Source organism: Lepidochelys olivacea (assembly GCF_965140295.1).
Source record: "Lepidochelys olivacea isolate rLepOli2 genome assembly, chromosome: 26".
Lineage (NCBI taxonomy): Eukaryota > Metazoa > Chordata > Testudines > Cheloniidae > Lepidochelys > Lepidochelys olivacea.
The window spans coordinates 15,624,258-15,692,566 of NC_140436.1; the positions used below are offsets into that span (position 1 = coordinate 15,624,258).

At 54.8% G+C, this 68,309-nt stretch overlaps 4 protein-coding genes across 9 annotated transcripts in view; 2 read left to right on the forward strand and 2 right to left on the reverse strand.

Annotated features, from left to right (window-relative positions):
- Positions 1–240: 240 nt before the first annotated feature.
- On the reverse strand, positions 241–25,694 carry LOC311513318 (interleukin-36 receptor antagonist protein-like). Of its 3 annotated transcripts, none has more exons than XM_084615046.1 (6): positions 25,496–25,694; positions 11,072–11,185; positions 9,053–9,179; positions 3,099–3,302; positions 2,102–2,226; positions 241–1,391 (listed from the first exon to the last, which is right to left on the reverse strand). In XM_084615046.1, the coding sequence occupies exons 3-6, from the start codon at positions 9,120–9,122 to the stop codon at positions 1,182–1,184; spliced, it is 609 nt and encodes a 202-aa protein (XP_084471172.1). In that variant the 5' UTR covers positions 9,123–9,179; positions 11,072–11,185; positions 25,496–25,694; the 3' UTR covers positions 241–1,181. The 3 variants fall into 3 exon arrangements, with proteins under 3 accessions (XP_084471172.1, XP_084471170.1, XP_084471171.1); XM_084615044.1 differs by having other exon boundaries at positions 11,005–11,185; XM_084615045.1 differs by lacking the exon at positions 25,496–25,694 and adding an exon at positions 23,057–23,100 and having other exon boundaries at positions 11,005–11,185.
- A 1,766-nt stretch (positions 25,695–27,460) lies between these two features.
- Positions 27,461–31,637, reverse strand: LOC311513319 (interleukin-1 receptor antagonist protein-like). Of its 4 annotated transcripts, none has more exons than XM_084615049.1 (5): positions 31,557–31,637; positions 30,719–30,779; positions 29,620–29,708; positions 28,973–29,097; positions 27,461–28,674 (listed from the first exon to the last, which is right to left on the reverse strand). In XM_084615049.1, exons 2-5 carry the CDS (start codon positions 30,736–30,738, stop codon positions 28,465–28,467), a joined length of 444 nt encoding a protein of 147 aa, XP_084471175.1. In that variant the 5' UTR covers positions 30,739–30,779; positions 31,557–31,637; the 3' UTR covers positions 27,461–28,464. The 4 variants fall into 4 exon arrangements, with proteins under 4 accessions (XP_084471175.1, XP_084471174.1, XP_084471176.1 ...); XM_084615048.1 differs by having other exon boundaries at positions 31,519–31,603; XM_084615050.1 differs by lacking the exon at positions 31,557–31,637 and adding an exon at positions 31,008–31,473.
- Positions 31,638–56,892: 25,255 nt separating this feature from the next.
- TMED4 (transmembrane p24 trafficking protein 4) lies at positions 56,893–61,312 on the forward strand. The gene is made up of 5 exons (XM_084615041.1): positions 56,893–57,246; positions 58,115–58,215; positions 58,522–58,647; positions 59,100–59,246; positions 59,945–61,312. The coding sequence occupies exons 1-5, from the start codon at positions 56,928–56,930 to the stop codon at positions 60,092–60,094; spliced, it is 843 nt and encodes a 280-aa protein (XP_084471167.1). The 5' UTR covers positions 56,893–56,927; the 3' UTR covers positions 60,095–61,312.
- Positions 61,313–64,276: 2,964 nt separating this feature from the next.
- DDX56 (DEAD-box helicase 56) overlaps positions 64,277–68,309 on the forward strand; it is a gene marked incomplete at its 5' end in the record, with an annotated part of 9,100 nt that continues 5,067 nt past the window's right edge. Inside the window, 5 exon segments of the mRNA XM_084615030.1 lie at positions 64,277–64,313; positions 64,316–64,398; positions 65,762–65,923; positions 66,411–66,571; positions 67,813–67,983. Coding sequence (XP_084471156.1) covers positions 64,277–64,313; positions 64,316–64,398; positions 65,762–65,923; positions 66,411–66,571; positions 67,813–67,983 — 614 coding nt within the window.

Below are 68,309 nucleotides of genomic sequence, written 5' to 3' on the forward strand. Positions count from 1 at the left end.
CAACCGTTACCTCCTGCATCCCCGGCCCCCTTCGGTTCCTGGGGTCCCCCCATCCAGTTACCCCCCAGCCATCCCCTGCCTGACCAGCCACTGACCCTGGATTTCCCTCCTCCAGCCCACTGCCCATTGGTTCACCCCCATCCCCCATTTTCAAATGTCGACCACACACTCAGCCGAATTCCGCCCCCCCCCCCCGCCCCGCCTGGCACTCGTGTGTTTGGCAGCGATTCCCTGGGCATTTCGAGCCGTTTTATTTCTCAAAACAGCCTGTACAAAGAGAGGGGAAAGCCAGACCCACAGATGGGGGTTGGGGGCTGGTATGAAGCGAGAGACCGAAATGAACCCCATATGCTCCAACTCCTCCAGGCCCTGCCACTTAGCCTCTTGTGCCTCGAATACGGCCCCCAAGGACCCACACGCCAGCCTCTTCTGGCCCTAGCTTTTTTAGGGGGGGCCAGGGGGTTAGCAAGGGTAACCCCAGGGGCAGCTGCATCCAAAATCAGCCACACAAGAGTGACAGTTCCTAGCACCGCAGCTGGCCCAGTGCCGGAGCAGATCCCCAGTGGTTACAGGCTGTGGGACCCCCGGCACCAGAGGGTTAAGAGCAGGCTGGAGAAACCCGTCAGACTCGATCCTGCCTCAGGGCAGCAGCTGAAGCAGACGACCCCCAAAGGTCCTTCCAGCTACAAGTGACCCTGGTTCTCTGCTGGCTGGGTGCATAGACCCCCACTGGCCGGGCCAGGTACACAGGCCTCAGGCTAGAATCCAAGATCTCTTCCCATCAGCAGTACTCCGTCAGCCCCTCTAACGGGACCGGGAGCAAAGCTGGGCCAGGCCTCGTGCGCCCTGAGAAGTGGATCCGGTACAAATCAGTCGCTTGCTTCCCATGCCAGCTAAGACTTCAACCCCGGGAAGGCGCTGGGGCCGGGAGACAAACTGAGCCCCGTTGCATGTACTGGTCAGTGCTACGCCAGGGGCTCAGGCACCGGCCAGTCAAAGAGCTGACAGGCCCAGGGAAGACAGGGAAACTGAGGCTGCCATGCCCTCCTGGGGTTCCCATTGGGGGTGGGTAGCTCTAACCCCCCCCACGGCTAGCCACCGAGAGGGCAGGACTGAAGCAGCACCGTGCCCCAAGGATAGGGCTGGTTTCTGGCTCCTGCTGCCCGGCCCCCACCCGGGGCCTATTTGCGCTTGAAATAGAAGTCGGTGATAGCAGCTTCGCCCAGGCGGGCGGTGAGGCCGATGGGCTCGTTGGCCTGGGCTGAGGTGCAGAGGAACCAGCCTGGGTAGGCAGCCGCCTCGAAGCGGTGCGTGCTGCCGTTGTAGGTCTTGAAGAAGGTGAAGCGCTTGGCCTCCTCATGCTTGTCAAAGAGCTCGGTGAGGTGCACGTCCTGTGGGGGGAGGGCGCGGGGAAGAGGTTAGAACGAGCGATGCCGTGGGACAGCCGGACACAACGCCCTCGGCGCCGGGATGAGTGTGGGGCTGGGAGGCTGAGCTGGGCCCCAGGGGTGACTATTTGTATTGACTAGGGAGGGGGATTGGGGCCTACTGGCCAAAACCCAGCCAGGCCCATTGAGAGGCCAGGGCTGTTCCCTCCTCTCTGACCTGTGGGCTCAGGCTCTCTGCAAACTCAGGCATTGGCTCTGCTTCAGTTCCATTCTGCACAGCCAGGATGCCTGGAGATGAACCTTTTCTGTGATAAGAACAGGAGGACTTGTGGCACCTGAGAGACTAACAAATTTATTTGAGCATAAGCTTTCGTGAGCTACAGCTCACTTCATCGGATGCATTCATGAATGCATCCGATGAAGTGAGCTGTAGCTCACGAAAGCTTATGCTCAAATAAATTGGTTAGTCTCTAAGGTGCCACAAGTACTCCTTTTCTTTTTGTGAATACAGACTAACACAGCTGCTACTCTGAAACTTTTCTGTGATGAATGCTGAGAGTGTGGGGCACTCCCGTGACCCCAGGAGGTGGGCTCCAGATGCTGGCTGGTAGGGCCTACGCCCTGGTCCAGCCCTGGCTCTGAGCAGGGCTTTGAGAACCCCGCAGCAGAGACTCAGGGAGGGGCCGGCAGGGGGTCCCTGGCATGGCACTCACCTCCAGCTGCAGCCGGGGCTGCTTGGCTGTTCCACACGACAGGCCCTGCCTGCCGCCTTTGATGCCCAGGATCAGGGGACACCTCTTGCGCTCCAGCCCCCTGTTGGGGACCACGCTGACCTTCTCTGCAGAGGGAGATCGGGAGGGGGAAATGTGATCAAAGCACGGCCAGGGCCTCCTGCAGGCCAGGTCACTGACCTCCCAGCATGGGTTGCTCCTGGTCCCCCCTCACTGCCTTGTGGTCCCATTGTCCTCCAGGGGCTAGGCTCCCTGGCTGGACTACATCTCCCAGGATGCACCGTGGTAGAATCATGGGTCTTGCATGGCAGTGCATCTTGGGAGCTGTAGTCGAACTGGAGAGCTTGGCCCAGAGAGGAGAAGAGAAGAATGAGGCGAGTGAACTACAGCCCCCACGAGGCCCTACAGTAGCTAGGGCAGTCGCGGTTCAATCCCTCCGGGCAAAGTGACACCAAACTTCCCCCCGTTCCCAACCTGCCCCTCCCTGCTGGGCAAGATTTGGACTGTTCACCCCAACTCGGGATGGAAACGAAATTCGAAAGGTGGGAATTTCCCCAGGCTTGGACCTGATTTCCCACTGGCCCTAGGAACAGTGGAGGGTCTGGGTGGGGACTCAGGACCATGCTCCGCCCTTCCTGGGGTTGTAGGACCAATAACGCTTGTTGCAAAGGGTTCCCCTGAGCAGCTGTTCTATTAGTGTGCAACGTGCCAGCCACTGGAAAGAGACTGGGAGACCAGCAAAGCGAGTGGGGTAGGGGGCACCTGGCTCTGCTGCTATCTCAGCTCCTTGGGGTGGGCATCGCTGGCTGCAAACTACCAGGAGCCTTGTGTGGGGACAGAGCCCTGCCTGGCGTCTCCCAGCACCCGGGAGCCAAATGGACCAAGGAGGCTGGAGCCAGGTGCGGAGGGGACTTTGGGAAGGGGGTGGCGTGAAGTCACTAACTGTGAACCCCCAGCAGGTACCCTGGGGGCAACCAACCTTCCTGGCTGGCATTTTCACCCTGCAGGTTCGCGGCCACCAGCCTATTGTCCCGCAGGTAGAAGGCCTTCTGGCTGGTGTCGCGGATCCAGTAGTGGAGCGGCTGTTTGGACGGCCGGAAGCCAGGGGTGGGCCGGAAGCCAGGGGCGGGAAAATTCATAATCTCTGTGCTGGACGTCCCATCCCCGCCCTCGCCCTTGGCAGCTGGGAAACAAACCAACAAGTCCATTACCCAGGTGCTGCTGTGTGACCCCCCCCCCAGCCTCCCTAAACCTGCCACTGGGATCCCCCTGCCTGCGGATCCCCCTCCCTGCCTCGCACCTCCGTCGCTGGAGTCCCCCTCCCTGCCCCTGCACTCCCATGGTTGGGGTCCCCATCCCCCTGCCACCGGGGTCCCCAGCACGACAGGGCCCTGATCTTGGTCAGGTCTGGGCAGCGCCCAGCACGACAGGGCCCTGATCTCGGACGGGGTCTGGGCAGCGCCCTGATCTCAGCCAGCTTCTCTAGCTGTGGCTACACAGTTGCTAATACCAGACACCCCCCTGGACCTCCAACTGCTGGTCTCTCAGGTCATTTTCCCACCAGGGGCCTGTAGGGACCCCAGCCTCTGCCTCACCGGATGGGCCCTGGGCTGTGATGGACCCTGTGGGCATGGGGGGCATGGGGCACTGCAGACAAGTTGCTGTGACGAAGTGGGACTGTTCTTAATGTTTTCTCTGAATATTGTGGGGGTGCCTCAGTTTCCCCTAGGCAGTTCTTAAGTATCTAGGTGGTGGGATAAGGGTGTATGATCATTGCAGAGCCCTAGAGGACAGGTGTGTGCAGGGGTCTGGACACAGAGAATGGCCGACACCCTGTTTCCTGACAACTGATGGCCGGGGCCCTTCCCCCCTGCAAGGTGAGAGCTAAAGGGGTTGGAAAACAAAGGAATCAGGTGACCTCCTGGCCTGGGAAAGGGACAAAGCCCAGAGGGGCAGGGGCTGGAGGGAGTTTCAGTTTGGGGCTGGCTGGGGACGAGGAGTGAAGTGCAGACGGGGTTGTCTGGCTCACTGCCCCCAAAATGGACCCAGCTGAGGAGTCCTGTTCTCTGCACCTACAAGCTCTGGTTTAGACCATGTTCCTGTCATCTAATAAACCTCTGTTTTACTGGCTGGCTGAGAGTCACATCTGACTGTGAAGTTGGGGGGCAGGACCCTCTGGCTTCCCCAGGAGCCCGCCTGGGCGGACTCACTGTGGAAAGCACAGGGAGGGGCAGAGGATGCTGAATGCTCCAAGGTCAGACCCAGGAAGGTGGAAGCTGTGTGAGCTTCTTGCCCTGGAGATGGGCTGCTATCAGAGAGGAGACTTCACCAGAGTCCTGCCTGACTTCGTAGGGAGCAGTTCCCGAGCATCGCCTGAGGACTCCGTGACAACTGGTGGCAGCGGTGGGATGTACTGCACCCCGTGGATGGCGCTTCCTGCAGTAACTGACTGGGGAGCAGTAAAACGAAGGGAGATTGACAAGGACCAGGCGTGCTGAAGGCTCAGAGAGGGGCGGTTTCGGGGGGCAGTTAACCCCTGGGAGTTTGTGACCAGCGAGAAGGACTGTGCAGTAATGGGGTCCCCCTGGGAACTGCGGTGAGCATTCTCGGGGGCGGAGGAGCCTGCAGCTTGGCTCTGGGAGAGAGAAGGACTTTTGCAGTAACAGGGTTCCCCTGGAGATTGCAGCGAGCAGTCCAAGGGGCGGAGGAGTCTGCAGCTCGACCCTGGCAAAAAGGAGGTGACCTCGAGAAGGGCTGGCACACAGGGGCCTGGAAACCGTGGGGAGCTGAGAGCACACAGGCCTGTGAGTCCACAACAACTTGGGAACAGTGGAGTGATCCTGTCACCGTATCCTTAAGAAGGACATTGTAACCCGGTGCAGAAAGAGAGGGTTGAGCATTGGAAAGTTCACCAAAGCACAGTTCATCGTGCAGCTGGAGGAGGATGACCAGGAGATTCTTACCCAAATGGGGCTATAGCAGGATCTGGGAGCAGCTGGAGTGGGAGACAGGCATCCCCAAGACTCCTGTCCCCAACCAGACGGGGGTCTTCACGATCGGGTTCCCCATCGGGGGATCGGAGACAGACGCGATTGGAGCTGAGTCCTAGAGAGCAAGAGGACCGTGGGAGACAGCGAGAGCCCGAGAAAGAGCTGCAGAAGCAGCAGCAGCATGAACTGGCGGTGGGGAGCAGAGAGGCCTAGGGAACCCCCCAGGGGTGAGTGGGGATAGACCCCAGGGTGCCAGCTCTGCGGGGAACCTAGAGACTAAATTGCTGCCCCTGGTTAAGGAGGGGGGGATGTGGATGCCCACCTCACTGCCTTTGAGCAGGCTGGTGATTTGAACCAGGGGGACCCTGCGGAAAAGCCCCGGTGTCTAGCTTCCTTGCTGGGTCCCAAGGCCGTAGACTATATGTCTGTGTGGAGTCTCCTGGGCTCAGGCCCATCAGACCTCCAGTGGGAGCGGAAGGTGATGGTCAATGGGGAGACATTTCTGGGGTGGCGAGACCCTGGGACAGAGAGAACTGTTGTCAGGCCCCTGGTGGTGCAGCCTTAAATGCTGGGGGGCTGTGTGACCTGGGTGAAGGTCCCAGGGATGAAGCCCCTCGCCCTGCCTATGGCCCAGATCCCTGTGCAGACACAGGAGGGGTGGGGCTGGCTGGTAGTTGGGGTTCTCCAGGATATCAGCTGTGAGGTCCTGTTGTGGGATGACTTTGTCTCTTTGGGACCAGATCCAGTCCCTGCTCCTGTAACGGCCGAGGATTTGAATTTGAATCTAGGGAACCAATTGACTAAGATGGAAATTGTCAGTGAAAATGCAAATGACCTGGCTGGCAGGGGGGAGGAGAGGCTAAGCTCAGGATACCTGCCTGCCTGTAACCAGACCCCTGGGGCTGGGTGGGACAGAGAGATGCTCCCCACCCCCTTGCACACCGGAGAGGGGGCTCACGCTGGCTCTGATGCAGTGAGGAAAGTAGCGAGCTCGCTGCCTGCCCACACTGGGAAGCAAGGGCAGCGCTGAGCACAGTGGGAGCTGAGACCCCAGCTGAGTGGGGGGATCCACAAGCAGGGCAAGTCGGCTGCCAACCAGGTTTGCCTGGTCCAGAGGCGCTGCTGGGAAGTGAGTCCATGACAATGATGGAGCTACCGGGGACAGGGCTCAGTGGGGCTGTGACCCCAGGCCCAGCCAGTGAAAGGGAAGACTGGAGAGCTGAGTCTGCAGAGCAGAACAGCTGGGTAGTTAATCTCTCGAGAATGCAGGGGATGGCAGGTCTAGTCTCATCTCTAGACACTTAGGATAGGACTTGTCGTCTCTCAGTGATTTGAACATCTAGTGCCTTGTGGAAGCAGAGGTTGGTAAGGGAAGGAAAACAGAGCTTTGAGAGCACAGCTTGTCAAGGGGAACCTGAGAAGGGTAACTGCGATTTGCTGGAAGTAGCTCAGGGTAGTGAGAAGAGCAGCAGGGGATCTGTTGGGAGTGGCAAGGTGCCTGGTAAGGAAAGTCTGGATGAGCCTAGGCAGCCTTGTGAGCTGATGGCTGTGTCTAGTCAGCAGGGTGGGAAGGCGAGGAGAGTGGAAGATGAGTGTCCCTGGACCTTGCCTGTTACCTGGGTGGAGAATTGTGACAGTGAAGGAAATGTGTCTGTGTCTGTCAGGGGTATTGACTTGCCTATGGAGGGAGCCACCCCAGTCTCCAAGCAGTTGTCTGTGACCAGCCTTGTGTGCTGGGACCAGGGGAATGAGATCCCAAGCTGGGTGTCTGGGGAAGGAGAAAGTGTGTCCGGCTCCTCTTTGTCTGTGGAGCAGACAGAAGGGGCCTTTCAGCCTGTGCCGGTTGAGGGGAGTGCAGTTGTCTCAGAGTTGGTTCTGGATTCAGCTAAAGTCCAGGAAGGGAAGGGTCCTAAGTTTGTGTCTGCTCGGGAGAATGGCCCTGTAACTAGGTCGCATCCAGTTAGTGTCTATGCAAAATCCCAAAGACCAGACAATTCTGGTGCTTGTATTTTGCCTGTTGCTAGTGTGTTGTTGGAAAGGGTGGAGCAACTCTGTCTAATCAGGGTGAGATCCTAGCCAGGGCACAAGGAGAGCATGAAGGTGATGTGATTGTGTTACCTACTGAGTGTGTGGAAACCTGTAGCAAGAAGGAAAAGATTCCTGAACTTGTGTGTGGCAAAGGGAAGGAGAATGCTTCTAACCTTTTATCTAGGAAGTCTGTAAGTTTGCCTGAGAGGGGATTGTGTAGGAATCCGCCTGATGGGCCAGAGGTAATTCTGGATGTAAGGGAGACCCAGAAAGAGTCTGTTGTTGCTCAGGAAAGTGCAACTGAAGGGTGTGAAAGTGATTTAATCAAGAAAGTTTCAGTTCCTAACAGCCAGAAATTTTCTGTTGTAAATGGATCCACTGACTGTCCTGTTGAAAGATCCAGTGTGGATAGCTTTGAGAAGGTCTCAGATGGAGTGAAAGCTGTTAAGAAAGTTAAACAGTCCTATAACCAAGTGGCTGTGTTTGGCCAGCTTGTTGGGGAGACAAGGCTGTTGAGAAAGGAATGTCTCCATGCTGATTCTGTACGTGAACAGTCTGTGTCCCAGATGAAGAGGGTGCTGGGCTGCCCCAAGGAGGCAGGACTGATGGTAAAAGCTGAAAAGTGTAAGGTGGGGATGTCAGAGGTGTCACACCTGGGCCAAAAGGTGGAGAGTGGATGCCCAAGCCCAGAGCCGGCCAAGGTGGGAGACAATCAGAGAGTGGCCTGTTCCCCAGACCAAGAAACAGGTCCAGGCCATTATCGGGACGGTGGGATACTACTGGAGGTTTGTACCCCTCTTGAGCTCCCCAGCTGCCCCATCACTGAGCTGTGTAAGAGGGGGAAGCCAGACGAGGTGGTCGGGACCGAGCAGTGCCAGAGGGCTCTCTGTGCGCTGAAGGAGGCTCTAATCCAGGGCCCAGTAAATCTGGTAAACCCAGACTTTGCCAAGGCCTTTACAGTGATCACCGACGCCTCAGACACAGGGCTGGGCGTGGTGCTGATGCAAGCCGATGCTAAGGAATGGGAGAAAAGCTGGGACATCCATGGAAACGTTGGTGGGGTCGAACTTCCCCAGGTCACTGGCTAAAGTGACCCCGCTCAGTTCGGTCTCGAAGGGGGGAGAGATGTGACAAAGTGGGACTGTTCTTAATGTTTCCTCTGAATAGTGTGGGGGTGCCTCAGTTTCCCTTAGGCAGTTCTTAAGTATCTAGGTGGTGGGATAAGGGTGTATGATCATTGCAGAGCCCTAGAGGGCAGGGGTGTCAGGGGTCTGGACACAGAATGGCCGACACCCTGTTTCCTGGCCACTGATGGCCTGGGCCCTTCCCCCCTGCAAGGTGAGAGCTAAAGGGTTGGAGAACAAAGGAATCAGGTGCCCTCCTGGCCCAGGAAAGGGACAAAGCCCAGAGGAAGGGGGGCTGGAGAGAGTTTCAGTTTGGGGCTGGCTGGGGACGAGGAGTGAAGTGCAGCCATGGTTGTCTGGCTCACTGTCCCCCAAAATGGACCCAGCTGAGGGGTCCTTTTCTCTGCACCTACAAGCTCTGGTTTAGACCATGTCCCTGTTGTCTAATAAACCTTCTGTTTTACTGGCTGGCTAAGAGTCACATCTGACTGTGAAGTTGGGGGGCAGGACCCTCTGGCTGCCCCAGGACCCCGCCTGGGTGGACTCGCTGTGGGAAGCGCACAGAGGGGCAGAGGATGCTGAATGCTCCGAGGTCAGACCCAGGAAGGGGGAAGCCGGGTGAGCTGTGTGTCCTGCAGACAGGCTGCTCCCAGGGAGGAGACTTCCCCAGAGTCCTGCCTGGCTTCGAAGGGAGCAGTTCCTGAGCATCGCCCGGGGACTCCGTGACAGTTGCTAAGCAGCATCCACGTCTCCCCCTCTGGCACAGCTGCCCTTAGCCCCTGGGTCGCTACCTTCATCCAAGAAAAGTCTGAACAGCTCCTCCATGTCGGGGTCCACGACCGACTCCGAAACCGGCTCCATCCTCAGCCCTTCCCCTGAGCCCAGCCTGGACAGCGGTGTTCCTGCAGCGCTCTCCAGCTGGAGAGGAGAGACTGAGGTCAGTGATCTCAGTTGCCCCACACCGTAGCCACCCCCGTGCACAGATCAGCGGTCTCAGAGCTAGATCCTGCTGCAGGGGACCCTGCCCCAGGGAGTCACCTACCCACATTTGACTCACAAGCTTGGCAGGGGGGCATTCTCACCCCCTTCTCTGCACCCCCGCTCCCAATCACAGCCTCCTGGGAAAAGCATCAACCCCAATGTGCCCCTGGAAGGGCTGGCCATGGGGGACAGATACACTCTGTAGCACACAGGGGGCACCTGGCTGATTCAGGGGGCAGCAGCTTGTGCAGCTGGGGGTCTTAGCTGACATCCAGTAGCAGGGAGTTCCACAAACTATTTGGCTGTCAACACCATTGCACTCTCAGCCCCAGCTGAAGGGGAGGCAGAGCTCCTTGGGGGCGATGGCGGCTGGGACAGGGCAGAAAACGCTGAGTTCCCCACCCCAGGCACAATGTATCCGCCAAAGGGAGACCCCAGCCCAACCCCAGCCCTTACCCCACATGCACAGTCTGCAGCTGGCTCCCCTCCTCCTGTGGCTTCACTATCAACAAAGGGAGATGGTGACCAGAGACAGCAGCATCACGGCCAGATTTTGCCCCGGGCTGCTGACCTCTCAGGATGCCCTGGGCTCCCTGCACTAGCCCTGCCAGTGCCCCTCACTCCCGACCCGCAGCCCCTGCTAGCCCGGCCCTGGACTCCCCACACAGCAGTGGATCGATACCAATTGACACCAGCAGAGGATCTGGACCATTGATGCCCATGGAGCCACTGCTGATCGCCAGCGGTGTGAACTGGGCACGGAGGTGGGGCCTGCTGGTGCCATCCCTCAGTGTTAGCCCATGTTGGAAGGCTCCCAAGGCCAGTCCAAGCCCAGGTGCGGGCGCATCCAGCTCACAGCTCCAGCCAGCCCGGTTCTCCCGGGGCGCGTGGGTGGAGGGTGCAGGCACGGCTCACGAGCTGTGCTCACAGTCACCTGCCCATGCCCCGTGGAGCCCGGAAAGGCAGGGATCCCACACGTGGCCAGCCTCCATGTACAGCTTGGGGGCTGGGACTCACCTGTGGGGTGTCCCCCAACCCACATGTGACTCTGGGGTGCCAGACATGGCTGAGCCTTGGGGGGAGAGGCGGGCACCTGGCATCGGTCTGGAATGGGCAGGATTCCTGGCTATCACAAAGGCCTGACCCTGCCTGTGGCTGGGACCAAGCCACAACAGTGGGGCTTCGAGATGGGCCACATCAGTGTGTCTCTAACCAGGGAGCCGGGATTCAGACTGGGGCAGAGGGGGGCATCCTTCTCCAACACAGCCTATAGTGCCAGGATCTGCCCACAGTCCCAGGACGGCCACATGTGCAACAGCAGAGACTTTAGTCTGCAATGGTGACATGCCTGCGGTCATCACTAGGTTTCAGAGTGAATGCCTGGCTGTGCAGGATGGTGGCAGGTCATAGTCCTCCTAGGCGTTCTTTCTGACCATGGAGGCCTGAGCCCAGAGGAGTTGGTGGAGCTCTGCTGCTTTACAGCAGCTGAGGTGCCAACCCAAGGGGAGACCTGCCGGTGACACCAAAGGCTTTGGGCTTGGGCCTGGGCCAGCCCTGGCAGGCCCCTGTACCCAGGTAACTCCCCAGGCATGAAGGCTGCAAAGGGCTCTCTGTTCAGCCAGCAGCTGGTAAATCCTAGCTGAACCCAGCCCCAGGGCCCACCTGGTAAAGCACTGGATTCCTGCCCTTCCCTGTTGCCCCTGGGAATATGCCCATACCCCATCAGCCCCATCCCAGCCAGAAGAGAAAGCAGAGGACCCACCGGGTGCTAGGGCAGCAAGCTGGCAGAGGAGGCCTGTGGCACTGGGAACCCGGTGGGAGAGCGGTACCTGCAGTCCACAAGTTCCTGTGAGTTCTGGAGCGTGCCGTCGCACCAGTCGCACCAGCCGGGCAGCTCCACAGCTACTTATGGGGCCCTGCTGCACAGGGAGTGTCGGTTACACCTGGGATAATGGGCCGGGAGAGGACAGCGCTGATGTAACATGCAAATTCAGCTGACACATGGTGGCTTCCAGGAAGGGGCAACACCCAGTCCCGGACAATAAAGCTGGGGAGAGCCCATGAACTGAGTGACGTATGGGCAGGGATTGGGTCAGTCTGGAAACCCCAATGCAGGAATCCTCAGATAGAAACCTGAGATTGGGGCCCCGTCAGGCCGGGCACTGTCCAGACCCCGACCGAGATCAGGGCCCCATCGTGTCAGGCAAAACCCCAACTGAGATCTGGGACCCATTGTCCTGGGGGCTGTGCAGACCCTGTGACGCTGCAGGGAGGGGGGAGTGTTGACCTGGGAATGTGGCAGGGGAGTTTCACTGGGGGTGGGAGACCTGAGAGCCTGTCACATGAGCCAGGAGGGGGAGGGGGGAGGTAACACCTCTGCCTGGGAAACTGGACAAGAGCTGGAGGAGAGAGACTGCTGGGGGAGGGGGGGTTGGTTTCAGTTTGGGGCTGGGTGGAGGAATGCAGGGAACCCCAGGGCTGGGGTCTGAGCTCCCTGCTCCCCCAGAAGGACTTGACTGAGGGGTCCTCGTTGTACCCACAAGCTCTGTTTGAGACTGTGTCCCTGTTGTCCAATAAACCTTCTGTTTTACTGGCTGGCTGAGAGTCTCAGTGAAACCCAGGAAGAGGGGTGCAAGGCCTGGACTCCCCCACACTCCGTGACAACTGGTGGCAGCGGTGGGATGTACTGCACCCTGTGAACGGCGCTTCCTGCAGTAAGTGACTGGGGAACAGTAAAATGAAGGGGAATTGACGGGGACCAGGCGTGCTGAAGATTCAGAGAGAGACGGTTTCGGGGGGCGGTTAACCCCTGGGAGTGTGTGACCAGAGAGAAGGACTTTTGCAGTGACAGGGTCCCCGGGGGATCGCAGCGAGCGGTCCCAGGAGTGGAGGAGTCTGCAGCTCGACCCTGGCAAAGAGGTGGTGACCTTAAGAAGGGCTGGCACACGAGGGGTTTTTCCTGGAAACTGTAGAACGCTGCCCGGCCTGCGAGTGGCCAGCAGGGAGATGTACGCTAAACGCCTTAAGAGCGACCTGGTGGAGCTGTGCAGGCAGAGGGGGCTGCGCATCGGGAGGTCCACCAAGGAACAGCTGATTGCCCAGCTGGAGGAGAGGGATCGCTTCGACGACCCGATCCCTGTCCCTGAGGGAAGCTGCCCGGCGGATGCAGGGTGGATCCCTGGGGCCTGACCGGGCTGGGAGGGGTCAGACTGCTGCCGAGGACATCCCGAGACCCTTCCTACCTAGGCCTGGGGGAGGGGTTGGGGGAAGATCCCGGCGGAGCTCCCCATCCCTGGAGCAGATGCGGCTGGAATGGGAGAGGGAGATGAAAATGAGGGAGCTGGAGGATCATGAAAAGCAAAGTCAGCATGAGCGGGAGGAGAAGGAGAAACAACGTCAGCATGAACAGGAGGAGAAGGAGAGGGAATGTCAGGAGAAGGAGAGGCAACGTAAGCATGAGCAGGAGGAGAAGGAGAAACAGAGACAGCATGAAGAGAACCAGAGACAGCATGAACTGGAGCTGGCCAGGCTGAGGAGCAGTGGGGCCCCGGCTGCGGTGAGTGCGGGGGGACCCAAGACTGCAAGGAACTTTGATAAGTGCTTCCTGGCCCAGCGGAAGGAGGGGGAGGACATGGATAGCTTCCTGACGGCCTTTGAGAATGCCTGCGAGATGCACAGGGTTGACCCTGCAGACAGGCTCCAGTTCCTCACCCCCTTACTGGACCCCAAAGCCGTGGAGGTGTACAGCCGGATGACAGGGCCGGAGACAGGGGACTATGAACTGTTCAAACAGGCCCTGCTCCGTGAGTTTGGGCTGACCCCCGAGATGTACTGGAGAAGGTTCTGGAGTCAGCGTAAAATGCCTGAGGTCACCTACCTACAACTGGTCAACCGGATGCAGGGGTATGCCCGCAAGTGGGCAGCTGGGGCCCGAGCTAAAGAGGACCTGCTTGACCTAATCGTACTGAAGCAACTGTATGATCAGTGCCCGTCCGACCTGAGGCTGTGGCTGGTGGACAAAAAGCTCGAGAACCCCCAGCACGCAGGGCAGCTGGCCGACGAGTTTGTGAACAGTCGGTCAGGGGGTAGCCGGGAGGAGTCCCAAAAGAACAGCCCCCCCCCACCCCCCCCGATGCAGAGAGAGAGTCACCAGGGGGCCTCCCAGCGGGGAAATAGGGAGAACCCCCTCCCAAGGGGAACGCCTGGCGTCGGGCCCCTCCGACCCGCTCGAGGGGACCAACGTGACCTGAGCTGCTATCACTGTGCCCAGAGAGGCCACATATGGACCCAGTGCCCCGGGCTCAGGGACAAATTGAGCAGACCCAACCTACCCAGGGTTAACTGGGTAGGGACCCAGCTGGAGGAGGGGCAGACAGGCAAGGGGGGCTACCAGTTTACCACCTGCTCAGGAGGGAAGAGTACCCCAGGCCAACTCCGCCAGAGGGCTGGAGGCTCTGGACTCAGGGTGCTTGGTTTACAGGGTGGGCGCGGGGCTGTCCCTCCGGAGAGAGTGCCTTGTTCCCCTGGAGGTGGATGGGAGGAAGGTCAATGGATACTGGGATACGGGCGCGGAGGTGACGCTGGCCCGTCCTGAGGTGGTGGCCCCAGATCGGGTGGTGCCCAACACCTACCTGCCCCTGACAGGGGTGGGCGGGACCCCATTCAAGGTGCCCGTGGCAAGGGTACACCTGAAATGGGGGGCCATGGAGGGCCCCAAGGAGGTGGGGGTGCACCACTGAGGTTTTGATGGGGGGAGACCTAGAGGACTGGCCAAGCAAGCCCCAGACCACCCTGGTTGTGACCCGTAGCCAGAGCCAGCGAGGGGCACTGCACCCTGACTTTGTTGAGGGTACCACACCGGAGGCGCAGGACCCTACCCTGGTGTAGCCAGACAGCCAGCCCCCCCCCCCACTCAGACCAGCATTGCTGGAAACACAGGAGGAAGCCGGAACAGGGCACTTAACATATATTCCAGCACAGCCTTTGAAGCTGTGAAAGCACAGGTGTGCTGCTACAATGTGCCTCTGGGAACAGATACGACGATTAAGCTCCCAGCAGGCAGAGGCCCTGTGACAGACATGGCTCTTAGCCCCTACTAAATAGCGTGATGCACACACCCCAACATCCTAGGTGGGAAAATATTTACCCTGATAAAAGAAATGTCCAGTAGTCGAAACTTATTGTTTCTCTCCCTTGCAAGTGTAAACTACTCTTGCGAAAGCTGGCGTCACCCAGACAGACCAGCCCCAATTTGGCATAAGAAAGGAGAAAGAGAAGAAAGGAGTACAGAGGTATAAGTAGGGGACCTACAGCACCATGATTTTTGAGTGCTTTTCACTATCTATCTGCTGGTCAGATAAGTGACAGCCTCCCAAGGCTTGTGCAGCTAAGAGGGTCCCTAAGCCTTGTCCCTTATTCGTCTTTCCGCGGAATTGAGTGACCGATCCTGGCTTGGCACCGCTGGAATCGAGAGATGCAAGGAGGGTAAGAAGCACCCACACCTGATCTCCTATCTTTAGTGTACACATATTTTGAAATAGAGCTCTATACTTTGTTTTCTTTCTTTGGGATTGTGGCTTCAGTTTTGTAACTTGTTTGTGTGTGTAACATCTCTACATTTAAATAAGTAGGCACTAGCAATTTTGTAACCACATGATTAGAATCTAGCTTAATAAATTTTGGTAACCATTTGTGCATAAGCCTGACTTGTTTTCTCTGGTTTACTGTAAAGCAGCCAACACAATTAAAGAACCTCAGCCGTTTTGGCTCTAAAGCCTGGCCATTAGGTGAGAGTACTAAGAGCCTAGCGTTGAGTTGTGCCGCCTCCACGGGGCAAACTCTTGGGGCACCTGTCAGTCAATCCTGGCTGCCCGCTGCGAAGGAGCTCTGAGCTCTAGCAGTTAAAGTCACGGGTGTGGAGAGGCTCTTAGTGCTGCCATTGGGGCACCTGTCAGTCAGTATTGACTGCCCGCTGCGAAGGAGCTCTGAGCTCTAGCAGTTAAAGTCACGGGTGGTTAGGACCTTGGGGCATCCATCAGCCTAGCCCGGGCTGCCGGCCGCGAAGGGACAGTGTGTCCTAGCGGTTAAAGTCACGGATGGTATAAACGGGCATAGCTGGCACCTCACCAAACATCCTTGGCCGTCGGCTAACAGAAATTGGCGTCACGAACAGGATTGTGATATAGGCTGCACTACAGTAACACAATGAAACCAGTCATGATAAACACCACAGAATTCCCTGAGCTAGAGAAAAGTTTGACCCAAGAGGGATGGGGAAATCCTCTGGAGCAAAGAACTGCTGGAGAAATATTGGGGAAAACCAGCAGAGATCTGGCAGCATTTCTGTAACTGGAGAACTGCCTGCAAGATGAAGAAAGGGAAAGGAAAAGGTGCTTGTATATGGCTGCTTACTAACATTTGGCAAGCTGCCTGTAAGGATTATCATAGTCTGGCAATAGAATTTAATAGGCTGCAACAGGAAAGGGACACACTGCGCAAGGAATGCCAGAATTTAGATACCAGAGTAAGAACACTGAATAGGGATATGAAACATCTTCAGAAAAGATTACTTCCCTTAATTGAGAAAGAAGGGATAGAACGAAGGGAAAAGCTGGAGACTAAAACACGCAGAATCAACCGGGCTAAAGTTGAGACTGCTCTCTGGCTAGACCCTGAGGAATGGGATGGAGACATTTGGGATTCAGCAGATGAGTTCCCCTCCTCTGAGGAGGAAGGTCCCTCTGTAAAATTAAGACCAGCTATCACACATCACAAATCAGAAGAACATGAGGAAAATTTGAGTGGGGCAGAGCTGGATGAAGAAGGGGATGACAATTATCCATCCACCTCTTCAAAAACAAAGAAGGGAGGTAAAAAGGGAAAAGGGAGTAAAGCTCCAACACACTTTACCAAAATTACCACCCGCCAATATACTCCCATGTAGTTAAAAACAATCCAGGGAGATTTTGCTAAAAAGCCTGAGGAAGGTATAATAGAGTGGCTGGTCCGCCTCTGGGACACTGGGGGTGGATATATACGCCTGACAGCCCAAGAAACTGAGCGCCTTAACTTAGGTGCAGGAATATTCCTGGAACACTCAGAGGGGAACACCCCTAAAACACTTTGGTCTCTGGCTTGTCGATGGGCAAGAGGAATTTACCCAGCAGACCGAGATGAACCCACAGTAATGCACTGGACCAACATAGATGAGGTAAAAACAGCTCTATTAACTGTGGCTGTCATTAGCATGCTTGGCCAAAACCCTCAAGAGTTAGCCTATGAAAGCCCATGGGAGGGTCAGGTAGATGTAGATGATCTCAGACCCCTGCTTAAGGGAGTTCCGAGTAACCACAGGGCTATGGCACTGTCCCTTAGATCAGAAGCTGCAGCACATAACAGTACCTTTCGGGCACTGCTAAACCTTCTGGTGTCATACTTTAGAGAATTCGGAGACATCAGAGCACTGACAGGCAAAGCTAAGATGCGTTCCCTTCAGGGAAACAAGGGGGCACCATCTAAAGGACATAAAAACAAGCGAGAGCCAACCCAGGAGGAAAAGGAGCTTAGAGCCAAGTTGTGGAGACAATGTCTGGCTTTAGGTTATCCCAGAGATGTGATAAATGGACTGCCCACAGAGCGGCTAAAATTATTCACCACCTTTAAAAGAGCTGACTGGGAGACAACTCATGCTACTCCCAGTGCACCTCTGCAGCTCTCTCCTCTTTCCCCACCTGCAGACACCCGGTATACTCCATTGCTGCGGCAACTGCAAGAGTTACCAGAGCAGGGAAACTAGCTTGCGGGGGCCAATCTCCTCTCCTAATAAACCAGCTTAAATCCAAAGAGGAGAAAACAACAGCAAAAGACCCCCGGATACATGTAACTGTAAATGACAAACACATTATTCCTTTCTTAATGGACACGGGCTCAAAGGTCCATGATTAAGCGAGAAAGTTTTCAGGGCTCGCCACCTACTGGCGGAAAGCAGGTACTTGTTACAGGGGTAAATGGCAGTACCATAACTTACCCATTAGTTAAGATAAAACTGGATATCCCCTTGCAACCCCACCATCAGCCCCGAAGATATGAGGTGATTTTGGGCAATGCCAACATACTGGGCATGGACGTTTTAAGAGGAAAGAAGGGAAGGATGAATGGGGAAAGATGGGCTTTTGGAGTCAGTTCTGTTCCTCATGCCACCCACCTGGAAGAGGAAAGCCCTCCCCACTATTCTGTAAACTTACTTAGCAGCGCACCTGCTCTCCCGCCCTCAACAGTAACAAACACAAAGCAGTATAATGCCCCAGCTGAGGCCATAAGCCCTGTTACTGACCTGATCAAAGATTTGGAACAGCGAGGAATTTTAATTCGTACTCACTCTCGCTTTAATTCTCCTGTGTGGCCCATCAAGAAACCAAATGGCAAATGGAGACTCACTATAGACTATAGGAAGCTAAACAGTAACACTGGACCATTAACTGCAGCAGTCCCTAGCATAACAGATATTGTAAACACCATACAAACCTGGGATAAACCCTGGCTAGCAGTATTAGATGTAAAGGACATGTTCTTCATGGTCCCTTTGCAACCAGCTGACCAGGAAAGATTTGCTTTTACTTGGAAAGGTGTACAATACACTTTTACCCGAATGCCACAAGGGTTTAAACACTCACCCACTATTTGCCATGGGGCACTGGCAAAGGTCCTAGATGACCTTATCCTGCCACCCAATGTACAAACTGTGCAATACATTGATGACATCTTAATAGGTGGGAAAACCTCAGAAGAGGTACAGGAGGCTATGAATCAAATCAAAGGAGCACTAGAAGCCCTTAATTTAGAGTTACCAGCTGAGAAATGCCAAGGTCCCTCCCAAGAGATAAAATTCTTAGGTACTGTATGGATGGGAGGTAGGAGGTCTGTGCCTAATGACACTGTGCAAGAGCTAAATCAGGCACCCTCCCCTGAAAGTAAAGATCAATTGAGACAGATTTTGGGAACCCTGGGGTTTTGGAGAAAACATGTACCTGGCTTTGCCATTATCGCCAGACCATTGTACAATTTGTTAAAGAAAAGTGCTGCCTGGGAATGGGCTCCTGCCCATGAGGAAGCCCTCAGGCAACTGATAGGGGAGATACACACCTATCAGGCTCTGGGTCTCATACATCCTGAAGCCCCACTCCATTTGTACCTAACTGTGGGAGCCACTGGAATGTCTTATGCTCTCTGGCAAGACAGTGACACTGCTCCCAGACGACCAATTCAGTTTGGTTCCAAGTCATGGCAAGGGTCACAGGCTAACTACACGCCTTATGAGAAGGTGCTTCTGGCAGCTTACACAGCCTTGAGAGAAACTGAGGAATTAACTCAGGATAAGGACATCACAATTCACACTCCTCTTCCAATCATTACACCTATATTGGAAGGGAAAGAGTTACCACCTGGTGTAGCACAAAAGATGACTATCCAAAGATGGGCACTTTACATACACCACAGGGTAGGGAGTGCAGACACTGCACAAAACCCCACTATGATTCAGGAATCCCTATGGAAAGTAGGAATGCCTGATGAATACCGCCTACCTCCACAGCAGTCTCCCATTAAGGATGCTGCCCCATTTGATCCTTCTAAGCCTGAGGGAGTATGGTTCACTGATGGCAGTGCCAGGCTGGTCAAAGGAAAATGGAAGGGAAAAGCTGCAGCAGTGCCTGCAGACACCTCTGCAGCACCCCTAACTGCTGAAATTGATGGGTCAGCACAACGTGCAGAATTGGCTGCCATTAAACTGGCCTGTGAAGCAGAAGCCACCGCAGTATATACGGACTCCTATGCAGTATGGGCAGGTGCCACTCAGTGGATCACTAACTGGAAAAATAACCACTGGGAAATAGGAGGTAAACCAGTCTGGGGACTGGAATACTGGCAGTGGTTATATCAGCATGCCCTGCAACAACCCCTGTCTATAGGACATGTCTCAGCTCATCAGAGGAATAATACCCCAGCTGCACAGTTAAACGATTTAGCCGATGCAGCTGCCCAGCTCTTTACCACACAAGTAGAATGGGAACGCTTATATTCATGGTTACATGATAATTTAGGACACACAGGAAGTGATGAGTTAGTGCGGCAGGCACATATCAGGGGGTGGCCTATCACCCACAGACAGGCTAGAGACCTGGTGCAAGCCTGCACTATTTGTGCTGAGACTAGAAAACATATAGCAGAAGGACAAAGGTTTGCCAGGCTAAGAGATGGAAAAACACTATGGGCAACCTGGCAGGTCGACTATGTCGGACCACTGCCCACTACAAGGCAGAGGTGGAAATACATCTTGACTGGGGTAGAAATTGTTTCAGGAATTGGTTTTGCATATCCAACCCGATTGGCAACAGGGTTGTCCACAGTTATGGGACTAAACCGCTTAACAGCAATTGTCCCAATGCCTCAAGAAATCCAATCAGATAATGGTTCGCATTTTAAGAATAAACTTGTAAGGGAATGGACCCTTAACCATGGAGTCCAATGGACCTTCCACCTTCCATATCGACCTCAATCTAATGGCATGGTCGAGCGCTGGAATGGGTTGCTAAAGAATCACTTGAAGCCTACTGATGGCACATGGGGAGACAGACTGGACGAAGTGGTGCAGAGATTAAACAACAGACAGACTCCTACAGGAAGTCCAATCAGCAGGGGATTCTTCCCTACAGGGAAAGCTATCTCCCCTGCCAGAACACCACTGCACAGTTCCAAGTATGCTCCCGGAGACACTGTTGTGATTAAACACCCAGCCCTGGGAACCTTTACCTGCGTTTTGCACGCCTATAAAGAGAAAGGTGTATGGAGTGCCTTAAATGCTGATAAAAGGCTAATAACCATTACAGAGGCTTGGATCGCATCCAAGACCGGCTGACCATGTGATTTATTGCAGGAATGGTCCCATGGTTCCGAGCAACCTGCCAGCTAACCTGTCAGCAAAATGGACCATGCAGCAGACCTGTTTGATCACTAGAGACTACTATGGACTGTTGATATATTTGCCATTACTTATAATAGCAGGTGTAATTTTTGCTTTTGGTTTTAAAATAAGTTTTTAGCTAGAACACGACCCACCAGAGATATGTTCCTGCAAGCCCTCATGATCCTTCTGTTGGCTCCAGTCACCTTGGCAATACCAGAACATCCTCTTCGGGGAGCAATCCAAACCATCGCCTCAGCTGCTGGTGCTACCAATGGCTGGATGTGCACCTTGCTAGATTCAACCAATGCACTGGGAATTGAATTGGTACCACTACATGCAGTGGCTGAGAATGGACAAACCTCATGGATGCAATGGTTCGCTCAACACTTGGGATTCTCCCTCTCCCCGTTTTTACATTCGGTTGTGAAAACTGTTTTAACCATTTTAATTATTGTAATTGTTTTTTGTGTAACTTTATGTATTATGAAGCGTTTGATTCAAACTGCTCTTTCCTCCACACAAATCAGATACCTAGAGCTAAAAAGGGATCCTAACCAATTCCGCGAACCCTCATCCTCTAATTTGGTTGTTGGGTATTTCTAGATTTCCCCAAGGAGGGCAAGAGGTGCTGGCATCACCGCCACCTTGCAATCTGGGATGTAGTGTGGTGCAACAGGGGTGGAATGTAGCCAGACAGCCAGCCCCCCCGCCCTCAGACCAGCATTGCTGGAAACACAGGAGGAAGCCGGAACAGGGCACTTAACATATATTCCAGCACAGCCTTTGAAGCTGTGAAAGCACAGGTGTGCTGCTACAATGTGCCTCTGGGAACAGATACAACAATTAAGCTCCCAGCAGGCAGAGGCCCTGTGACAGACATGGCTCTTAGCCCCTACTAAATAGCGTGATGCACACACACCAACATCCTAGGTGGGAAAATATTTACCCTGATAAAAGACATGTCCAGTAGTCGAAACTTATTGTTTCTCTCCCTTGCAAGTGTAAACTACTCTTGCGAAAGCTGGCGTCACCCAGACAGACCAGCCCCAATTTGGCATAAGAAAGGAGAAAGAGAAGAAAGGAGTACAGAGGTATAAGTAGGGGACCTACAGCACCATGATTTTTGAGTGCTTTTCACTATCTATCTGCTGGTCAGATAAGTGACAGCCTCCCAAGGCTTGTGCAGCTAAGAGGGTCCCTACGCCTTGTCCCTTATTCGTCTTTCCGTGGAATTGAGTGACCGATCCTGGCTTGGCACCGCTGGAATCGAGAGATGCAAGGAGGGTAAGAAGCACCCACACCTGATCTCCTATCTTTAGTGTACACATATTTTGAAATAGAGCTCTATACTTTGTTTTCTTTCTTTGGGATTGTGGCTTCAGTTTTGTAACTTGTTTGTGTGTGTAACATCTCTACATTTAAATAAGTAGGCACTAGCAATTTTGTAACCACATGATTAGAATCTAGCTTAATAAATTTTGGTAACCATTTGTGCATAAGCCTGACTTGTTTTCTCTGGTTTACTGTAAAGCAGCCAACACAATTAAAGAACCTCAGCCGTTTTGGCTCTAAAGCCTGGCCATTAGGTGAGAGTACTAAGAGCCTAGCGTTGAGTTGTGCCGCCTCCACGGGGCAAACTCTTGGGGCACCTGTCAGTCAATCCTGGCTGCCCGCTGCGAAGGAGCTCTGAGCTCTAGCAGTTAAAGTCACGGGTGTGGAGAGGCTCTTAGTGCTGCCATTGGGGCACCTGTCAGTCAGTATTGACTGCCCGCTGCGAAGGAGCTCTGAGCTCTAGCAGTTAAAGTCACGGGTGGTTAGGACCTTGGGGCATCCATCAGCCTAGCCCGGGCTGCCCGCCGCGAAGGGACAGTGTGTCCTAGCGGTTAAAGTCACGGATGGTATAAACGGGCATAGCTGGCACCTCACCAAACATCCTTGGCCGTCGGCTAACACCTGGTGGGGAGGGAGCGCCGAGGGGCTTGGCTTAGAGAGGCTGTGGCCTCAGACCCAGCCAATGAGAGGGAACTGGTCCCCATCCCGTCCCCAGCCGCTGAGTTGCAGGCTGAGTTGAGGAAAGATCCCTCCTTGTGGAAGCTCAGGGACCTGGCCGACCTCGGTGTGGTACGGACCATGAGGAGAGGCTGCCAGGAGAGGTTCCTGTGGGAGAAGGGGTTCCTGTACCGAGAATGGGCTCCCCCAGGGGAAGTGGAGTCCTGTGGGATCAGGAGGCAGCTGGTGGTCCCCCAGAAGTATCGCCGCAGGCTCCTGTACCTGGCCCATGACATCCCCCTCGCAGGGCACCAGGGAATCCGGCGCACCCGGCAGAGGTTGCTACAGAACTTTTACTGGCCCGGGGTCTTTACCACGGTCCGGCAGTATTGCCGATCCTGTGACCCCTGTCAGAGGGTGGGGAAGGCCCGGGACAAGGGGAAAGCGGCTTTGAGACCTTTGCCCATCATAGAGGAGCCTTTCCAGAAGGTGGCCATGGACATCGTGGGGACTCTCACCAAGACGACCCGGTCGGGGAAGAAATACATTCTGGGGGTGGTAGATTTTGCCACCCGCTACCCCGAGGCAGTGCCCTTAGCTTCCATTGAAGCCGACACCGTGGCCGATGCGCTCCTGACCGTTCTCAGCCGAGTGGGGTTCCCCAAGGAAGTCTTGACAGACCAAGGCTCCAACTTCATGTCGGCCCCGCTCCGGTGCTTGTGGGAGAAATGTGGGGTCCGGCACGACTGGGCCTCAGCTTATCACCCCCAGTCCAATGGGCTGGTGGAGAGGTTTAACGGGACGCTAAAGATGATGCTGAAAACCTTTATGGACCAGCACCCGCAGGATTGGGACAAGTACTTACCGCACCTGCTGTTCGCGTACAGGGAGGTGCCTCAGGAGTCGACCGGATTTTCGCCTTTCGAACTGTTATATGGCAGGAGGGTGAGGGGCCCCCTGGACCTGATGAGAGACGAGTGGGAGGGGAAGGCCACTCCCGATGGAGAGTCAGTGGTGGAGTATGTCCTGATCTTCCGAGAGAGACTGGCTGAACTCATGGGCCTGGCCAGGGAGAATCTGGCCAGAGCCCAGAGGAAGCAGAAGGTCTGGTATGACCGCACGGCACGGGCCCGCGCCTACGCCCCCGGGGATCCGGTGATGGTTCTCATCCCTGTGAGAAAGAACAAACTACAGGCCGCCTGGGAGGGCCCTTTCAAGGTCGTCAAGCAGCTCAATGAGGTAAACTATGTGGTGGAGCTGTCGAACCGGGCGCACCACCGCCGGGTGTACCATGTGAATATGATGAAGCCATATTATGCCAGGGGGAATGTGGTGTTGGCCGTGTGTGGACAGTGGGAGGAGCAGGGAGATGACCCTTTAGTAGATCTATTCCCTGGGAGCGGAGCTGGTTCCCCGCTGGAAACAATTCCCCTCTCGGATCAGCTAACCCCTGCCCAGCAAGCTGAGGTCAGGGGGGTGCTGCATCCGTCCCAACAGCTGTTTTCTAACCAGCCTGGACGCACTAATCTGACTGTCCACCGGGTGCAGACAGGGTCGCACCCGCCGATAAGATGCTCCCCCTTCTGAGTCACAGGGAAAACTGCTCAGGACCTGGAAAGAGAGGTCCGGGACATGCTGGCTTTGGGGGTGATCCAGCCCTCTGCCAGCCCTTGGGCCTCGCCGGTGGTGCTGGTCCCCAAAAAGGACGGGTCGGTCCGGTTCCGTGACTATCGGAAGGGGTAGTATCTGATGCCTACCCCATGCCCAGACCGGACGAGCTCCTAGACAAGCTGGGAGGAGCTCGGTACCTTACCACCATGGACCTTACAAAGGGCTACTGGCAAGTGCCGCTGGATGCAGATGCCCCACTGAAATTGGCCTTTATCACCCCTCTGGGGCTCTATGAGTTCCTGACCCTGCCTTTCGGCCTCAAGGGAGCACCGGCCACCTTCCAGCGCCTAGTGGACCAGCTCCTGAGGGGGATGGAGAGTTTTGCCGTGGCGTATATTGATGACATCTGTGTCTTTAGCCAGACCTGGGAGGACCACGTGTCCCAGGTTAGACAAGTGCTGGACCGACTCCAGGGGGCTGACCATAAAAGCGGAGAAGTGCAAGGTGGGGATGGCTGAAGTATCTTACCTGGGCCATCGGGTGGGGAGTGGCCGCCTAAAGCCGGAACCAGCCAAGGTGGAGGTGATCAGAGACTGGCCCGCTCCCCACACCAAAAAGCAGGTCCAAGCCTTTATTGGGATGGCAGGATACTACCGAAGATTTGTGCCCCACTTTAGCACCATCGCCACCCCCATCACGGAGCTATGCAAGAAGGGGAAGCCAGACAAGGTGGTCTGGACCGAGCAGTGCCAGGAGGCTTTCCGGGCGCTGAAGGAGGCTCTGGTCAGTGGCCCAGTCCTGGCAAACCCAGACTTTGACAAGCCCTTTGTGGTGTTCACCTTCGCCTCCGACACGGGACTGGGGGCGGTGTTAATGCAGGAGGATGAAAAGGGGGAGAGACACCCCATCGTGTACCTGAGCAAGAAGTTGCTACCCCGGGAGCAACACTACGCGGCCATCGAGAAGGAGTGCCTGGCCATGGTGCGGGCCCTCAAGAAACTAGAGCCCTAGCTCTTCGGGCGACACTTCACCGTGTCCACCGACCACTCTCCCCTGACCTGGCTGCACCAGATGAAAGGACCAACGCCAAGCTCCTGAGGTCCACGTGAAGGGAAGTGCCAACCTGATAGCGGATGCCTTGTCCCGGAGAGGGGGCCCCGAACTTCCCCAGGTCACTGGTCAGAGGGACCCCGCTCAGCTCAGTCTCGAAGGGGGGAGAGATGTGACACAGCAGGGAGGGGGGAGTGTTGACCTGGGAATGTGGCAGGGGAGTTTTGGGGGAGGGGAGGGAAGATCTGAGAGCCTGTAACCTGAGCCAGGAGCGGGAGGGGGAGGTAACACCTCTGCCTGGGAATGTGAACAGAGGTTGCAGAAGGGAGCCTGCTGGGAGGGGGGAGGGGGGTTGGTTTCAGTTTGAGGCTGGGTGGTGGACCGCAGGGAACCCCAGGGCTGGGGTCTGAGCTCCCTGCTCCCCCAGAAGGACTTGACTGAGGGGTCCTGGTTGTACCCACAAGCTCTGGTTTGGACTGTGTTCCTCTTGTCCAATAAACCTTCTGTTTTACTGGCTGGCTGAGAGTCTCAGTGGATCCCAGGAAGAGGGGTGCAGGGCCTGGACTCCCCCACACTCCGTGACAGACCCCAACTGAGATGGGGAAGCTGAAGGCCAGACAGACCAACACAGAATCCAGCTCACCTCAGCTGCAGCCCAACGCCTGAGTCACGAACCCAGCTGTCCCTGCTGTGTCCCTTGACAGCTGCTGTCCTTTTGTGGCTGGTGCTATCGCAGATCTGTGGGGAGGGGTACTTGGGGTGTCAGAAGCATACGGAGCTGGGGAGTCCAGTGTTGTGCAGCTGGCTCTGGGGAGCTATGGCATACTCATGCTGGGCCAGTCCCCGCCTCAGGGCAGGAGAAGGCAGCTGCGAAAGCTGGGGGATGTTGAAATCTTGCTGTTGACGCATCAGTGGGTGGAATTAATGGAACCTGCCAAGCAGGCTGGGCATGCAGATTGGCCCTGGTGTGATGCCAGAGCCGTGGGTAGCATTGCCCCAGGGGGATCAGGGTGCAATGATGGGTGAAATGCCCCAGCTGCCATGGGGCTGGCCCTCCATGCACAGCACAAGTAGAGGCCCCTCCCCAAATGAATCTGCGCTCCCACCCCAGGCGGGTGCATCGAGTCCCTGCCAGGGTGGGGAGTGACCCTAGGCCCTCATAGATTTCAGCAGCGCCCTGGTTCCCAGGAGTCATGGGTGCCCGGGCTGTGGGCAGAGCTGGCTGGGAAAGGCTCCTGGTTTCCCTGAGCCATTGGACTTTTGTTCCAAACCCTGGGGCAGGCTCAGTGGTTCCCCATGGATGGGGGGCTGGAGGAGCAGCCCATGAGGGGAATAAACACACAAGGAAGGACGTGTGTGTCCCAGGGAGGCCTGGGAAGCCTCTGCCCAGCAACAAGGTCAGTCTGCAGCCTTAGGCACCTGGGCGCCCAGTGTCCCAGGGACTCCCCACAGCTCACTGGGAGTGCTACCCCCCATGCTCCTCACGTGCCCAGCGCTCCCACTGACGCTGTGGGGCTGGGTGTGGCACACATGCTCCCCTCTCTTGCCCCAGTCCCCTGCCTGCAAACTCTATCCACAAAGGGCGTGGACATCGCACCCATGCCCAGCCCACCCCGGGGCCTGTCTGCCATGGGGCCACTCCCAGCCACTCCAGGGGCCATTCCGGACCACCCGCCCACGGGAGCCGTTTCCCCCTGACCCTGTCAGACCCAGGGGCAAGGGGCTCAGATCCCAGCTACCAGACCCAGGGGTAAGGGGCTCAGATCCCAGGTACTGTGTTAGCCCCTCTCCTGGATGAATCCAGCCCCTGAAGTGGCTCAGTTCTGTAGCTCTGAACAGTCTCACGCAGGATAAATGGATCCTTGGTGGAACCTCGCCAAGCTCTTGGCCTCTATGACATCATGTGGCAGTGAGTTCCCCAGGCTGAAGGTGCATTGTATAAAATCCCTTCCCCTGGTTTCGGTACCTGAACAGTCCCATTCCCTGGGGCAGCTCCTCTGCCCCCCACCATGCACTAGCCCCCGTGTTCAACAGGAGTATTCCACAGTGCTCCCATGCCCGCCTGTAAAGCTGGGATGGTAGAGTGCACAGGGCGCTTTCCCTGCAGGGGGAACATATCCCACATGGGCCCAGGGAGCGAGGAGAGCTGGAACATGCAGCTCTCCTCTGCACGTGGGATCCCCCTGGGGGGTGGGGGGGGATGGTAACATGGAGTGAGCACTGTATGTGTGGGAGTTGTGACTGGCGCAGTTCCCTAGACTCTGATGGAGCAGCACCATGGACACCAGCTCAGGACCTGGCTATAGACCTGGAGCACTAGTCTCATGTGACCGCTGGGGAAACTGAGGCACTGAGTGGGGAAGCAAGTGGGTGGCTGAGTAGGGCATGGAACCCAGGAGTCCTGCTTGTCTTTGCCTCTTTCATTCCTTACTCCAGCAAAGCCCTGCAGGGAATCAGCCCCTGTGTTTATCCAGCCTGGAAGTCGTGGGGAGCAGGCTGGGGGAGGGGGGCCAGCCCTGGGCTCCAGCATGGCCCAGCTGGGGCGTTTGATGGGAGTTGGGCCCAGAGGGTGGCAGGTGCATCTCAACTCAACAGTGTCACTCAGGCATGGGTAGCTACTTTCCACGTTTATTCAAAGCCAGGCTGGGGTTGGGGGGATCCATGGGGCCAGAGCTCTCCAGTGGGACGAGCTAGTCACACAGCGAGGGCGCGCATCCAGATCCCCTTCCAGGGCAGCCGGCCCTTCCGCAGCCATGCAGAGCAGAACCGCTGGGAGACACTGAGCCCAGCCGGAACAGTGCTGCCATGGCAACATCCTGCTGCAGCTCTGTCGGGCCCACGGCCAGACACCCGCATGCTCTGGGATTCCTGTCCATGAGCCCTGTCTGGCCCCCAGCACCAGAGCCTGCAGCTAATGAATCACAGAATCATAGACTACCAGGGTTGAAAGGGACGTCAGGACGTCATCTAGTCCAACCCCCTGCTCAAAGCAGGACCAATCCCCACTTTTTGCCCCAGATCCCTAAATGGCCCCCCCAAGGATTGAACTCACCACCCTGGGTTTAGCAGGCCAATGCTCAAACCACTGAGAAATCCCTCCCCCCCCCATGGAGTTACCCTCACACACCCCGGGGGGCAGGGCTGGTGTCCCCATTGTACAGGGGGGGAAATTAAGGCACGGAGTGGCTCCGGGACCTGCCCAAGGGAGTCTGGCAGAGCAGGGTTTTCCAAGTCCCCGGCTAGTGCTCGAACCGCTGGGCCATCTTGCCACTGGACGCCTGCAGACCCCTTTGGAAAGGCTCCACGGCTCTGGAGAGGGGCCCCCAGGACCGGCCCCCTTTGGGGCACGTTGGCTGAAGCGCACGGCCTGGCTCTACAAGGGGCTGGGTGCCCTGAAACACCCCCACCGGGAGGGGCGCAGTTCCTGGCAGGATCAGGCCCCGGTGCCCTCCTGCTGGGACTCAGGAGTCCTAGGGACATGGCTCTGTCTCCTGCGCCCCAGCAGGTTGCGGCTGGGTCAGGGAGAGGTCATGCAGCCCTTCCCGACCCAGCTGGTCTCCTCCTGCACAGCCGGGGGAGGCTGGGCCGGGGCACACATCCCGGGCGGCTGGCTCAGCACAGCTGGAAGTAGAAGTCGACGATATGGGCAGCGTCCAGGCTGGTGGTGAGGCCCAGGGGCTCGTTGGACTGGGCGGAGGTGCAGAGCAGCCAGCCTGGGTTGGCAGCCGACTCGAAGCGCCACATGCCGTCCTTGTAGGAGCGGAAGAAGGTGAAGCGGGTGGTTTCCTCACCGCCCCGGGACAGCTCCGTGATGTTCACGTCCTGCGCAGGAGGGGAGAGGCTGGTGAGGGACGGAGACTCTCCCGCGGGGGCCAGCCAGGGCCTGGGGCCGGTCTGTACTGAGTGGGGAGGGGCTCGGACTGGTGCCGGGCAGGGAGGTCACCAATGGGGTGGGCAGAGATCTGGACTCCAGTGGAGCAGGGCGGGATGGGAGCACCCTCTACCAGCCTGCGCTGCAGCCAGGCCTGGGCCGGGGGAATGGAGCCCTGGCAGGGAGAGGTCCTGTGGCAAGGGAAAGGGGGTGTAGGACACAGAGATCAGAGGTGGGGTCCCCACTCACCTCCAGCTGCAACGCGGGCAGGGCGCCCGTCCCACATGCCAGGCTGCGGCGCCCGTCCTGGACGCCCAGGATGATGGGGAACTTCTCCCGCTCGAAGGAGCGGTTGGGGACCCAGCAAATTTTCTCTGTGGGGAGAAGGGAGGGAGGGTGAGCCCTAGGACAGATCCTCCTGCCCCTCACAAGGCCCCACTCGGCTCAGGCCCCTTGCCCATCAGATGAAATTACCGCCCCGGCGAGTCCCAGGGTGGGAGAGCCCAACTAGCTCTCAGACCACCCCGGTGACCTAACTGCCAGAGCCCCCAGCATGCCAAAGGGGCCGGATTTGGCCCACGGGGAATAAAACCAGACTGGCCTGGTTAGCACTTAGCATGGCAAGTGGGAGAGGGGGGTCTGCGTTGCCAGCCCTGGGGCCACAGGCCTAGAGCTGTAGCGTAATTGCTCAATGGCTGCAAACTGCACGGAGCTCGGGGAGATAGAGCCAGGCTGAGGCACCCAGGGCAGGGCGGGCCTGGCCAGGCCCAGCTGGAGGCTCTGGCTGCCAGGCGAGGGTGGTGGCACGGTGCCCAGCAGAAGATCTGCCCGGGAGGATCCCAGCCCCTCGCCCGCCCAGGGCAGGGGAAGCGGAGGGGGCAACGGGTGCAACCCACCTTCCAGCGCAGAGTTGGGCCCTTGCAAATAGCCAGCGACCAGCTGATTGTTCCGCAGGTAGAGAGACTTCTGGGCCACATCCCAAAGGCTGAAAGGCAGCGAGTGTGAGCCAACAAGCCGCAATCTAGATCCAGCCCCAGCACTCCGCCCCTCCCCTCCAACGCCAAGCACCCTGCCCTGCCCCTCCAACCCTCCAGTGCCCCAACCATCCAAACCCCAGCACTCCATCCCCAGCACTGAGCCCCCCAACACCCCGCCCCAGCACTGAACCCCCCCAGCACCCTGCCCATTCCCTCCAATGCCCAGCACCCTGCGCTGCCCCTCCAAACCCCTACCCCCCCCATACCCAGCCCCAGCACCAGTTCCCAACTGATCTAAACTAAACAGATATAACCTGCTCCAAGCCCAAATGAAAGCATCCACGCAGGGCCGTGCCAGCCTCTCTCTGCACAGCCCTCAGTGCCCCTGGACCCAGCAGTGCCACAAGACAACACGGGCCGATGGCCCCATAAACCCGCCAGCCCCGGGCCTCCCATAGGCCCCACTCTGCTGGCAGTGAGCTCAGGGATCCTGCTCCTGGATTGCTGAGGAGCTGATGGGTGCCTGGTCCCACTGAACATCCCTTGTCACACCCAACCCGTCCCGCCTGTCACCGCCAACGCACGCCTACCTCCCCCCCTCACCTGCTCTTTGAGCTGTGTGCTCGGCGGCCTATGCTGCGTGGGGCCATGCCCACCCTGCCTGGGAGGCTGAGACTGGTTTTGAACACCACAGGACAGTAAATGACACAAAGTTTCAGAGGCGGTGGGGACCAAAATTCCCTGCACTTCTAGGATCTGCGCTCGCTTTCACAAGCCGCCCAGTCCCTTGTGAACCACCTGAGACAGGGACCATCTTTTTGATCCGTGTCTGTGCAGCACTTCACACAACGCGGCCCTGCTCCATGACTGGGGCTCCAAGGCCCTACCACAATACAGAGAGCAACCACCACAGGGAACCAGTCCGCCTTGTGAAAATCCTCGCAATCGGCCAATTTGACGCTCGACCACGGATCTGAACTCTGCAGCCCTGTGCTGCCAGGAAGCAGAAATCACTTACCGGTACTTGAAGACTTTCATCTGGGCGGCTGGCTTTTCATGAATCTCAGATGGATGTGCCTCTGAACAGAAACCGCAGAGAAAAAGCACTATCAGGTAACTGAGCCAACACACCGGACAACCCATCCTGCACCGGCTGCCCCTGCTCTGTGGATCTACTCTGCCATTGGACCAGTATGGGTCTCTTTATAGAGGCCGTCACATGCTCCCGCATGCCCGCAATGTACATCATTGCTCTATAGCGTAACTCATTCTGTGGTATCAAAATTTCCAGTAGCGTAATTGTCAACCTGCACGCCTTGCAGCCGGTGTCGTAACCAGCTGCGCTGCAACTTCCGTACTGCGGTGACCTTGTTTCCTGTGTGTCGCCTTGGAGGGAATGAAAACTATGGTCAGAGAAACCCAACTCAAATTCAAGCTGGAGGGGACTTGTTTAGAAATGAGCTGGGGTTTCACCTGTTTACAACTAAAAGGTCACTTATTCAAAGAAAATCAAATGACCCTGATTGGCCGCGGGCTGGCTCTGTGGAGCCGCTCGCTTGCCCGCCACCAAGGTCTCAATATATCAGCCCATTCTCTGGCTTGAAAACACAGTGATCGCGCTGCAAACGCCTGTCCTGCCTGGGCGCTGCGTCTCGGGCGGGCGGGGCAGCCTGCCTCCGGGATCCAGCTACAAGGAGATCAAATGCACTCTCGGCAAAAGAGGAAGGAGAAAAGCCCCGGAGAGCCGCAAGGCCCAGCAGAGCAGTAGCAGAAGAGAGAGCCCTTCGCAGCCGTAGCTTGCTGATGGCAATACAGTACCCAGGCCCGCCCGTGGCTCCGAGTCACCCATTCTTCACCTGCCTCTTGTCTGATTTCTTGCTGAGCTTCGCCCGCCTATTTATGCTGCTTGGAGCGAGAGGAGGCGGGGTCACACCTGGGAAGGCTGGCTCGGCTGGGAGCTGCTGTTGCACAATGCTGCTCCAGGCAGGAGGGAGGCCTTTGAGCGTGACCAGCCTGTGTTTGAGCACACTCAGCTTTACATGCAAACCATGCTGGGCAGGAAGCTAGAGCTGCCAACTCGGGGAGAAGACATTGCCAGAATCTCCCAGGCTGGCAAACTGGGGCCGGCAGTTAGGCTCCTCTCCCCAGGCACTAGGGCCGCAAGACAATACACTCAGCACTCCGGCATAGCCCCCGCCACGCAGCACAGCCCTGGGCTTTGTGAGCCCCATTACGGGTGACCAGGTGGAGCCCAGGCAGAGAGGCACCAGGCTGACAGTCACGGAGGCTCGCAGGCAGCCACAGCTATAAAGGAGGGAGGACAGAGCGAGATGGGGAGGCAGAAAGGCCTGGGATAGTGGAGGGGCAACAACCGGGCCAGGCTGCCTCTAAGGAACTGATAGGGAGACAACAAACGCCCTGGAGTTTAAGGGCTGCTTGATGCATTTTACGGCTGGGCCAACAGGAGGTGGCCAGAGGGAGACAGTTAGGAGACGGCCCGAGAGCAGCTGACGAGGGAGTCCCAGAAGTGGGGAGGACTGTAACCATCACTGCAGTGCAAAGAGCGACGGAGGTGAACCGGCTCCTGCACCGGCCGGCTGACTCGCCAGCACAACTGCTCACGGAGATGGCATCACACCAGCAACAGTCGTCCCAATGGCTGGAAGGCCTGGGACCGCCCACTGCTTCTCGGGTACCCGCCCCCATTCGGAGCATGTCCCCGGCACCTCCGGGCACTGCTCCGACCCTGGTGGCAGTGTCCTTGGTTAGGTCAGTCAGTGGGGCTGCTATAGTGGTGAACGTGGTATGAATCGGTCATAGTAGCCAGCTAGGCCTAGGAAGACCCAAACTTGTGTGCCCATTGGGCATAGACCTTATCCATCTAGGGGTGGACTTGCCCTCCACCGACCATGTATCCCAGATAATGAGATTCCTGTTTTCCCTATTACAAACTGGGTTAGCCATTAACCCAGCTTCCCTCAGTGATCGGGGAAGGGCAGCTATTTGTCCAGATGGGAATCCCAATCCTTGCTGGAGATGACTACATTGTCGAAGTATGCAGCCGCATGTTGATTATGTGGTTGGAGTAATTGGTCCACTAAACATTGAAAAGGGGGCCACTGCCCCCTGTAACCCAAAGAGCATCGTCTTAAAATGAATTAGGCCAAGTGGTGTAGGGGAAGCCGTCTTCTTCCGAGAGTCCAGTGATAAGGGGATGTTCCAGTATCTCTTTGTCAAATCCAGAGTGGTGATGCACTGGGCTTCTCCCAGCTGGCCTAAGAGTCCGTCCATCCACAACATGGAGTAGGAACAAAGTCCTCCCGGAAACACAGGGAGCCATCCGGCTTTGCAACCAGCACAACAGGACTCCTCCAGGGATTCCTCTGTTACCCCGAGTTCTAACATGGCCTTGACAGCCCCCCTCAATTTGTCGGTGATTGGTTGGAACCCGTCCTGTATTACTTTACCAGGTTCTGCATTAATGTGATGCTGGGCCATGGACGAGCTGAGAATACCTTTGGAAAAGTGGCCACCAGTTGGAGCACCTGTTCCTTTTGCTTCTCTCTGAGGGGCACTGAGCTTCCTTGCAGGCAGCTGTTAATTTGGAGTCCCGGATCCAGTTCCTCAGGATGCGGCAGAATGAAGAGGCCTTCCCTGGCTTTCCAGGACTTCAGCAAATGTATGTGCTAAATTTGCTGTTCTTTTTTCCCCTGGTTGTCTGGTTAAATAGTCCCTAGTTCCTACTGTCGTCACCGCTGTGGAAGGACCTCGCCACTGGGCCATTATCTTTGCTTCAGAGCTTGGAAGAAGCAGCAGAACTCGGCTGGGAGGCACATAGTCAGGCCTCAGCTTCTTTGAGGTTTTCTCTCTGGGACTGGGGCACCTAGGCTCTACCGTAATACACCTAATAATGTACAGCGCCTGGCACATGGGGGCCTGGTCCGTAACTAGGTGCTACCCCAATCCAGATAATAGCGGTCATATCAGCAAAGCTAGATGTCCTCCAGATGAACACAGCTGTGATTCTGTCCGATGCCCATCTGCCAGAGGGGTGAGGGGCACAAGGGGCCTGGGAATTTCAGACAGCCAATTTGTTAGCGTCAAAGCTCTCACTGACATCTGTGAGTGCAAGATCGAGCCCTCCTTGCCATGTCTAGTCTTCCTCTCTGTCTGAGCAATCTCCTTCCCTAGTGGGCGGGTGGAAGATTTGTTTGGACAGCAGTGGCCCCCTGCCACGAGCAGGAGCGGAGCCATGAATCAGACCTGGGCAGGGGCACAGAGGAAGGAAATGGGATTGAGGCTATGATTCAAGGCAGGGCTGTAAAGAGCCAGTGGGGGATGAATCAAAAGTGGCGGGGTGAGGGGAGGCGGGGGGGAAAGGGGGAGAGATGAGCCAGTACAAGACTCTGGCTCGATTTCAGAATGTTGCCTTGACTTATGAATAAATGACCTGAGATCTAGAAATGTGACATGTTCCCAGGAGAAAGAAAAGGAGGACTTGTGGCACCTTAGCAACTAACAAATTTATTTGAGTACAAGCTTTCGTGAATGCATCCGATGAAGTGAGCTGTCGCTCACGAAAGCTTATGCTCAAATAAATTTGTTAGTCTCTAAGATGCCACAAGTCCTCCTTTTCTTTTTGTGAATACAGACTAACACGGCTGCTACTTTCTTCCCAGGAGAGCGGCTGGGAACCTGCTACCGGACCCTCAATTCCCCAGCAACACAGATGCAAAAGGAATGTCTTATTTATGCAGAGCCTTGTCTGCTGCTCCTGCCCAAAGGGGAAGAGCTGGCCTGGTCCTACAGGAACTGAGATTGCCACAGCAGTCACTGCTGCATCCGCCCGTCACATCCTGTGAGAAGTGTCTCATCAGGCCCTGCACGAGGCCATGACTGTAACTATGACTGTGCCCCAGACATTGGAGGCCTAGGGAACGTTGCTGATTTCCAGGCAGAGAGGACTGAAGTTTTATTGTGTTGCAAAGCACAGAGTCACCCGCGAAGCTTGCCGACTGTACGTGCTACAGCAGGGGTGCAAATCAACTTCTCCCCTAGGAGACTGCCCCCTGGGTGTTTCCTGAGTGAAGCCATTCTGGGGCGAAACAGCTAGTTTCTTAAACAACTCTCCAGGGAAGCAGGAGCAGTATCCGATTTCGCCACTGGTTGGAGGTTATTTCCAGCTAGGTTGAAGTGTATCCTTCTCAACAGAAGACAGGGTGGGCTAGTGAAGACTGGGAAACACCAGATCCAGACTTTGTGTTGCAGGCGCAAATGGGGCATTCCCAGCCCGCCCAGGGTTCGGGGGTTGTGTAACTAGGAACCTTAATATTGTTTTTCCAGACCTGCAAAGTTCAGCTTTCATTTTAAACAGCCCCTGTCTCAGTCCCCTTTCTCCAGGCGACGGCTAGCTCTGGCCAGTCACAATGCAGGAGGAGCGGAGTTGTGGGCCAGGAAATTCCCTTTGTTTCTAATAAATATTTCAGGCTCGTTCAGTGACAGAGCCCGACCCTGGTGTGCTGCATGGGGACCTGCCTGGCAGCAACCTCAGTGGGTCTTGTAAACCACCCTGGGACGTGGGTGGATCACACAAGCTGTGAGGGCCCAGGTGACATTGCAACAGGGCAGAGCAGGTGCTGGCTAGCCCCCACGTGAGGCCCTGCTGCCTTGGCACCCCCTGCCCGGAGGAGATGTCCTTTTGGTGGAAAAGAGCAGTGAATTTAGTCCTCCAAGATCTGCCCAGAAAGGACATCGGGCATCAGCTATGAGTAGGGTTGCCAACTTTCTACTCAAGGTGTGGCCAACCTGAGCCGGAGAAGGAGCCAGAATTTACCACTATACACTGCCAAAGAGCCACAGTAATATGTCAGCAGCCCCATTAGCTCCCACTCCCCCCGGCTCCCAGTGCCTCCCACCCACCAGCAGTCCCACCAATCAGCGCCTCCCTCTCCCACCCCACACCTCCAGATCAGCTGTTTCATGGCATGCAGGAGGCTCTGGGGAGGAGGAGTGAGGGCACTGCAGGCTCGGGGAGGGGGCGGGAAGGGGTGACTGGGGTCAGGGCTGTGGCAGAGCCAGGGGTGGAGCAGTGAGCACCATCCCGCACATTGGAAAGTTGGCGCCTGTCGCTCCAGCCCCGGAGTTGGTGCCTAGACAAGGAGCCACCTATTAAACTTCTGAAAAGCCGCATATGGCTCCGGAGCCACAGGTTGGCCACTCCTGGGCTACTTGCACAAAATCGAACACCCTTGCCCCACCTCTGAGGCCCCGCCCCTGCCCCAAGGCCTCGCCCCAGCTCACTCCACTCCCCCTTTTCTCTGTCGCTCGCATTCCCCACCCTCACTCACTTGCTCATTTTCACTGGGCTGGCTCAGGGGGCTGGGGTGCGGGAGGAGGTGAGGGCTCTGGCTGGGGGTGAGGGCTCTGGGGTGGGGCTGGGGATGAGAGGTTTGGGGTGCAGGAGTGTGCTCCAGGCTGGAATAGAGGAGTTCAGAGAGCAGGAGGGGGAATCAGGGCTGGGGCAGGGGGTCGGGGCACGGGTGGGGCTCAGGGGTGCAGGCTCTGGGTGGCGCTTATGTCAAGCAGCTTGCGGAAGCAGCAGCATGTCCCCCCTCCGTCTCCAATGCAGAGACGCGGCCAGGCACCTCTGCATGCTGCCCTGCCCGCAGGCACTGCCCGCACAGCTCTCCTTGGCTGCGGTTCCCGGCCAAGGGGAGCTGCAGGGGTGGTGCTTGGGGCAGGGGCAGCATGCGGAGCCCCTTGGCTGCTCCTATGTGCAGGAGCTGGATCAGGGACATGCTGCTGCTTCTGGGAGTTGCGCGGAGCCACAGCAGGCAGGGAGCCTGCCTTAGGCCTGCTGAGCCGCCGACCGGACCTTTAATGGCCCGGACAGCGCCGTTGACCACAGCCACCAAGGTCCCTTTTCAACCAGGCATTCCGGTCTAAAACTGGACTCCTGGCAACCCTAGCAATGAGTATTATTCCTCCAGTAACTAGAAGGCCTGGGAGCCAGCTGGCTGGATTCACAGGGTTGATGCCAGGCCTGTAACCAGTTTTGGGAGTGATCAGTTTAGTGTACCAGGGCCCGGGGATCCACACAGCTCCACAGGGGCAGGCCCATGGCCTCCACCACAGGGCCTTCGGTGCCAGCATTCCCTATCTCTGACCGTGAGTCCAGCAGGCCAGACCCCTGCGGGAGCCCTGTTCTGCTCTTTCCGGGCCCAATGCCCCAAGGCCTGGTCTACACTTAAAAGTTAGGGTGCCATAGCACAGCACTCCCCTGCTGTGCCAATCTCACCCCCGCTGCAGATATGGCTTGGGCAACAGAAGAACACTTCCACCAGCCTAGCTGCTGGCACAGGTGTGGAGAGGTGGATTACCCCTTCTGTTGCCGCAGGAAGCACCTACAGTGCTGTAGCATCAGACGTGGCCTGAGTCAGCATCTGGCATCAGCAAAATTTGGCCAAAGCACTCTTTATGCTTTGAAATCCCTGCTCACAGGCCTCCATCCATTGCACCCAGTCTGGCTTTTCCTTTTTCATCAGGTCTGCGATGGATGCAACAATGTCACTGAATCCTTTTACAAACCTCCTGTAATAGTTGGCCAGACCAATGAACGATTGGACCTGCTTTTTAATTCTAGAGGTAGGCCAATTTTTAATGGCCTCCACCTTTAAAGGCTCAGGGTACAGTTGCCCATTGCCCACCCTATGCCCCAGGTAGGTCACCTCAGCAGCTCCCACTCTGCATTTAGAAACTTTAACAGTTAGGTTGGGCTCCCTGAGCCAGTGCAACACAATCCCTATGTGGTTAAGATGAACTTGCCACGAATTGCTGAAGATGTCTAGGTCGTCTATATATGCCCTTGCAAAAGATTCAAATCCCTGTAGGACCTTGTTTATAAGTCTCATGAAAGTAGCCCCTGAATTTCACATCCCCAGGGCAGCACTTTGAACTCATACAGGCCAGATTCCTCTATGAAAGCGGACTTTTCTCCTGCATCAGCATCTAGGGGTATTTGCCAGTACCCCCTAGTCAGGTCCAGGGTGCTTATAAACTTCACCCCCCTCCCCAGTGTATCTAATAGATCCTCTCTTCTGGGTGTGAGGTAAGGGTCAGGCTGAGTTAGAGGATTTAGCTTCCTAAAATCCACACAAAATATCATGGTTTTATCCCTTTTGGGCACCATCACAATGGGAGAAGCCCAGGGGCTCTTGGATTTGGTGATTACTCCCATTGTTAACATGCTTTCCACCTCCTCCTGGATCGGTCTCTACATTTCTCCCTTAGCCCTGTAAGCCCTGCTAGGAGCTGGGCGGGGACCCACTGTCTGAATGGAGCATGTCATCCTATCAATGAGCCCCGGCCTGTTGGAGAATGTTTGCTTGTGGTGTTTCCACATCATTAGCAACTCCTTCCTTTTGGGGCGGGGGGGGGGGGGGAGGCGGTCAAACCCTCTCCCATCTCAGTGCTCTCAAGGGGTGTCTCCTCCTGGCTTTCCACCAACACGTCAGTCAAAGGGACGGACATTGCCTCTTCCTCAGCACAACAAATCACATTCACATTTACCTCCCTTTCATGGTAGGCCTTTCTTTTGTCCACACGCACGATCTGCACACTTCCCCGGCCCTGGGGTTTCCTCACATCATAGGTGCCCTCATTAATCCTTTCCACTATCTCCAAGGGTCCAGTCCAAACATCTTTCACTATGTTCTTCCCGACAGGATCTAGCACCAACACCATGTCCCCTATTTCAAATGCTCTTTCCTTAGCATCTCCATCATACCAGGCTTTCTGAGTACCCTAGCTCTCCTTCAGATTCTGCTGAACCAACTTCATCATCTCCTGCAAACTCTCCTTGAACTGAGCCACATACTCAGCCCCTGGCTGCGCTGCCTTCTCAACATTCCTTCCCATGAGTCACGAATCAGATCTAGGGGCCCACAGACCTGCCTCCCAAACCCTATAGACTCTTGGGGCACGCTTCTGTATGCTGTGGCAAGGCACCTTCTTGGTGGCACCAGACTCACTCAGCTGTTTCTAGCCTTGGTGAGATGGGCTTGGGGTAAAATAGTTCCTCTTGGCTGCACAGGGGCAATCTGTTCCTTCTCTCCGCCAGTCTTTTGGGCTTGTTTTTCTCCCTTATAGGAGGGAATGCAGCCTCTCTCCCCCATGGTGGGGCTTGCTGTCTTGCTGCTCCTACTGGCAACTTGACTCCTTCTCTCTCTCCCACTCTTCTCCCACCAGGGGCAGGTTTAAATAGGTCTCAGGCAGCCTGTCATAAATATAAAAGGAAAAGTAAACACCTTTAAAATCCCTCCTGGCCAGAGGAAAAACCCTTTCACCCGTAAAGGGTGAAGAAGCTAGGATAACCTCGCTGGCACCTGACCAAAATGACCAATGAAGAGACAAGATACTTTCAATGCTGGAGGGAGGGAGAAACAAAGGGTCTGTCTGTCTGTGTGATGCTTGTGCTGGGGACAGAACAGGAATGGAGTCTTAGAACTTAGTAAGTAATCTAGCTAGATATGCGTTAGATTATGATTTCTTTAAATGGCTGAGGAAATAAACTATGCTGAATAGAATGGATATTCCTGTCTTTGTATCTTTTTGTAACTTAAGGTTTTGCCTAGAGGGATTCTCTATGTTTTGAATCTAATTACCCTGTAAGGTATTTACCATCCTGATTTTACAGAGGTGATGCTTTTTACTTCTATTAACATTCTTCTTTTAAGAACCTGATTGCTTTTTCATTGTTCTTAAGATCCAGGGGTTTGGGTCTGTGGTCACCAATGCAAATTGGTGAGGATTTTTATCAAGCCTTCCCCAGAAGGGGGGTGCAAGGTTTTGGTGAGGATTTTGTGGGGGAAAGATGTTTCCAAATGGCTCTTTCCCAATAATAAACCCGGTTAGACGTTTGGTGGTGGCAGCAAAAGTCCAAGGGCAAAAGGTAAAATAGTTTGTACCTTGGGAAAGTTTTAACCTAAGCTGGTAAAAGTAAGCTTAGAAGGTTTTCATGCAGGTCCCCACATCTGTACCCTAGAGTTCAGAGTGGGGAAGGAACCTTGACACAGCCCTTAGTTGGAATCAGCTGATTCTAACTGACCTCAGGTTAATTCCCTCTCAGCTGATCCTACCTGATCTCTGTTAACCCTCTTCTCAGGTGAACCTGATTGACCTGTAGTCACCCCTCCCCAGTTGATAGGGAGGAGGGCCTTTTAATCTTCTGGGACTGTTTTCTACCCCACCTCCCCTTGCAGCCATCTGTCCTGAGTTTATCACAATGCATAGAATAGATATGACGGCATAACATCCCAGTCATTCTGGCATCTATCCATACACATTTTCAACATTGACTTCAGGGTTCCATTGGACCTTTCCACCAGACCATTAGTCTGAGAGTGGTAAAGAGCAGTTTTCAGGTGTTTCACCCCACATAACTCCCACAACTGCTTGAAAACCACAGACATAAAATTAGAGCCACGGTCAGACAATATTTCCTTGGGAAAACCCGCCCTGCTAAAAATAGAGAACAAGGCTCTTGCCACTGTCTCTGCCTCAATATTAGATAATGCTACAGCCTCAGGGTATCTGGTAGCAAAATCTAACAATACAAGGATGTATTTTTTCCCATTCCTTGAAGGTTTTGGGAGTGGTCGCACAATATCCACAGACACCCTGGCAAAAGCCTCCCCAATAATGGGCAGAGGCTGGAGGGGCCCCTTGCTAGGCCGCCTTAACCCCTTACGCTTCTGGCACAGTTCACAGCTCCTGCGGTACTCTCTCACTGATCTAAAGAGGTGGGGCCAGTGAAAATTTTGCTCTAGCCTGTCATGTGTTTTGCCTATACCCAGCTGTCCTGCAAATGGACCATCATGAGCCAACTTCAACAAATCATTGCAATAACTCTCAGGTACCACAAACTGTTTGCGAACTGCTGCTTGGGAATGCTTCCTTCCCCTAGGAGGCTCCCTATACAACAACACGTCCTGCATGAAAAACCTGCCTCTCTCTTCACTAGCTGGGATCTGACTCTGAGCATCATTCCTGGCTCTCTCTAGTAATACATCACTCTGCTGGGCCATAATGAATTCCTTCTGGGTTTCATTCGAATTCAGAACCATCTCTGATACCTCAGATAAACCCTCACCTGATCCATCCTGGGAGACTCTCTCTGTTTGCAGTCCCCCTCACTGTCATCAGTTAGGGTATCTGCACAGACCCAAACTCTCTTTGTGACCTGGTTACCACATTAACTCGGACAGGCACCTTCAGTAGGTTATTTCCTACCAAAACATCAGCCGGAATTAAATCCCAGACAGCAGCATTCACATCCCCTGTAAAGCCATACCACTCAAGATGGATTCTAGCCCTCAGCAGGTCCACAGAGTACTCCGATGTTGCCAGGGGAGTATGGGACGGTAATGGCACTATGTCCTCTGGCTTCACCAGATGTCCCTTAACTATAGTCACATCAGAGCCAGTATCTCGCCATCCCATGCATTCAACACCATTGACCTTTGCCTCCTTAATAAATCGCTCACTCCCTTGCCATGCCTCAGTCCTAACATAACTGGTGAGCTCACCACCTCCTCCCATACTACTAGAGACTCAGGGGTTGTCATTAGTCACTGCTATGCTTGCACCTGGACTCAAGGTGGTGCTGTTGTGGCTTGGTTCAGCCTGGGTTCTCAGAGTAATGGAGTTGGCATTTACCGTGGCTTTTGGGGCTGCTGGTCGGGCAATCTGGTCTCATGTGGCCAAGCACACCACAGTGATAACATTTAACCTGTTTATTCTTGTGGTGAGAGTTCCTACCCTCTGGGCCCCCTTGAGCTCCTTTATAAGAGTCAGGGCCAGGTTTACTTTTAAATCCTTCCCTACCCTTGAAGTGGGGAGAACGGTCATTAATTTTCCCCTGGGGTTTATACCCTTCCTGAGCCCCGTTTTGAGTATGCGCATCTGCAAATTCCACGGCCTGTAGGACTGACTCATGGTTCCTATCCCTCACACAGCTGCTCTCACATGGTCAGGAACAATGTCCAAGAACTGTTCTAAAATTATTAAATCCAGCAGTTTTTCAAAACTCCCAAGCTCCTTTGTTCCCACAATCTACTTTTTAACAAAACCCATCAGCTTATGAGCACATGATACAAAAGTAGAAGCATGAGACATTTTAAAATTTCTAAACTTAACCCTGTAAGACTCAGGAGTGACCCTGAATCGCCTTAACACAGAATCTTTAAACAGCACATAATCTAAGGCTTCTTGCTCCCTCAATTAATTAAATACTTCCCTGGCTTTTCCAGTCAGTCAATCTGGTCAGCAGGACAGGCATTTGCTGCTCATCTGGGATCCCATGCAGAGTGCACAGATGTTCGAAGGTAGACAAAAACTCCTCTGTGTCTTCAGTATCTTTGTAAATGGGACAGATCCTTTCCCAGTTTCTTTCGTTATGGTGGGGAAGCGGAGTACCAGGTGGCGAGGACTTTCTCTGCTCTTCCAATACTTGGATCTGAAGTCTGGCTGTCTCCTGTTGCATCTGGTGAATCTTTGTTGCATCTGCTTTAGATATGGTCTCCCACAGTATTCTTGCTAGCAAGTTAAAGAAGTATGGGCTGCATGAATGGACTACAAGGTGGATAGAAAGCTGGCTAGATCATCGGGCTCAGCGGGTAGCGATTAATGGCTCCATGTGTTATGCAGACAAAAACTACACAGGATCGTTTCAGGGGACAAGACAAGACGTCACGTTTATTATAACACAATTTGATTTATGGCCAATAACTAATATCTAATACCTATATACACACACACACACACCCACACATCCCAAATGTTCTGCAGCCGCTGTATAGTTACCAGTCCTGAATGTAGCTTGAGTTCGTGGCTTGGGTTCGTAGCTTGTGGTGGCTACCTGGCCAGGAAAGCCGGGCACAAGGAAGGGCTGGGTCTCTGTGGGGCGTGCACTGATGCCCTTCCATGTTGGCAGCAGAATGTTACCCTCCAAAGTCTTCCATCTCATCCATCCTTTTTGTAGGCTTCAGTTTGAATCCAGAGTCTATAGGTCTTGCTGTGTCACGCTGCCTCTGGGGTCGGTGTGACTGATCACCCGTCAATTGCAGACATGACTTTCAGCTTTGATGTTTCTTCAGTTGTACTTTTGTCCTTTTCTTTTGAGGGTGGTCTCTTCTTGCTTTGTCAGGGCTGTTGTCTGCATCTTCAGCCGTTGGCATTTACACTTATTTCATCAGGACAGGCTGGGGCTGGAGGTTGAGTCCATCATCCATCCATACCCATCCATCCATCCCTCATTCCCACATCTAAACTACACTAATCAGATTACAGCCGGGTTTTGCAAAATGAAGGGTGCAGCAGGGTTTACAAAATGGAGTTTGGGACAAGTTAAAATGGAGTTTGAGTTACAATATGGACAAGTGTAAGGAATGGCAAACAGTGAGCAGAAGTTACAATGTTGAAACAGCGGCAAAGAGTTCTGTGGCACCTTATAGACGAACAGACGTATTGGAGCATAAGCTTGAAGTGGGTATTCTCCAATAAGTCTGTTCGTCTATAAGGTACCAAAGGACTCTTTGCCTCTTTTACAGATCCAGACTAACACGGCTACCCCTCTGATGTTGAAACAGTGCAAGTTTCAGTGATTTGAGCAGCAATTGAATTGAAAGTGAAACTCAATTAGACAGTTATTGGGGTAACCGGTTTTATGAATGAATGTTGTTTCATTCATAAAACTTTGCTTATGAAGTTATATTAATAAAGTGAACAATTAAAAACAATTTCATTGATCAGTTCTACATTGTCTAGTTGGCAGCCGGTATCAAGCGGAGTGCCCCAAAGGTCAGTCCTGGGACCGGTTTTGTTCACTATCATTAATAATCTGGAGGATGGCATGGATTGCACCCTCAGCAAGTTTGCAGATGACACTAAACTGGGAGGAGTGGTAGATATGCTGGAGGGTAGGGATAGGATACAGAGGGACCTAGACAAATTGGAGGATTGGGCCAAAAGAAATCTGATGAGGTTCAACAAGGACAAGTGCAGAGGCCTGCACTTAGGACGGAAGAATCCCATGCACCGCTACAGACTAGGGACCGAGTGGCTAGGCAGCAGTTCTGCAGAAAAGGACCTAGGGGTTACGGTGGATGAGAAGTTGGATATGAGTCAGCAGTGTGCCCTTGTTGCCAAGAAGGCCAATGGCATTTTGGGATGTATAAGTAGGGGCACTGCCAGCAGATCGAGGGATGTGATCATTCCCCTATATTCGACATTGGTGAGGCCTCATCTGGAGTACAGTGTCCAGTTTTGGGCCCCACACTACAACAAGGATGTGGAAAAATTGGAAAGAGTCCAGTGGAGGGCAACAAAAATTATTAGGAGGCTGAAGCACATGACTTATGATGAGAGACTGAGGGAACTGGGATTGTTTAGTCTGAAGAAGAGAAGAATGAGGTGGGATTTGATAGCGGTTTTCAACTACCTAATTGTCAAAGTTTGACTCAGACTCACAATTTATCAGACCGCTCTGTTTTATTAGCAAAGCTGCTCTGCTAATACATTTAGAAGTGAGCCCGCCAAGTGGGGCTTGTGTCTTTTAATTTGTACAGTTTTTTGGAGAACAAGTTACAGAGAAGTTACAGACAAAAGAAGAAAAAGATTTTAGTCACCACCCTTCGAGATCCCTGAGACCAGTCACGTATCTTCAATTACCTGCCACCCTTTACAATCTCCTTTAACAGCTTCCAGTTAACTTAACTAATTGCCCTTCACACCTTCCATTCTGATGCCTGCTTCTTAGAGGTGCTGGCTCTATTTTAATTGCTTCTCCATTCAAAAGTAACTGTCCCTATGTGTGCTCCCTCAGATACTTTGTAACATGTTTTGGCATGCCTTCTCATATACAATGTATCCAGCATGTCCCCTTATACAACGTTATATAATGTTATACTTCCACAATCCCCCCTTTTGGTCAAGGCTACACCCATGGCCAATGACTTACTGGATTCCATACATCAATCGTTCTTTTTCATTACTTTCACTGGTGACATTTAACAACATTAGATTAGCACTCTGGTTAGGGGTAACCTGATGGATGGTGTGTCTTGTGCAGTTTTGGATACAACAAGAAATCAATTGAAAACACACAAAGATTATTAGAATTCCAAATAGGATTGTTAGGATTCCTTGAAACAACCAGTTTCCCAGACTAGAGAAATTGAATAAGTTACTTATCCATTTCCACAAGGAACTTGGTTCTTCGTGGGGAAGGTATGCAATTTGCTCCAGATGGCTAGCACGATTTATTTCCTCATTAGTATTATCAGGTATGTATACACAGCATTCTGTTCCAATTAGAGCACAGGTCCCTTCTTTGGCTGCCAGTATTATATCTAATGCCCGACGGTTTTGGAGGGCCACTTGTTGGACCGCTCCTGCTTCTTTGGCTAGAGCTTTTAAGCTCTCTCCTGTTTCATTGGCCATGATCTCAACCACCGCTTGTAACCTTAAAAGCCTTTTTGCATGGTGGATTACCCCCCCCTACTGGGACTAAAGAAATGCCAACAGCTTCTTCCCAAGTTAGGGGGCTTATGTTCTCCACATACCATTTAGCATCTGGCAAGTCCCTCCTTTTTTGCCTGAAATTACGGAGGTGTTTTTGTGGGAGGGATTGAAGCACCCGGAATTGTGGGAAAAGCTGAGCAGGATAACAGATACCTGACCAATTTGCTGGTAACACAGTGTAAGCATTTTCCCCACAAACCCAATGATGTCCCATTAAAGCTGGGAAGGGTTGACTGCAACCCTTTGACATGTAAGAATTTACGAAGGAGGAATAGTATCCCCCAAAGGGCACAGGATGATTTTCACTGGGAGAAGAGGTAGCATTCACACGACATTTGTAGATGGTGCTGTTTTTCTCAGGGAGGCTGTAGGGGGAGCAAGAGATTGAATCTTTGGTTTGATCCCAGGTTGAGAGGAAGTTTATCTTTCTATACCCGGTTCGCCATTCTCCAACCTTGTTTGAATAGTCCCATACACCATGGGACACGATGTATTGGAGACAGCTGCTCCTCCCTAGATTCAGCCCTGTCCCATTACACACCCAGCACCAGTGGCCCTTTCCTTTCACCACACTTATAAGTTTAGGAACATATGTTTTTCCCAGCCCCCAAGTGTCATTTTCCTTCCATGTCCTTTCAAGTGGATAGGGTTCTCCAGCAAGCTCTGAGGAATTCACAGGGATCGCCATGGTGGGGATACTAGCTTGTGAGTGAGCTGGGATGTGGCTGCAGACCCAGCAATTAGAAATATTCAGGATCTAGGCTATCTGCACCTGGTGTTGGATGAAAGAATTGTCACTGTCACTCTGGATTGCCCAGATCCTCAGGACACAGTAGCTGAGGATTAAGCTTCTCAAAGGACACATGTTGGAAGCAGGACCCTTTCTGGTTCCGACAACCCCTTTCGAGGGAATCGCAGTCATGGTTTTACGTCCACCAGGCAGCAGACGCTAGGCTCACTACTGCTTCTTGTTTGTTGGGTCCTGCTGTCTGCTTACCCTCTGCTTCTGGCAACCCTTACGAGAGCACAGATTGTAAGGTATTGCAGGCTGTTCCTCTTTGTCTTCTGGGGTTGAAGCTGGTTCTGCGTGGTCTTGCAGAGGTGCTGGGTCCCCTTGAGGTGGTGCTGGCTTACACTGTGGGGTGTGGATCCATGCAGCGATGCCGGATAATTTCACTGCTGTCTGGGTGGTGAGCAGTACCTGGTACGGACCCTTCCACCGGGGTTCCAAGGCGTGATTCCGAAGGTGGTGCCGCAGGCAGACCCACTCACCAGGCTCAGGGGTGTGACAGGCAGCAGAGGTGGGTTCCCTCGGCCAAGCTGCTCCCACCTGCGAATGGAAGGAGCTCACCGCTTGCATTAACCCTTTGCAGTACTGGAGGAGCGTGCTGTGAGTTAGGTTTAGGTCTGGGGCTGGGGTAATAGTAGCCATTGTTCGCATAGGGCGTCCCATGATGATTTCAAATGGACTCAATTTGTGTCTCTGGGATGGGGATGACCGAATTTCCATAAGGGCCAGTGGTAAAGCAGCTGGCCAGTTTAACCCTGTGGAACTACAGATTTTTGCCAGCTTATTTTTAAGCACACCATTTCGCCTTTCCACTGCTCCTGCACTCTGTGGATGGTAAGGGCAGTGCAACAGGGGGGTGACATGTAATACCTGGTTTAGATGTTGAACAATTTTTCCAGTAAAATGTGTTCCCCGGTCACTAGACAAAGTGGCAGGAATTCCCTTGGTAGGGATAATGTGGTTTAACAGACATTTTGCAACAGACAATGAATCAGCTTTGCGACAGGGAAAGGCTTCAATCCAACCTGAAAACAGACATATTCTAACTAAAATGAATTCATATTTCTGACACTTTGGCATTTGTACAAAATCGAGTTGCCAGTGTAGGAAAGGTGCTTGAGGCAAACCCCGGAACCCTTGTGTTACTTTTACAGATTTGCCGACATTGTGGCTTTGACAAGTAACACAAGTGGCACAGTGGCGGGTTGCAAAGGGGCTGAAATGGGGAGCCCACCACCCCGCCTTACCCATAGCAGAGACCATCCCCTCCTTGCCAACATGCAAAACACCACGTAGCAGGGCGGCTAGAGACGGGTAGAGTGAGAGGGGGGCTACAAAGGTACCGGTGGGCGATCGCCAAAGGGAATCAGAATGCAAAGAGCAACCCAAAGCACTCCAGGAGTTTTTCTCTGTTTCTGGGGCAGAATCCTGGAGCTGAGCGAGATGAGACAGGGATGGTGGCGTTACAGAGACAGAGAGGGGACCAAGAAATGCTTCTGGTGAAGATTTTATAGTGGCGGCATGTTTTGCAGCAGCATCAGCAAGTGCATTACCTTTTGCCACCTCGGTGTCTGCTGCTGAGTGGCCAGTACACTTAACAATTGCCAAGGCAGACGGTAGTAAAACTGCATACAGGAGGGCGGCAATGTAGGGGCCATTCTTGATAGGGGTACCAGCAGAGGTAAGAAAACCTCGAGCCTGCCAGAGGGTGCCAAAGTCATGCACAACCCCAAAGGCATACCGAGAATCAGTAAAAATAGTGGCAGAGAGCCCCTCGGCTAGAAAGCAGGCACAGGTTAGAGCAATCAGTTCAGCCACCTGGACAGAGGTCACAGAGGGTAAGGGCGCAGCTTCTATGGTCTCTGAGAGAGAGACCACAGCATACCCTGCAAGAAGGTGGCCTTGGTCATTTCTATAACAGGACCCATCAGTGAATAATACCAGGTCAGAGTTAGGGAGAGCTACATCTGAAAGGGCGGGGCGCGGGAGAGTGATAGCGGAGACAGTTACAAGGCAGTCATGGGGTTCACCATCACTAGGTAAAGGAAGGAGGGTAGCAGGGTTTAACCGGGAGCAGCGCTTAATAGTGATATGTGAGGCTGAAAGCCGCAAAAGTTCATACCTAGTGAGGCGAGCAGAGGAGAGGTGAGCCGTGTTGCGTTGCAGAAGGAGAGTTTCCACAGAATGGGGAACCATGAGAGTGAGAGGAGAGCGGAGGACAAGGGACTCAGACATCTCGACCAGGCACACTGCAGCAGCTACAGCGTGTAGGCAAGGGGGTAAACCCTGGGCTACAGGGTCCAAGGTTGCAGAAAAATAAGTCACCGGGTGATTTCTGTCACCGTGCTCCTGAGTAAGAACCCCGAGGGCACAAGCAGATTGTTCATGACAGAAAAGGGTAAAAGGCTTGTCATAGTTAGGTAACCCTAAGGCAGGGGCAGAGGCTAAATTCTGCTTAAGGGAGATGAAAGCAGCATTTGCTTCAAGTGGCCATGGCATGGTGTTAGGTACAGAGGATCGAGTGAGTTCTTGGAGTGGTTTAGCCAGAGAAGCATATTGGGGAATCCATTGCCTACAGAACCCTGTCATGCCTAAGAATTTTCTGACCTGGCGTGGAGAGCAAGGCTGGGGAAAGCTAAGGATGGCTTGTACCCGGGCTGGAGAGAGTGTACGGGAGCCCTGGGAGAGAAGGAAGCCTAGGTATGTGACAGAGGTTTGGCAGAGCTGCAATTTTGTGCGAGAAGCCTTATGACCCTTGTTTGCTAAAGCTGTGAGAAGTGATAGTGAATCAGTTTCTGAGGCAGACAGAGAGGGGGAGCACAGGAGTAAGTCGTCCACATATTGGATCAGTGTGGATCCTGATGGGAAAACCAGATCAGTGAGATCCCTGGCTAGGGCTTGAGAAAAATAGGATAGACTCTCCGTATACCCCTGGGGAAGGGTAGTCCATGTATATTGCTGACCCTTGTAGGAGAAGGCAAAGAGATACTGGGATTCAGAGTGAACTGGGACAGAGAAGAAAGCCGTCAGCCTTTTGAACTGGGAGGATAGGGGTGTTACAAGGGCTGGAACAAGGGACAATAATTCCTTGTTCTTTTAATGCAGATATAACTGGAGCAATCCCAGCCTCTGCCTCAGGATTCAAAGGATACTGAGACAGGCGAGGCAGAGGTTTGGAATTGTCTACAGTAATCCGAACTGGGTCAGTATTTAATCGGCCCACTTCAGATGGGTGCGATGGCCATAGGGAGGAAGGAACCTGAGAGATTAGGTGCTCTAGGGACGGAGTTAAGGGACAGCAAGGGACCGGAGTGGAGAGGGAAGTTTCAGACAGCAGGGAGGCTACAGAATCACATAAGGAAGACTGAGGGATTTGCAGATAGACACCATCTGGGGAGCAGTAAATAGAATAGCCAAGTTTGCATAGCAAGTCCCGTCCCAGAAGGTTTGCAGGGGTGGAATCAGAGAGGAGGAATGCATGCTCCTCAGAGAGGGGACCGACCTGAACAGACAAAGGTTTTGAGAGGGGAAAAGAGGTAGGGATCCCTGTAATGCCAACAGCAGACACAGATTTTCCAGATCGGGGAACCTCAGGCAAGTCAGGGGTGCGGATTGTAGAAAGAGAAGCTCCAGTATCAAGAAGGAAAGGGAGAGAGAGATCATTTACAGTCAGGACACATTCTCCAGTAGGGGACAGAGGTAATAAGGGAGCTAAAACTTTGTGAGGTTCCCCAGCATCCCGTCATTGTTGGGGTGAAAAATAGGGTTGGGGATCAGCTGGAGGAACCAGCGGGGGGGTCACTTGATTTCCCATACAATTATTAGGTCGTCTTGGACACTCTTTTTTCCAGTGTCCAGGCTGTTTACAGTAGTTACAAACCCCAGTTAATCCAGCCCCCCACCCACTTCCGCAACCCCATCCCTGTCCCCGGTGTGGTCTGCTTAGTCCTGAATAATGCTGTATCTGCTGAGCCATTAACTTTTGGGAGGACTGTTCCTCCTTTCCTTTTAAAGTGCGGTGGCAATGCTCTGCTACTGCCAGCAATTTGTCCATGGTTTCAGTCTCCCATCCCACACTTATTCGTTTTAACATGCTGCCTGTGGCAGGGAGAAGACCATCAACAAATGCATGTGCCAAGGCCCTCTGCCCATTTACATCGGGCTCTTGTATTCCTGAATGTTGTAGGAAAATATCAGTTAGCCGGGACCTATAGTCGCCTGGGCTTTCTCCTTGCCCTTGCTTACAGCAACGTATTGCTGTCCAGTTTGTTTTAGGAGATCACGCTTTGGGAATGGCTTGATGCAGCCGCTTCCAAAGAGCCATACACTGGTCTCTGTATGCCGAATCTGGGCCAGTACTTTTTATGGTTGAGTGCCCAGCTGAGGCACGCCAGTCTGTGGCAGCCAACCATTTTTCATAATAACTGGCAGGAGCTAACAATTTACACAGTTAGGGGAGATCTGTCTCAGAGGGTTCATAGGTTTCACAGATTAACAGAAACTCCTCAGCAAATTTGACAGAGTTTTCCTGTGGTTTGGGAAAACTTTTAACTATAGACAAAAGTTCCGTACGAGTCCAGGTCTTATAATCCCATATGGACTCACTTTCTCCCATCTTAAGGACTCGTAAGGGTGCCACAACAGTTTGATCAGAGTCTCTCATTAACCTCCCATCAGGTTCTCTTTTCCAAGAAGAGATGTCAAGAGAATCTTTGCAGTCTGCTTTGGATTTCTTCTTCATAATATTTTGCAGAGCTGCGAGGCCAATGAGGGTATCTTCTTCGCTTTCATTATCTGTAGTCACTGAAGATTTTTCCTTTTCTGATTTCTTATTTGCGCAGGTGTATGGTGGGGGTCGGGTTTATAGAATCATAGAATATCAGGGTTGGAAGGGACCTCTGGAGGTCATCTAGTCCAAAGCAGGACCAATCCCCGATTTTTGCCCCGATCCCTAAATGGCCCCCTCAAGGATTGAACTCACAACCCTAGGTTTAGCAGGCCAATGCTTTGATCCGGATCATTGCACAGGACTGGGCAAAGGAGAGCGCTCGGACTAGTGGTGGGAGAGACTGCATCCAATTGAACTGTTAGTTTTTTTATAGAATTTTTAAGAGAGGTGAGTTTTGACTCAGTCCATCTACGATTTGCCTCTTCCCACCACTGCATGAAGCAGTCTACTTCTCCTCTCTCCAATTTGGTTTTTGGGAGGACGAGTTTGCTTTTTAAAGCGTCCACTCGATCCTTGTCCCAAGAACCTAACAGTGGCCACTGTAATTTGGGGTTCTCTAGAGCTAATTTGGACCATTTTTCAAGAAACCTACAAGAGTCTGGACCCCTGCTAAAATACATAAAATAAGCTGGAGTTCCCTTAGGGAACTGTTCTACCTTAGACTTCTGATTACCCATCCAGAAGGACTTCACACAGCACTCACACAAGAAGGAAATTCGGGCTCAGCAGAGCGGTACCCAGTGCAACACACAGAAAGGAGCCCACAGGCTACTGCCTCAACTGCCCTTGCTTTCACACCAGGGGTTATACCCAAGGTGTGGTGCGGCTGCAGCTGTGCAGATTCCACTTATTCAGACCGTGGGGACGGGGACGCCTTGGTCAGCCAGTCTCCGGACAGAGATGGCTCCCAGATTCACACACACACCACAGGGAAGACGGATAGACACAAAGACAAGACAGTCCTCAAACCGGTTAAAGCACAAAAATAATAATTACCTGAGACGTCTGATTCCAGAAGCTGGATCCAAAGACCCCTACCCGAACAGAGTGGGAACCAACAAGTTCAAAGGCGTAGACTGCGCTGCTGCTGTGTACCTTTCTGTCTTGTGGAGGATCGCTTGGACTAAGCGTCCAGGCGCCGGCTGCCACGATCGTCCTGCAAGGCAGTCAGGGATCACACAGCCTCAGTGAAGCCACTTGCCATCTCGGTGGAACCTCCAAATTGTCAAAGTTTGACTCAGACTCACAATTTATCAGACCTCTCTGTTTTATTAGCAAAGCTGCTCTGCTAATACATTTAGTAGTGAGCCCCCCGAGTGGGGCTTGTGTCTCTTAATTTATACAGTTTTTGGAGAACAAGTTACAGAGAAGTTACAGACAAAAGAAGAAAAAGATTTTAGTCACCACCCTTCGAGATCCCTGAGACCAGTCACGTATCTTCAATTACCTGCCACCCTTAACAATCTCCTTTAACAGCTTCCAGTTAACTTAACTAATTGCCCTTCACACCTTCTATTCTGATGCCTGCTTCTTAGACGTGCTGGCTCTATCTTAATTGCTTCTCCATTCAAAAGCTAACTGTCCCTACGTGTGCTCCCTCAGATACTTTGTAACATGTTTTGGCATGCCCTCTCATATACAATGTATCCAGCATGTCCCCTTATACAACGTTATACTTATACAATGTTATACTTCCACACCTGAAAGGGGGTTCCAAAGAGGATGGAGCTCAGCTCTTCTCAGTGGTGGCAGATGACAAAACAAGGAGTAATGGTCTCAAGTTGCAGTGTGGGAGGTTTAGGTTGGATATTAGGAAAAACTTTGTCACTAAGAGGGTGGTGAAACACTGGAATGCGTTACCTAGGGGGGTGGTGGAATCTCCTTCCTTAGAGGTTTTTAGGGTCAGGCTTGACAAAGCCCTGGCTGCGATGATTTAATTGGGGATTGGTCCTGCTTTGAGCAGGGGGTTGGACTAGATGACCTTCTGGGGTCCCTTCCAACCCTGATGTTCTATGATTTGGTAAGCTGTCTCCTCAGCAGTGAGCTGCTCAATACGCTCTCTACGAGTCCTTCCTCTCTCTCAGAAGCCTCTCTTTTTAATTCAGAATTCTTTTCCTTTTCCAGAAATCAAATGTCTGCTGGTTTCTGTTCATGCTGAAGTTGCAGTTTATTTGCTGCCTTTTGCATTCTAATTGCTTCTGCAGCATCAGGAAGGGCTGTGCTCCTGCCTTCTGATGACTGGCCATTAACAGATCTCTCAGTTCTTGATTTGTAGCTTTCTTTTTAAAGCTTATCTCCTTTTCTGAACACAAATCTTCCAGGGCTTTTTTGTCAGGACCCTCATATGCTCTTTGCTCACTCACTGCAAGTGCTCTTTAACCAACCAAACTCTCAATTCCAAAATTCAACTTGGATAGTGTGGGGTTCTGACCCAAAGCTTAACTGACCTGTGGAGCCAAGCAGGACTATGCCACTGTAACAATGCTGCCCTTGGTGGGACCCAACTGAGAGAGCCAATTCAGGACAAATTGCTTAGAGCAGAGCAGTTACAGCACAAGGCTGGGGTTCCTTTGCACACCAAGGCAAACCAAACCAGCCAGACAGAGAAGACTTTGGTTTTACACCATTGGCCAACCATAAGTCATACAAGCAATTCCCCTAGACACTCCAGTTTCCCAGTATTATCACTGGTGCCACTCATTATGGGGACGAATGGTTACGAAAACCAATACCCCAGTAAAAGAAAAAGGTTCTCCAGATCCCAAAGGACCAAGCCCCAGACCCAGGTCAATATACAAATCAGATGTTACCCACAAATCACACTGTTGCCCATCCTTTAGAATCTAAAATCTAAAGGTTTATTATTCATAAAAGGAAAAAGATACAGATGAGAGCTAGAATTGGTTACATGGAATCAATGACATACAGTGATGGCAAATTCTTGGTTCAGGCTTGTAGCAGTGATGGAATAAACGGCAAGTTCAAATCAAGTCTCTGGAGAACATCCACAGCTGGGATAGGTCATTCAGTCCTTTGTTCAGAGCTTCAGTTTGTAGCAAGCTTCCTCCAAGGGTATGAAGCAGGATTCAAGACAAAATGGAGATGAGGCAGCTGCCTTTTATAGTCTCTTCCAGGTGGAAGGACACCCCTTTGTTCTTACTGTGGAAAATTACAGCAGAAAGATGGAGCTCGGAGTCACATGGGCAAGTCACATGTCCATGCATGACTCAGTTTACAGGCCAACACCATTGTTTACCTGTTAGTTTGAATGTTCCCATGAAAGCTCAGATATGGATTGGAGTCTCCCAAAGTCCACTGTCAGTTAAGTGTTTCTTGATTGGGCACTTACTGAGAATAGTCCCTTCTCAAGAAGCTGACCAAATGCTTCACTGAGGCTACTTAGAATCAGAACACATTGATTTACAAGTACATAGCTAATATTCATAACTTCAACTACAAAAATGATACACCATACAGATAGCATAATCATAATTAGCAAATCATAACCTCTCCATAGACTCCTTATATGACAGCCTTTGTACAATATTTGCTGCAAATATATAACAGTGGTTGCAACAATGATCTATACGGTCACAGGTTATGTCAGTAACGTCACACAGCTACAAGGATTAAGCATCAAGAATCGCTTTCTTGAGGTCCAGCTTAAAGGCTACAAGCAAAACAAAAGCACCTGGGGTTAGCACAGAGGAATCCACAAGCCATAACAAAATAAAAGGAATAAACCTAACCGTGTTTTCCTAAACATTTCCTCATCTACTTACATATTTGGGGTTTTAAATGAGTAGTTTGTAGGTATGATACTGATGATTTTTTCATACCTGGTCTAAGTTTCTTACAGCATAGCTGCTCCCTGGCCACCTCTCCCCAGAGAGCAAACACAGACAAAAGGGGAGTCTTGTTTCCATTTTAAAAAGTTCTAGCCTTTCCATTGGCTCTTTTGGCCAGGTGCTCACTCACTTCTTTTTACCTATGAATAGCAGGGAGACTTTTTAACCCTTTACAGGTAACACAATTAGAGAACAGCTACTAAGAGGGATTTTATAGCTACTGGCTGGCTGGGTCTCCATAAAAGGGAGCTACCCTCCACCCCTTTTCATTTATCACAGAGGTGTTGCATTTGGATTGCTTTATGGGTTTCATGTTACCCTGAAATGTTAGGGAATACATTCAAAAAGGGCAGGATGGCAGCCCGATTACACAGCCCACATCTGCACAGAGTCCTGTGCTCGGGCAGAGACCCACCGTAGAGTCCCCATCCGCTTTTCAGTTCTTTGGCTTGTTGAGCCAGACTGGGGGTGCTGTGTGAAGCGCTTTGTTCATTCCTTTGTCTCTTGGGTCATCTTGAGAGATCTCCAAGAAGCTTGCATGGAGATCCTCCATGACCCTCTCTGCTAGGGAATGCAGTCTTGTTTCTTCCCCCACCATAGTGCCACAGCAGCAAACAGGTGAGTGGCATAAACTGGGTACTCTGGCTTTGTTACCCACACCAGAATCACCATGGCCTGTAAACCAGTGCCAATATATACTGCACTTGCCTTATGGCCGTACCCAGGTAGGGATGCCCAATGTTTACAGCTTCCATACCACAGAACACTCCCACCGCCCCATCTGGCCATTCTCACCATGGTTTAAGCTGCCCAGAGGACAATTAAGAAGGACCAATGCTAGAGAGAGCTATTGCTGCAGGAAAGACAATAGGATCAACGGGAAACACACCAGGACAAATTGGGTTTGCTCAGGCAACAAAGCCAAATATTGCACTCAAACGAATGTTCAGTTCAGGATGGCCACTAAGGTGCCGTTAGGGTTCGGTTCTGAGCAGGCCAGGGCAGGTGTTTTGGGTTAAGACAGAAGACATACTGCCTATCCTGTCCCAGCATCACCCAGAACAGGCCCCTAGAAGATGCAGCCAATCCTTTTAATCCTGCCTGCTGGGCCCTGATTGACTTGTGACAGAGGAGGAAATATTCTGTAAGATTTTTATGAGCTATTTGTGTGACTGTGCCTGTCATCTTGGCCTCGTCATCCACTGGGGGGGGGGGTAATTTGCTCCCTAGTACTTGGGAGATCTGGTGTTCGAGACATGTAGTCACATCTGTGTCCACATACCTAAAACCTACAACAACAGTACCTTGTGGCCATCCTGAATTGAACATTCGTTTGAGTGCTGTAAGGTCAGGCACTGGACACCCCACTGCCTCCCATGAACTACATCTTCCAACTCACTCACGGATCCTAGTGGCCTCTTAGCCATGCAGTACCCATGCTGGATTGAACCCATTCCTTTGCAGGACCCCCCCCCCAACCTCCATGTGACAATTTCCTGCCTGTACAGTTCCAACCCTGCGCTTCCTATAAGCTAGTCCTCTTCTTGTTCCTTCCAGGCTGGTGCCTGTGTAATTCCACCCCGTCTGCATTTAGGCCATTCAGAATTTATAGCAGAGCCTCTTCTGGGCCACGTGTACTTCACAAGTCTGCACCAGCCCCTGTTGACTTTAACTGGGCCACACACCCTCCCCGGTCCTGGTCAACGTCCCTCGCCAGGAAGATCAAGATCAGAGTTTCTCAGCCAAGCAGCTTTGCCTGAGTCAATAAAACCTTGGGAAGAGCTTCCAAAATGGAGCCCCACCCCCCTTCTGGTTTGGCTCCAAGTGTCCAGGAATAGTCTACCCTGGGCCAGCTGGTTGGACTCTGGCAGGGTATGACAACAGCAGGAAAATCAGTGAGCAACAAGCAGCTTTCCAGACTAGGAACACCTTAACTCTGACCCCACGCTCCCCTGCTAGCAGGCTGCAGAGCAATAGCAGAGATGGTATGGGATCTAGGAGCCCTGCAGACAGGAGCCAGGCGCCCTGGCCGGTAGCAGCAGCCTCGAACCCGCAGCTCCCCCGTTGTGAGCAGGGGGTTACAGCCACTAAACCAACCCGCCAGGCAGCGAGCTTACTGGACGCATGCTCACCACGCTCAGGCGCTAACAGTTGATACGCATGCGCGACGCCCTCCCTCAACAGGTTTAGGGGTGGGGCTGAAGGACGCTCCGCATCCCCGCGCGCGCGCGCACCCGTACCTGTGGCGTGTGGGTGCGTGACTGGTGGTTGTACGCTGCGCATGCTCAGAGCCCTTCTCCCAGGCATGGCGCTTGCGCAGTTCTCCTCCAGGGCCGGGCATCCGAGTGATTGCGCATGCGCGTCGTCTTCAATCCCCAGGGAGCCGTGGCAGCGCATGCGCGGTAGGCCGGGAGAGGGAGCGGGGCTGTCCATGGTCGGCGGCGGTGGGGAGTGGGTGCCCGGGATGCTGCGGACAGTGGCAGCCTTGGTGCTGCTGGCGCAGCTGGCGGGCCGGGGGGCGCATGCGCTCTACTTCCACATTGGGGAGACCGAGAAGCGCTGCTTCATCGAGGAGATCCCGGACGAGACCATGGTGATCGGTGAGGGGGGTCAGGGCGATGGGGAGGGGGGCGAGACCAACCGGCGGGGGAGGCAGGGCGATGGGGAGGGGGCGAGACCAACCGGCGGGGGGCGAGACCAACCGGCGGGAGGGGTGGGGGAGGCAGGGCGATGGGGAGGGGGGCGAGACCAACCGGCGGGGGAGGCAGGGCGATGGGGGAGGGGGGCGAGACCAGCTGGCGGGAGGGGGTGGGGGAGGCAGGGCGATGGGGAGGGGGGAGAGACCAACTGGCGGGGGGGGAGGCCGGGCGATGGGGGAGGGGGGCGAGAACAGCTGGCGGGAGGGGGTGGGGGAGGCAGGGCGATGGGTGGGGGGGGCGAGACCAACCGGCGGGGGGAGGCAGGGCGATGGGTGGGAGGGGGTGAGACCAGCTGGCGGGAGGGGTGGGGGAGGCAGGGCGATGGGTAGGGGGGTCGAGACCAGCCGGCGGGGGAGGCAGGGGGAGGGGGGCGAGACCAGCCGGCGTGGGGGGGAGGCAGGGCGATGGGGGAGGGGGGCGAGACCAGCCGGCGGGGGAGGCAGGGGGAGGGGGGCGAGACCAGCCGGCGGGGGGGGGGAGGCAGGGCGATGGGGGAGGGGGGCGAGACCAGCCGGCGGGAGGGGTGGGGGAGGAGGGCGAGACCAGCCGGCGGGGGGAGGCAGGGGGTTTGACACGAGGCGGGGAAGTGGGCGCGGGGCTGGGTTTGATGTGGGGTGGGGTGGTTGGCGTGATGGGCAGCAGGGGGTGAGAGGGCAGTGGGGGTGGAGTAGCACAGGGCAGTGCAGGATAAGGGAGTTGGGGGTGGGGTCAGGGCTAGCTGGGGGTATGACGGCAGCCCCCCGCCCTGATCCCCGTCTCTGGCGTGCAGGGAATTACCGCACGCAGCTGTGGGACAAGCAGTCAGAGTCGTTCCTGCCCTCCACGCCGGGGCTGGGCATGCACGTGGAAGTGAAGGATCCTGATGGAAAGGTAATGCTGCCGGTGGGCGCAGGGCTGGGGGTGGCAGCGCCCCATGCCTGGACTTGCCCTGCTGCTTTGGGCAGAGCCCAGTTATCCTGCACCGGGGCATCTTTGTGTGCCCTCTCCCTTCCTCCTGCCCAGATCCTGGTGCCTCCCTATGGTAAGGCCTTTGGGGCCAGATCTCAGGGGCTGCAACCCTTTATTGGCCCAGGGTTTCCCTTGCCCTAGGAAAGTGACATCAGCAGCATGCTGGCACTGTGGGGTGGGATGGTGTGTCTTGCTTGGCACTCACAGCTCTGTCGCTGGTGGTTCCAGGTGGTTCTGTCCCGGCAGTATGGCTCAGAGGGCCGCTTCACCTTCACCTCGCACACCCCAGGCGAGCACCAGATCTGCCTGCACTCCAACTCCACGCGCATGGCGCTCTTCGCAGGTGGCAAGCTGGTAAGAGAATCCCCCAGTGCTTCACCCGACCTCTGCCCCTGAACCCGGCGGGGTGGGGGGCTTAGGGTGCAGGTTGTCTGTTTCTTCCGGGAAAGCAGTTGGGACACTGCCTGTTGGCTGAGAGGAAGGGCTGTCTGCCTAACGTGCCTGACTGGGATTCCTGGGCTCCAATCCTGGCTCTGCCACTCTCTCCCAGGATGATCACCATGGGCCATTGCCTGCCCTCTTTGTGCCTCAGTTTCTCCAGCTATAGCACAGGGGTAATGCCTACTGCTTGTGGGAAGGTGAAGTGAGTCTCTCTGATATGTGTAAAGTGCTCTCAGATGCTGGAGGGAGGGGGCCAGGGGGTGTGTGGAAGCTGAAAGACAGATTCTCTGGGGCCTTAACCTGTAACCGCGTGTGCTGTGTTGCTGGGAGCCCCGTGCCTCTGACCCCATGTGTGCCATGTGCAGCGTGTGCACCTGGACATCCAGGTTGGAGAGCACACCAACAACTACCCCGAGATTGCAGCGAAGGACAAGCTGACAGAGCTGCAGCTCCGAGCCCGGCAGCTGCTGGACCAAGTGGAGCAGATCCAGAAGGAGCAGAACTACCAAAGGGTAAGGGGCCCTGGGGTACGTGGATGTGGGGCTCTTGAGGGTTCCTGAGGTGACTGTCCATTCTCCCCATAATCCTCTCCAAAGAGTTCAGGGCTGTAAGACCTGCTTGCTGAGTGCTGGTTCGCATTCTTGGAATCTGCATAGGGCTGGGACAGGGAACCGTGGCAGGAAAGCCATCCCAGTGGCAGAGAGGGCTCATCAGGGGACGTACAGGCTGAAAACACACACTTGGCCTCATGTTCTGCCAAAGGGGCAATACAAGATGTGCTTCGGGTTGTGGCTGGGTGAGGGGGGATTTGTGAGGAGTGGGGGTGTCATGAGGCAGCTGGGCATAGGATGTCCATGGCCACCCTCTCTGCTTCACCTGATCCTGGTCTGTCACACCTGGGACCATTGGGGACTGAGTGGGTTGGTGCCTGCCTAATCTGGAAGCTGTTGGCAGGGGATGTAAGTGTGCGTGTGGGAGACCTGCCCGGTTTGGAAGCCATTGGTGGGGGGCAGTAAGTGTGGGTGTGTGCCTGCTTGTGGACGTGAAGAGGGTGCCATACGCTGGCTGCGCAGTAGCAGGGGTCGTGATCCCCTTTAGAGCAAGATGGAGAGGGGCCTGCCAACAGGGGGTGGCATTGTGCCTGGGAGGCAGGGATTGAGGAGGATTCCCCACCCGCTCTGACTCCTCTTCCCATGTGCTCCCTGCACAGTACCGGGAGGAGCGGTTCCGCATGACCAGTGAGAGCACCAACCAGCGGGTGCTGTGGTGGTCCATCGCCCAGACCATCATCCTCATCCTCACCGGCATCTGGCAAATGAGACACCTCAAGAGCTTCTTCGAGGCCAAGAAACTGGTTTAATCCCCTCCCTTTCCAATCGCCACTGCAGCGCCCTCCACTCTCCCCCACACTGGCATGCCCCTCGCTGCCCCTCCCCCTCTGGGCATAGGTAGGCACTGAATTGCACTGGAACTGGGAAGCACGGGTACCTGCTGGCTGTCACACCACCGTGCTCCCAAGCCCCTGGGGGGCCATGATTAGCCAGCCTGGCCACCAGGCATCTTGCTGTGTTGCCAGCAGACAGACAGGAGGAGGCCAGATCCTGGCTGTCTCGCTGACTCCAGCAGGTGCCTCTGGTGCTTCGCCAGCTGGGGCTAGCAGCCCCTCCTGGGGGCTTGGCACTGATCTGCCCTGCTACTGACAGGGCATCAGGGGTGTGCCAGCCTGGTCAGAGGCCGCTCTGTCCTCGCACACGAGTGCCATCGGTGCTGCTCTCCCTCCAGTTGCTGGGGCCCTGCTGCCCTGTCCTTTACCCCCCTGGCACCTGTTTCGCTCTGGTTCATCCCACCTGTGGTCGATAGCTGAGGCATTCGGGAGTGGGGTGCGTTTGGTCGGCGGCTCTGCACCTAGCGTGTGTGTTTCAGCCCTTGGGTGAGAGGTGAGGGGCAGCCGCTATTTTATACCAGAATCTATTTTGATAACTGCAGCCCAAGACAGTGGCCCGGCGTCTTCTTTCCCCTGGTGCCCTGCCCCTTACCTGCAGGGGAGGCCAGACCCCACCTCCTCTCTCCCCTTCATCTGCTCCAGTCCCCCATAGGAGACCAGAGATGCTCTGACTGGCCAGGAGCGCTCAGGAAGGGAGAGCTGAATTTAGCCCTCTGGGGCCGGCCACATGCCAGGCTGTATCGGCCTGTCTTGCCCCCCGGCACATGACCTGTTCAGTTCTGTCTGAGATCCCAGGCTCCACGCACCCTCCCTCAGCTGGATCTATTCAGGGGGTGAAGTACATTGTGGTGGGTGCTTTGCCAGCTTTGTTGCATGGCAGGGGGAAGCGGCTGGTGCCAGTGGACACCCCCCTCCCTTTTGGTGTTTATGGTGGTGAAGGCAGATGGATGTGGGGCTGACCTGGTATAGTTAAGATGCAGTAAATCTGAAATGCAGTTTGTTGTTTTCTCCTTCCCCCATGGTACTACCAAATTGGGTTGGTTCTGTCTGGGCCCAGCCCCTGTGTTGCAGGGAGAATTCATAACAGATGTTCTTTGTTACAATTTTGGAGTGAAATAAAACCTCTTCTGGTAACTCCTGTGCTGGGGGATGGTTATTGGACTGGGGCCGGTTTCTGAGCTCTCTGTCTGGCTGCTTCTACTGGTGGGGAAATGGGGGAGATCCTAGAAAAATAACCCCAGTAAATTCTTTGGGGAGGCCCATGTGTACAGTGCCTAGCACCGAGCCCCACCCCAACATGCTGTGAAGAAAATGGATCTAGGTTTTGTAAAGATGGTGTTGTTTTCAAAGATGTGAGATTCAGGTGACAGTGAACAAGAACACAGGGAGCAAATGGTTACACACGCAACACAATCATAACCTGCTTTCTAGAGCCTCCCACCAGCTTAACTTCCTCTCTAGAGAAGTTTCTCTCACCCAAAGCCCTCTGCAGCATTTCAGCCAAGGTTGGCTGAGCCAGTTTTCATGATTGTAATCGTGCTGTCTGTTTACTTCCTAGGTGGGGAATGTTCTTTGCCTTCTAGAAATCCCCCCCAAGTTAGTTGTCTTTGCTTATGGACAGGATAATCTCCCTTTGCCACCGGGCTTGCATGCTCCATTCCTGTTGAGGTCACATCTGTTTGTTAACATTTGAGTGTGTTTAGCTGGGCACCCATTGCGTTAGCTTCCAATGCTTTAATTACATCCCAGTCCTGCTTTTCATCTCTGCCAGTGACTCATACTTTGCTGCAGACTCTGAGAACATATTTTCAGTCTATGTACATAACTCCTTAGGGGCTAGCCGGGCGTACATTTCATGCCGATGCTAAGGAGCAGCGTGACCCTGGCTTTCATATGAAACTGCACCTGACATCTGTTGGTGAACCAGCATGTACAGACCAGTCAGGATATACCTGTAACCCCCTTGTCAGTGCCATTACGAAGGTCTTGGGTCACAACGGGAGCTATTCTGAGCTCAACAGCTGGCCCATAAAGCATGTGGGAAGAGAGGGGAGATGCCTGTGCTCACCTACGGACATGACCCCTGAATGTAGATACACTCGCAGCCACTGTGACCCCAAGTGTGAATCACTCATAACTGATGTACAGTAAGAACAGCAAAGGGGGTACGTGGTGAGGTACATGCTAGAGTACATCTTCCCCTTGAGGGGGATCACTGTCTGGTGTTTCCTGTGGGGTCCTGCAGGGATCAGTTCTTGGCTCTGGGCAGTTTCATATTTTTATCAATGACCTGGAAAAGAGAATAAAATCACTGCTGAAGTTTGCAGGTGCCCCAAAGGGTGGGGGAGTGGTAAGTAATGAAGAGGACAGGTCACTGGTACAGAGCCAACTGGATTGCTTGGTAAGCTGGACACAAGCAATACACATTTTAATATGAGTGAATATAAAGTCCTACATCTAGCAACAAAGAATGCAGGTCATACTTACGTGACAGGGGATTCCATCCTGGGAAGCAGTGACTGAAAAGGACTTGGGGGGCATGGTGGAAAATCAGCTGAACATGAGCTCCCAGTGACACACTGGGGCCAAAAGAGCTAATGTGATCCTGGGATGAATAAACATCTGGAGCACAGAGCACTGGTGCGAGCACTGCTGGAATCCAGCGCCCAGTTCTGGTGCCCGCAGTTCAAGAAGGATGGTGATTAATTGGAGCGGGGTCAGAGAAGAGCCAAGACATTGATTAAAGGATTAGAAAATCTGCTTTGTAATGATAGACTAAAGGAGCTCAATCTATTTAGCTCAACAAAGAGAAGGCTAAGGGGTGATTGGATCATAGTCTATAAGCATCTACATGGGGAACAAATTCAATGGGGCTTGTCCATCCAGCAGGGAAAGATGTAACAGTGCAAGGGTTGGAAGTTGAAGCTAGACAAATTCAGACTGGAAATAAGATGCGCATTTTTAATGAAGAGGATAATTAACCACTAGAACAATTTCCTAAGGGTCATGGTGCATTCTCCATCACCGGCAATGTTTAAATCCAGACTGGATGTGTTTCTACAAGATCTGCTCTATTTCAAACAGGAATTAATTCGGGGAAGTGTTAGGGCCTGGGTTATGCGGGGGTCAGCCTAGCTGCTCACATTGGTTCCTTCTGGCTTTGAAATCTACAAGGCAGTGGGGGGCCCTGATTTATAATGGCATTTGGGTACTGCCACAAAACAAGTAAACTAGTAAAATGGCCTGGATCCACCTGGAGTCAGCCCCTGGTGCCTAAGAACCATGAGTCTGGCCCCAGCTTAACCAAAAGAACCAACTCTGAGCATTTTTCTTCGCCCTCATATCTCTGAGCCGTTAGGCAAGGCATTTCCCAGTTTTTCTCTACCAACGTGGCTGGTAGAAACGAACTCACACAATCACCTGACTCCATGAGCAGGTGCTTTACTAAACATCAGATATCACCAGACTGCTGAGAGTTGACAACACTGGAGTGCGGAGTGGCTGTGCTGGAACCAGCCTGGGGGGTGGGGGCAGCTGGGTTGGAGCCGGGTGTTGGAACAGACCCCCGAGGAGCAACTAAGGTGGAACTGGGTGTTGGAACCAGCCCTGGGGGAATGGCTGGGGTGGAGCTGGGCATCAGAACTAACCACCATCCTGTGGTTTCTCCCTGGGTGGCCCCTGGCTTGTAGCAATGCCTTTGATGCCACCCCAGCCAGCTGTGTTTGGGGGTGGGACCCAGCATCCCTGGATCTCAAAGCCTGAGCCAAAGGGTCATTAATGGCCCTTTTGCCTCCTGAGCCCTGCTCTGGGGACTGAGGCCAAGAAGGGCCAAGCCCCACTATCCCAGTGCTGGGAGGGGAGGAGGGGGGGGCTGGGAGCCAGGACTCCTGGGTTCTCTCCCTGGCTCTGGGAGGGGAGTGGGGGCCAGGGGTCAGAGCAGGGGGCTCCCCCTCCTTGGCCCAGGGGCTCTCGGCAGGGCTCTGCTCCTGCCCCCGCCCCCTCCCCCAGGCTCCGCCCCCCGGGGGTGCAGGACTCTCTTCCTGCCTAGGGGGCAGCAGACGGAAGAGGAGGGCGCGCTAGTCTCGCGGCTGCGCCTTTATGGTGCTTCCGCACGGCGAGCGGCGCATGCGCTCTGAGTCGGGGCGGGCGGGCCGCGCCGGCTGGAGATGGCGACCGAGTCGAGCTTCGCGCACATGGGGCTGGACGGGCGGCTGCTGCAGGTACCGCCCCCGGCCGGGGAGAGAACCCAGGAGTCCCGGCTCCCCGCCCCTAACCACTCGAGTCCCCCAGGATCCCGCCGCCCCCGGCCGGGGAGAGAACCCAGGAGTCCCGGCTCCCCCCCGCCCCCCCGGCTCTAACCACTCGAGTCCCCCAGGATCCCGCCGCCCCCGGCCGGGGAGAGAACCCAGGAGTCCCGGCTCCCCCCCGCCCCCCCGGCTCTAACCACTCGAGTCCCCCAGGATCCCGCCGCCCCCGGCCGGGGAGAGAACCCAGGAGTCCCGGCTCCCCCCCGCCCCTAACCACTCGAGTCCCCCAGGATCCCGCCGCCCCCGGCCCGGGGAGAGAACCCAGGAGTCCCGGCTCCCCCCCGCCCCCAACCACTCGAGTCCCCCAGGATCCCGCCGCCCCCGGCCCGGGGAGAGAACCCAGGAGTCCCGGCTCCCCCCCGCCCCCCTCCCCCGCCCCTAACCACTCGAGTCCCCCAGGATCCCGCTGCCCCCGGCCGGGGAGAGAACCCAGGAGTCCCGGCTCCCCCCCCCGCCCCCCCCGGCTCTAACCACTCGAGTCCCCCAGGATCCCGCCGCCCCCGGGCCGGGGAGAGAACCCAGGAGTCCCGGCTCCCAGCCCCCCATCCCGAGCCCCCCATCCCGAGCCAGGGGAGGACCACGGAGTCCCGCCAGTGCCGCCCCCAGCGCAGGGCGGGAGGCGCGAAGCCGGGAGTCCCCCTCCCCGCAGAGGCTGTGCGGTCCCCGGGCTGGGGGCCCCAGGAGACCCCTGCCCTCCCTGTGTCCGTGGGGGGTGTCTCAGCGAGGGACCAGGCGCGTCCCACCAATCGCATTGCCCCTCGCTGCCCGGTGTCTGGGTCCCCTGGCAATGGCCAGCTGCTGCCCTGGGGGGCGTGGGGGGGTGATGGTGCGACATCCCCACCCCTGCTCCCCTTGGCATCCCCCCAGATGCGCTGTGGGGAGCATGGCCTAGTGGTTCGAGCACTGGCCTGGCTGTCAGGGCACCGGGTTCTGTTCCTGGCCCTGCCGCCCAGCCATGCGGGACTGGGGATGTGTGCCCCACTCTGTGCACAGGGTGATGGGGCCGGGGTGAAATTCATCCCCTTGGCAAAGCTCCATGTGATCTCGGCTGCCAGCCGCTGGCCTTGGCAGGTGGCGGAGACCCCAAGACTTGGGCATAGAGTTTGGTTACTCGCGCACCCTCAACCCCTAGTGGGGAGAACCCAGGGCACCGAGTGCTCTAGTCTCAGCCGACCGAGGGGCTGGAAGGGCCCTGCAGCGCCACCCCTCCTTGTGCCCCAGATGTTTTGGCTGCTCTCTGGGGTCCCTACCAGGCTCCCTCCATCCCTCCCTACAGGCCATTGCTGAGCTGGGCTGGGCCAAGCCCACGCTGATCCAGGAGAAGGCCATTCCGCTGGCCCTGGAGGGCAAAGACCTGCTAGCCCGGGCTAGGACAGGCTCTGGGAAGACGGCCGCCTATGCCATCCCCCTCATCCAGCACTTGCTCCAAGTGAAAATGGTACGTCTGCCTCTTGGGGGTAGGGCTCCCTTCTCGGGACTGTCTCCGAGCCAGGGGCCAGCCAGCCCCACACTGCACTGGCTCCTGATCCTGTTAGGAACCCCTCTGGCTTGGGCAGTGGGACCCTGAGTCCCTGGGGGAGCAGCTGGGGCCCTTCTGCCTCTCAGCCCACATGGGCCCCCTTTGCTGCTTATGCCAAGGTGCCCCAGGTGGAGGGATGGGGGGCCCCAGTGCATCGGATCAGAACCTGGCAGCAGCCTTGGGGCCCTCTCGAGCCTCAAGGCAGTTGTTGTGTAACAGGAGACAGTAGCTCCTAGGAGGGCTGCCCTGGAATGGCTCAAGGCAGTGTCCATCTCTGGGGCACAGGCATTGTATCCTCTCCAGCGTGATACCCTGGGACATCCCACTGAGCACATGGCAGGCTGTGGGCACCGGGGTATGGCGGCAGGTGCCCAGTTGGCTTCTGACCCTGCCCCTTATCCTCCAGTCCCCCTTGGTGACAGAGCAGGCCGTGCGCGCGCTGGTCCTGGTGCCCACCAAGGAGCTGGGCCAGCAGGTGCTGCAGATGATCCGGCAGCTGATGGCATACTGCTCCCGTGATGTCCGTGTCGCCGACATCTCCGGGCAGGTGGACATGTCTGCCCAGAGGTGAGAGCCCCGGGGAGAAGGGGAAGGCTGGGGCAGATGGGAGGGGGAAGGGAGTGGGGTTGGGGGGCCTGGTGCCCACCCATAGTCAGTGGTCCAAGCTGCCTGCTCCCTGGGAGCAGCCTGTGCCCCGAGTGCCAGTCACTTGTGGGACCCGATGCACCCCAGGTCCACCATGGAGCCAAAGGGCTGGCTGGCTTGGAGAATATCTGGGGATACACGACGGGGAGCTATTGTCCCCTCCCAACCCCAGGGGCCCTGCTGCCCTGGAGAGACTAGAGGGCCCACATGAGCCAGTGGCAATGTGTCAGACTGGGGCTCCACTGTGGGCAGCTGCTCTCCATGTGGTTTGGCCCTTTCCTGCCCTGATGTGGGTCCTGCCCTTCCCTTCCCCCTGGGCAGGAGCCCTGGGAGCTCTGTAGGCTCACGGACTCCCCATGAAGGGGTTTCGGGGACACCTCCCTGGTCGGGGGTAGGGGCTCTGCGGTGCAGTGACTAGCTAAGCCCAGCTGTGATCAGAGCCAGGCTGGCTACCGGGACCAGCATGGACCTGGCTGGGCCAGCCCAGGCTATTGACCAGCTCCACTTGGGGTGGGACCCGGGGCTGGGAGCACAGCCTCTCTGCTCAGTGAGGATCACTGGCCAGCAGCTCCTGAGAGCGGAGCCCCTGGGGCAGTTACCCCATTCTCACCCCCCACCCACCCCCAGCTGGTAGAGGCTGCCAGTGCCTGGGGCCTCTTCTGCTCCAGCCCCACCTGCTCTCTGACCAGCTGTGGGGAACAGCCAGGCCCTGATAGCTGTGTCATCCTTGGGGAAAGGAGCGGGGCCGGTCAGGCTCCCTGCGAACCCAGGCAGATGCTGTCCCAGTTGCATTGGAATCCTGGGCTACAAGGTTTTCTTTGCAACTGTAAGAGGTAGAGCCCGAGGGCGTGTGTGTGCCGGGGCCTGGCCCGGGGGCGTGTGTGCCCAGGCTGGCTCTTGGCTGCACTCTGGGGAATGCTGTTGTACTAGAACCCTGCAGGCAGGCAGCAAGATAAAGTGGTTGGGGTAGCGGACAAGGAGCAGGACTCCTGGGTTTTTTTCCTGGTTGTCCCGGACTTGCTGTGTGACCGTTCCCTCCCGGGGGTAGTTCCGTTCCCTCCTGCCCTCGTAGGAGGTGCTGGCAATCACTGTGTACCTGGCCTGGTGGTGACCCTCAGCCCCGCGTGGCCCAGCCCCTCATGCTCGCTCTGTGCCCCTGGTAGGCCCATCCTGATGGAGAAGCCGGACGTGGTGGTGGGGACGCCGTCGCGGGTCCTGGCTCATCTGCAGGGCCACAGCCTGAGCCTGCGCCACTCCCTGGAGGTGCTGGTCCTGGACGAGGCTGACCTACTCTTCTCCTTTGGCTTTGAGGAGGATCTGAAGAACCTGTTGTGGTGAGCTGTTAGGGCTGGCCAGCCTGCCCCCAGCCTGAGTGAGGGGGCCCAGGGGAGTGGATATGCTCTGCGGGGTTGGGGGTCCCTCGGGAGTGGGTGTGTTCTGGGGGCGGGGGGTCCCTGGGGAACGGATGTGATCTGGGGGACGGGGGGGTCCCAGTGAGTGGGGTTGATTGGGGGGGGCTGTGGGGAGGGAAATTTGCTTTGCTGCCTGTTGCCTGAGGGTCTGTACTGCCTATAAGGCCCAGCCAAGGCTCCCTTGTCCTGGCTAAGGCTCAAGGTCAGGAGACAGCGACTGCTGTTGTAGGGAGCGGGAGGTTCAGACC

Coding starts and splice junctions, on each gene's coding strand:
- TMED4 (XM_084615041.1), top strand. CDS start 56,928: ATGCTCAGAGCCCTTCTCCCAGGCATGGCGCTTGCGCAGTTCTCCTCC. Junction 57,247..58,114: donor GGACGAGACCATGGTGATCG/GTGAGGGGGGTC, acceptor TCTGGCGTGCAG/GGAATTACCGCACGCAGCTG. Junction 58,216..58,521: donor TGAAGGATCCTGATGGAAAG/GTAATGCTGCCG, acceptor TGGTGGTTCCAG/GTGGTTCTGTCCCGGCAGTA.
- LOC311513319 (XM_084615047.1), bottom strand. CDS start 30,843: ATGGGTTGTCCGGTGTGTTGGCTCAGTTACCTGATAGTGCTTTTTCTC. Junction 29,709..30,718: donor ATGAAAGTCTTCAAGTACCG/GTAAGTGATTTC, acceptor GCTGCCTTTCAG/CCTTTGGGATGTGGCCCAGA. Junction 28,675..28,972: donor TGCCCGCGTTGCAGCTGGAG/GTGAGTGGGGAC, acceptor CCTCCTGCGCAG/GACGTGAACATCACGGAGCT.
- LOC311513318 (XM_084615046.1), bottom strand. CDS start 9,122: ATGGAGCCGGTTTCGGAGTCGGTCGTGGACCCCGACATGGAGGAGCTG. Junction 2,227..3,098: donor TGAAAATGCCAGCCAGGAAG/GTTGGTTGCCCC, acceptor CTCCCTCTGCAG/AGAAGGTCAGCGTGGTCCCC. Junction 1,392..2,101: donor AGCCCCGGCTGCAGCTGGAG/GTGAGTGCCATG, acceptor CTCCCCCCACAG/GACGTGCACCTCACCGAGCT.